At 33.6% G+C, this 72,089-nt stretch overlaps 4 protein-coding genes across 5 annotated transcripts in view; 3 read left to right on the top strand and 1 right to left on the bottom strand.

The window, feature by feature from the left end:
- Nucleotides 1–209, top strand: part of LOC109815993 (GTP-binding nuclear protein Ran-3) — a 2,308-nt gene extending 2,099 nt beyond the window's left edge. For both annotated transcript variants that reach the window (XM_083066688.1, XM_029274908.2), the window contains exon 8: nucleotides 1–209. This exon is cut by the window's left edge and continues 22 nt beyond it. In XM_083066688.1, coding sequence (XP_082922814.1) covers nucleotides 1–48 — 48 coding nt within the window. In that variant the 3' untranslated portion in view covers nucleotides 49–209.
- Nucleotides 210–40,088: 39,879 nt separating this feature from the next.
- Nucleotides 40,089–50,647, bottom strand: LOC109815981 (trafficking protein particle complex subunit-like protein). The gene is made up of 8 exons (XM_020380816.3): nucleotides 50,148–50,647; nucleotides 49,883–50,059; nucleotides 49,664–49,787; nucleotides 49,161–49,241; nucleotides 44,830–45,171; nucleotides 43,210–43,376; nucleotides 42,301–43,127; nucleotides 40,089–41,862 (listed from the first exon to the last, which is right to left on the bottom strand). Exons 1-8 carry the CDS (start codon nucleotides 50,492–50,494, stop codon nucleotides 40,367–40,369), a joined length of 3,561 nt encoding a protein of 1,186 aa, XP_020236405.1. The 5' UTR covers nucleotides 50,495–50,647; the 3' UTR covers nucleotides 40,089–40,366.
- An 8,547-nt stretch (nucleotides 50,648–59,194) lies between these two features.
- On the top strand, nucleotides 59,195–63,897 carry LOC109815984 (ribosomal RNA small subunit methyltransferase J). Its single transcript, XM_020380823.3, has 6 exons — nucleotides 59,195–59,741; nucleotides 59,819–59,917; nucleotides 60,740–60,917; nucleotides 62,298–62,395; nucleotides 63,087–63,148; nucleotides 63,479–63,897. The coding sequence occupies exons 1-6, from the start codon at nucleotides 59,322–59,324 to the stop codon at nucleotides 63,600–63,602; spliced, it is 981 nt and encodes a 326-aa protein (XP_020236412.1). The 5' UTR covers nucleotides 59,195–59,321; the 3' UTR covers nucleotides 63,603–63,897.
- A 2,780-nt stretch (nucleotides 63,898–66,677) lies between these two features.
- On the top strand, nucleotides 66,678–68,649 carry LOC109815990 (Pentatricopeptide repeat (PPR) superfamily protein). The gene has a single exon (XM_020380833.3). It carries the CDS (start codon nucleotides 66,955–66,957, stop codon nucleotides 68,602–68,604), a length of 1,650 nt encoding a protein of 549 aa, XP_020236422.2. The 5' UTR covers nucleotides 66,678–66,954; the 3' UTR covers nucleotides 68,605–68,649.
- The last annotated feature ends 3,440 nt before the right edge of the window (nucleotides 68,650–72,089 follow it).

Below are 72,089 nucleotides of genomic sequence, written 5' to 3'. Positions count from 1 at the left end.
GCTGCTAGTCAACCCCTTCCTGACGATGATGATGACACTTTTGAGTAGAGGTCTTGTGTGTTTGTGGACTGTCCCGATTGCTGGTATTTGTATGCTACTGTATGTGCTTTTGGGGGATTGTATCGGCATTTATGGACGTGAATTCGATGATCTGAATTCAATCATTATGATATTTTATTTGCTTAAATTGAAAATCTCCGTTGACTAAAGATTTCACCACGGGCGATAAATTATGCTTTTTGCGTGTCTGCTCTGTCTTGAGAAGACGAGGAATGGTTGATTAAACAAATTTTTGGTCTTTTAATAACACGAAGGAGGAAGGTGGGGGGGATTGGTAACTGCTGGAGGGTAGGGTAACAACGAAGGCTGGGTTGAGTTAGATTCATTTTCAGTTCGTTTATCCCCAGCAGGAAACAAATTGGTTGGTTTCTATACCTCTTCTATTTAAACTAACATTTTAATGAAATCCTTTAATATTTTAAGGAATGATTGTTATAAATCACTTGATACATAGTAGTGGTGTAACTCGATATTAGATCTAGCTACTGTATTTGAAAAATAACGTTATTAAAGTAATTTTATATAATATAATATAATATTATATTGTGCTTGTTATTACTTCTTACTTTGATGTTGTACACATTCTTCACTTCATATAGCAAGATTGCAATATAGCAGTATAGTAGTCTAGATATTATGTTATTAGCTCTCATCTGCTACTTATAAAACAAAATAAGCAAAAATAAGGCTTAAAGTGTTCTTAAAAAATTGAGAATTAAAAGTGAAATTTTAATTAAAAAATGTATAATTATGCTAATATTTCTTTATCATACTTTTTTTTAATAGTTTTTTAATTTAGTAAGTCTTTGAACAAAATAATTGTAGGATCCATGATGGACCTGCTTGATAACACATTAGAGAATAACATCGAAGTAATAACGTAGTTGTTAAACAACTTTTTTTTCCCCTTTTATTAATCTGCTTTTCATGTACAACTTTTGTATTTGAAATTTATTGTATTGCAAGCAAATATTGTACAAGACCATTTGAATGAAAAAATAGCCCACAACTCCAGCTACCTAGTAGCCGTTTTTGTCATGACTAACAAGCTAAGCAACTTGTGGTTCGATTAGCCTTGTCTTCTACATTACCCATGATAGTATTACTATCGCCCAGGCACATCAAATTAGGATTATGATCACCATCATTTTTCATTTATCATCAGCTTTCACTTGCTCCCAGGACTGTTTGCATCTCACACAACTTGTGACCAGGGTTTACTTAATGTCCAAGAAATTGTTTGACACCCACATACAAAAATATTGGATGAAAATAAGAATTCGTAGATAAGCTAATGGTGAACGGATTTTTGTCGATACTTAAGCATAGGATTATTAGTTGTCTATCTCACATTCTTCCGTTCTTTCATTTATTGTTGCACATTATGAATTTTCAACCATGTGAGACTACGATGCATTTGTTGGAAACTATCATAATTCTTCTTTTCGTGAATTAGATCATTTCAATCTAAATCCCAAGCAGGGGGAACTGACCTTGTTCTTTCTGTAGAACATAAGAGATCTCGAAAAAACTTGCTTCCTCCTTAAGAATCCCCTCGTTTAATATATAAAGGTGAATAATAAAAAGAGATGATCGGTTCAAGTTGTAAATTATTAATTTAATTTCCGAACCAATGGAAGCTGGATCTTGAGTTTGGCTCAAGGGAAATCCAATCATAGAAAAATACTAAATAAACATATAAGATATGGTTTTAAGGGTCACATTGTCGGGTCAAACAAGATCAATAACCATCATCACTTCTCACACTCTTATTAATAATTGTTTGAATTGAGTTTATGCAATTTTTTTAAACTCAACCTAGTCACAAACAAGTTGAATTAGGTCAATAGACAATATAATTAAATTTATTTATTATTTAAATATTTCTAAATAGATATAAATTATTTGATATATTATTGCACATATAATGTTATTAACTCATAAAGTAAACAATGATACAAACTAAATTTTAAAATAAATTTATTAATTTGTTATATTATTATCAATTTAAAAAACCAACATTAATTAATTTAAAATAAAATTTGAAATAATTATGTTATATTGTTATAATGTTATCAATCTAAAAATACAAAACTCGTTATTGAATAAGAGTGACAATGATTATTGTTTTGAATAAATAATCATTCAAACGTTATTGTTGTTGTTGTTATATTATTATTATTATTATTATTATTATTATGATTATTATTATTATTATTATTATTATTATTATCATTATTATTATTATTATTATTATTATTATTATTATTATTATTATTATCATTATTATCATTATTATTATTATTATTATTATTATTATTATTATTATTACTACTACTATTATTATTAATTGTTATTATTGTTATTATTATTATTATTGTTATTATTGTTATTATTATTATTATTATTTTTATTATTGTTATTATTGTTATTATTATTATTATTATTGTTATTATTATTATTATTGTTATTATTATTGTTATTGTTATTATTATTGTTATTATTGTTATTATTGTTATTATTATTATTATTGTTATTATTGTTATTATTATTATTATTGTTATTATTGTTATTATTATTGTTATTATTGTTATTATTATTATTATTATTATTATTGTTATTATTATTATTATTATTGTTATTATTATTATTATTATTATTATTATTAAGAAGAAATTTTTTTTTAATAATAATGAAAATTTTGAAAAACAAACCTTTTATAATAAAAACAAAGGAATAGTTTGTTTTAAATGTGGAAGATATGGTCATATGAAAAAAGATTGTAGAGTTAAAGAAAAGATAAATAATTTAAATATGTCTGAAGAATTAAAAGAGCAAATTGCAAAACTTTTACTTTATGAGTCAGAAAGTGAAGAAGAAGAAAATAGTAGTGAAGAATATATAGATAATATAGGCACAAGTAGTGAAGAAGAAAGTGAATGTGAATGTGAGGAAAATCCTTGTTCATGTTCATTTAGCATAAATGTAATTACGTCTGAAGCAAAATTAATATTAGAAATAGTAGAAAAACTTCCAAATGAAGAAGAAAAACTAGAATATCTAAGTAAATTAAAAGATTTAATATTAGAAGACAAAACCCATGAAGAATCTACAACTCTTGAATTTAGTGGATATGATTTTTCACAAATATTAAAGAAAGCTTCCATAAAAGAGAAACCTGTAAATATTAAAGACTTGCAAAGAGAAATAAATGAATTAAAAGAAGAAATTAATATAATAAAAACCCAATTAATAGAAATAAAACAAACAACTTATCAACAAAATGAACAAATAAAAGAAATCCTTGAACAAGATAAACCATCCACGTCAATAAATTCAGAAGAAAATATAGTTATAAGACAGATAAAAATAATACAGCAAAAATGGTTAATAAAAGCTACATTAAAAATTGGAAAAACATATCATAAAACTTTTACAGCTTTAGTAGATTCAGGAGCAGATTTAAATTGTATAAGAGAAGGTTTAATACCAACCCAATATTATGAAAAAACTGTTCAAATCCTAAGAGCAGCAAACTCTAATAGATTAAAGGTAAAATATAAACTTTCGAAAGCATATATTTGTAATAAGGGAACTTGTTTTAAAAATACGTTTATTTTAACTCTAGATATAAGTGAAGAAATGATTTTAGGAACACCTTTTTTAACTCAAATATATCCTTTTACAGTAACTTCAGAAGGAATACAATTTAAAGAATTGTTATTTGAATTTATAAAACCAGCAACAACAAAAGCAATACATAATGTAAAAGATATAAATGAAGAAAATTTTATAACAAGAATACAAGCAAAAACAGAACAAATTAAATATTTAAAAAATGAAATAAAATATAAACAAATTGAAGAAAAATTGCAAGATTCAAAGATTAAAAAAGAGTTCGAAAATATTGAAAAAGAAATAGTAAGAGAAATATGTTCAGATGTTCCTAATGCATTTTGGGAACGAAATTATTTTGAAATAGAATTACCATATGAAGAAGGATTTGTGGAAAAGAATATCCCTACGAAAGCTAAACTAGTACAATTGAATAAAGAAACTCTAGAATACTGTAGAAAAGAAATTCAACAATTTTTAGATAAAAAGTTAACAAGACCTAGTAAATCTCCCTGGAGTTGTGCAGCATTTTATGTACAAAATGCTTCAGAAATAGAAAGGAGAGAACCTAGAATGGTCATTAATTATAAACCATTGAATAAAGTATTAAAATGGATAAGATACCCTCTTCCTAATAAGTCAGAACTAATAAGTAGAATTTATAATGCTACCATATTTTCAAAGTTTGTTATGAAAAGTGGTTATTATCAAATAAAAGTAAAAGAAGAAGATAAATACAAAACAACATTTATAGTACCATTTGGCCAATATGAATGGAATGTAATGCCAATGGGACTAAAAAATGCCCCCTCCGAATTCCAAAATATAATGAATACAATATTAAACCCATATTCAAAATTTGCACTAGTTTATATAGATGATGTGTTAATATTTTCAGAATCAATTGAACAACATCTAAAACATTTGAAAATATTTAAAAATCTAATTAAAAGAAATGGGATGGTTATTTCACAAAAGAAAATTAAATTAGCACAAACAAAAATTAGATTTTTGGGACATGATATTTATCAAGGAACCATTACCCCTATAAAAAGAAGTATAGAATTTTCAGAAAAATTTCCCGATGAAATAAAAGATAAAAATCAATTACAAAGATTTTTGGGTTTGTAAATTATATAGCAGATTTCATCCCAAACATTAGAATATTATGTAAACCCCTCTATAATAGGCTTAGAAAAAATCCAAAACCAAGGTAAAATATAAACTTTCGAAAGCATATATTTGTAATAAAGGAACTTGTTTTAAAAATACGTTTATTTTAACTCCAGATATAAGTGAAGAAATGATTTTAGGAACACCTTTTTTAACTGATCCTCACCCCAAATCAACCACTCCACCTACGTCTCATAAAATTTTGTTCTACTATGGGCATAAGCTGGCTCTTGGCCCATCTTCTTGAAATCCACCAGCATAAAGAAGATACTTATCCAAAATCTATTTGTCGAAAAACCAAAGTTTTTTGGTGGAAAAAGTTCGAAGTCAAATATGTTGAAGATAGGTTTCAGAAATGGAAAACTTTGGGTCTTCAATCACCAGTTAAGGCCCAGCCAATTCGTTTATTAAGGGTTCTATATTTTCAGTAAGAGTCCTTAATGTTTCAAAATTATGGATAATATTCTCATATTCTTCATCAGAGCGCCAATGTTCAATATAAATTAATATGGGAATAAAATAAGAAATTCGATGTAAAAAGAATTTTACAAAAACACGATAATCATGTCTAAGATAATCTTCATACAAATATATCCAAACATAACCATCTTCAAAATATATTATCATTTATACAATAAAACTTACAGAGAATTTTACAGACTCGGAGCCAGGGTTCTTAGCTAGGAAGGAGACTCAAAGAGAGGTAGAAATTTAAGGCTCGGAAGAGCTGTGTCTTTCTCCTCTAGATGAGAGGCCTTTTATAGAAAAAGAACCAGACTTTATCTTTCTGATAACACATCTTATACATACACGTGTTATCATCTAAACAAAAGTAGTTACAACTGGAAAACCTTTACTATTTAGGCTGCTGACACAAAAGACAAATACAACTGGCGAATCTTTACTTTAGACCGCCGACGCAAAAGACAAAATACAAAAGCATCTTTTGGGCGACGTGGGAAACAAGGGACCCACGACTTCTTACTCAGATGCCATAATTTTCACAAGTCTTCAGAAATATTCCATCTTTGGTCTTCATCTACAACTGTTGTTAACTTTTCCAAAATAACACTTATACAATTTTCAATTTGATTTTTTACCTGCAAAATATCTTCGGTGATTTTCTGCTTGATTTGAACAACCTTTTCATTTGATTGCTACAAATTAGCAAAATCAATATCTTCATTTACTGGAGCTTGAGCCATCTGTATGGTATAGCAGTCTTCAATTTCTTCTTCGTCAGATTCTGTTCCTAAAGAGGACAAAGCATCTATCAATTGATTTTTCAATAGATGACTTCTCTCCATCATACTCAAAAGCCTCCCAAACCTGAAAACTACCCAATACCTTGAAAAATCCCCTTGAAAACAAATTCACAGTATTGGCTCATAGCCCAAATACCCCTGAACAAGCCACCTCTTCTACCTCTAAAATTATCCCAAAAGAATTTCATATCCTTGAACAGTGTCAACATGTGGTAACTCTTGAAGACCATTGGCAAGAGGAAGATCCCTGGAAAATAGTACAAAGTCTAGCTCCTCCTCGTTGGAGTTGGATACCAAAAAATGAAAATTTGAAGAAAAATAAATTTTTTTATCAATTTATTTTAATAGATACAGGATCCGTAGAAATTACCCCAGTAGCAGATTCAAAGAACCCATCTATAATAAATTATTCTAAATTAAAAATAGCAAAAGTGTTGTCTTACCATGATTGGAAGCAACACCCTTTCACCGAAAAGAATTTTTCTAGACCTTTTGATCCTCCTTCATATTCATATTTTGATTATCAAAAGGCCTGGACCTATATTTTATTAGAAGAAAACCCTAAACATTCTTGGTATATCAGTTTTAAAAATGAATTACCCCTTCCAATACCAAACTGGTTTGTAGATTGGTTCTTTCAAATAAGCCCAGTCCAGTCTATAATCCCTGAAAATGTCTTGAATATATACCGAAAATATAAGATCCTCACCCCAAATCAACCACCCCACCTACGTCTCATAAAATTTTGTTCTACTATGGGCATAAGCTGGCTCTTGGCCCATCTTCTTGAAATCCACCAGCATAAAGAAGATACTTATCCAAAATCTATTTGTCGAAAAACCAAAGTTTTTTGGTGGAAAAAGTTCGAAGTCAAATATGTTGAAGATAGGTTTTAGAAATGGAAAACTTTGGGTCTTCAATCACCAGTTAAGGCCCAGCCCATTCCGAAGATTGAAAAGCCCCTTACAAAGAATATCTTGGAAAACCTCCATTCCTCTAAAGAAGAAAAGGCTTATTATTATTGTTATTATTGTTATTATTATTATTATTGTTATTATTATTATTATTGTTATTATTGTTATTATTATTATTATTGTTATTGTTATTATTATTATTATTATTATTATTGTTATTATTATTATTATTGTTATTATTATTGTTATTATTTTTATTATTATTATTATTGTTATTATTGTTATTATTATTATTGTTATTATTGTTATTATTATTATTATTATTATTATTATTATTACTATTATTACTATTATTATTATTATTTTTTTATTTATTTATTTATTTATTATTATTTTTTTTTTCTACTCTCCGTCTTTATTGTAAGTATTTCTAAAAATGATTATCTTACTTGAGCATGGTCATATTTATATTACCTATTCTAATTATCCTCGTTTTCATATTACTATCACTTTATATAATTATTATAGCCCATCTATTAAAACTGTCACGCTTCCATTGTTGGTATCAGAGCCTTTCTGATACCTCTTTACTTTGAATCTTCAATATAAATTGATCATAACTAGGAGGCTCTGCCACCTTTCTTTGATATGATTTATATTAAGATCATAATTATTTGTATTGTTTAAAGTTTTTGCTAATATTCTGTTATATTATTTTCAATATATTTGAAATTTTGATTTTCTTTGGGGGGTATAGAGGTCTAACTGTCGTCTCTTTTGGTGTTCTCGGTCGTAAATCCGTTGGTAAGCCATGTGTTAGGTGTTCCCGGTAGTAAAACTGTTGGTAAGCCATGGATAGAGCTCACACTAAAACCTTGACAACCATCAAAGAACCTTCAAAATTATCAAATTTTATTGAAACAATTGGCAGTTTAGGACGCAAGAACCACAACAAGCTAATAGTTATGAGAAGTCCTAATACATTAGAAGATACCCCTAGTACTTCTAAAGACCATTCACAAACAGAAATTCAAATAGTTGAAATAGAAAACTCTCTCCATAATTGGTCAATACCTATAGTTAAAAAATGTGAAGTTTATAAGCAACATAGTATATTTTCTACAAATCAAGATGATTATCTTACTCTCCATCTTTATTGTAAGTATTTCTAAAAATGATTATCTTACTTGAGCATGGTCATATTCATATTACCTATTCTTGGCTGTAGATATAATACATGAGTCCAGGCGGTCATATAGTCATAAGTAAATGTTTGTGGAGAAAACAGTCTTGAAAAGGTCTTGGGTTCATAGATGGGTTGACCCCAATCTGCTGGAGTCATTATTTTTATGATCTTGATTTTTGAGTATATAATATTGTCGTCTTTGTCATGGTTGTGGGTCAACTCTATTGAATCTGTGTCCATCAGAATAAACTCATAAAATAATCTTTCTGGGTAAAATGGAGGATGATGATAACTTTCTGGAAAGATGATGGGAATGAGTTCATCTATACTTAAACCTTTCCATTCAGGTTCAATGGAAATAATGTCTAATGATTGTTCTTTTTCAATATATGGGTCTTTTTCATAAGATCTTGAAACTGTTTTGGCTGGTTGAGTTATTTTTGAAGGATTTGGTGTTTGAGAGGAGGATAACTGTTTTGATGGTGATGGTATAGAACTTGGTTCGGGGCCAGGTTCTAAAGATCCTAATGGTGTAAATTTATTGATTAATAGAGGAGACCTCAGTGCTTCAAGGTATGATTTGGTCTTTTGGTCTAGTATTGAAGGAGTTCTGCTGTTAAGCGAACTTGGTAACTTTCTTGTGCTCGTATCTCTTGATGATTCAGGCAGAGCCTGTTTAACATTCTTGCTTGAAGGAGCCTGAAAAGGCTTTCCGTATTGATCTTTAGAAGCTTTACTCATTTTTCCTGTAAGAATTCTCTTGTCAAATAATCTGGCAGTGTGTTTAACTCTCCTTTAATATGCTCAATCTCGAAATCAAAACAAGATAATAAAGCTTGCTATCTTGCAAAAATATGTTTAGAAACTAAATTTTTAACATCTTTTTGTAAAACAGAAGGGGCTGCTTTACAGTCCGTTCTTATTAAAAATCTTTTTGAAAACAAATCATCTTGAAACTTTTGTAAACATAATACAATAGATAATATTTCTTTTTTGACAGTGGAATATTTTTGTTGAGTAGGGTGCCAAATACTCGAATGATATCTGACAATTTGTTCTTTTGAAGTGGGTGATATTTTTTGTTTTAAAATTCCCCCATAGCCTAAATCAGACGCATCTGTTTCTACTATAAGAGAGGCTTCTGGATCTGGAATTCCTAAGCAGGGTAGCTTTTTGACTATCTGCTTAACCTTGATAATGACTTGGGTCATCTCATTATTCCAGGGTGTTGGATTTTTCCTAAGTCTTGTATATAATGGGGCACAGATGACTCGGATATTGGGTATAAAATCGGCTACGTAATTAACACATCCTAAAAATCTTTGTAATTGGGTTTTATCTTTAATCTCATTGGGAAACTTATCAGAAAATTTTATTGATCTTTGTATTGGCGTAATTGTACCTTGATAAATTTCATAGCCTAAAAATCTTACTTTTGTTTGAAATATTTTAATCTTTTTTGCAGAAACAACTAATCCATTTTATTTAATAAGATTAATGAAAATATTTAAGTGTTCTATGTGTTGATTTATATTATTAGAAAAAATTAATACGTCATCAAGATAAACTAATGCAAATTTCATATAGGGATAAAAAATATCATTCATTATATTTTGATATTCAGAGGGTGCATTTTTTAATCCAAAAGGAAGGACATTCCACTCATAATGTCCAAAAGGAACATTAAAAGCGGTTTTATATTTGTCTTCCTCTTTCACCCCAATTCGATAGTATCCTGATTTCATATCAAATTTTGAAAATATTGTAGAATGAGTTAATCGTTTAATCAAATCTTGTTTATTGAGTAATGGATATCTAATCCATTTTAATATTTTGTTTAATGGTTTATAATTAATAACTAAGTGAGGGGCTCCTCGTTCTAATTCAGCGGCGTTTAAAACATAAAACGCTAACAACTCCAAGGAGATTTTGAGGTTCTAATTAAACCTTTTTCTAAATAATCTTGAATTTCTTTTTTGCAATATTCTAAGTATTGTGGATTCATTTGAATTGGTCTTGCTTTAGTATTAATATTTTTCTCATCAAAGTTATCAATATAAGGTAATGAGACTTCATACTTTTTTCTATGCCAAAAAGCTGTTGGATTAAGTTCGCAAATTTCTTGTTCAATTTTAATATTAATATTTTTAATAGTTTCTTGAATATTTTTATTTAATAGTTGTTCTTCAATTCTTTTATATTGAATTTCTTTTGATAGAAAATTAATATGTTTTCTTTTATCATCTATAATACTTTTTTCTTTTAACAAATTTAATTCTAATGTTCTTGGTGGATGTATAAATTCAAATATAATAGTTCTATCTAAAACTTGAGATTCTAATCCTTGTGATGTTACTTTAAAAGGATATAATAATGATAAAAATGGTGTTCCTAAAATACAAGGTGTATTCATATTTTTAACTAATACAAATGATGCTTCGTAACATATTTTATTTTTACATATTTTAGCTGAAGATAATTTATAATTAATATTTAATCTTGAATTATTAGCACTTAATACTTTCTCAGATGATTTTTCATAATATTTTGATGGAATAATTCCTTCTTGTAAACAATTAATATCTACTCCAGAATCTATTAATGCTATTAAATTAAATTCATTTTTAACTAATAATTTAATATTACAATACCATTTTTAACTATTTCGATTTTTAAATTTTTAATCTCTTCCTGTAAATCTTTTATTGTAACAGGTGTTGGTTGCCTAAATCTAGCGTAAATTTCTTTTAGATCTATCTCTTTAACCTCTTCTCGTTCCTTTTCATCTTTTCTTAATAATTCTTCTAACTTATTAATGAATTCTGTTCTAATAGGACCTTGTTCTAATTTTGAAATTAAATCTATTAATTCATGGGTTTGATCCATAGTAAGCATATTGACTGATCTATTACAATTTTCACAAGTGCAAAGACCTGGGCCTAAGCAATTATCTTCATCTTCTGATTGACTAGAACTTGAACTAGAATTTCTTTCTAATTGATAAACTATTTATGTGTTACTTTCTTCATCATAAGTATCCTCACTTTCTTCTGATTCAGAATTAATCATTATTGTTAATAAAGTTTTCTTAAGAGATTCATCTATTTCTAACTGATTTATCTTTTGTTGGACTCGACATTTGTTGGCAAAGTGACCTGTTCGACCACACTTCCAACAAGTAATATTCTTTTTAGAAGTATTAGGTTTTGAACTAATATTGGGCTTATCCATGTTTTTTGAATAATTCTTCTTGTAAGATTTTTTATAGGGCTTTTTGTAAGGTTTTTTATAATAAGGTTTTTGATAAGATTTTTGGGAAACAAACTGTTTTCTTTGGGCCTTTTTCTTAATAGCACTGGGTGCTCTAATAGGTTCAACTCCGTATTGTTCACAAAAATTCCCTATTTCTCTTTTATTGGTTCCAGCTTCCTTTCTTAACTTACTCTAGAGTTTAAAGTCATTACAGACTTGTATTCCAGTATCTATAATAATACTATGTAATTGGCCATAAGTAAGGGTGGTATAAGGTATTGGTTTTCCAAAGTGTGATTCTAATTTCATCTTGACTTTTTCAGAAAACAACTTTGGTAATCCTGCAAGGAATCGCTCCTTCCAGAATCCTTGAAATCCATCTTCTCTTAATGTAATTTTAGGCATAAATATGTCTCGATACCATCTATAATTAGACATTGTTGGACAGTAGAGATTAGCTAATTGGCTAGCGGCTCTATCTTTAAAGGTGTTTGGATCTCCTATAAAATGTTGAATAATAGTGTATATAAGGGTTGCAACTGCATCCTTTTCACCAGTTTCTGGTTTTTGGGCATTTAATATGGTTTCTTTATCTATTGGTGTCCAAAAATTATCCCACCAACCTTTTAATTGGCCAGTAAATCCTTGGACTAATATTAAAGTTGTTGCCTTATTAGAATTTCCTTTTTTCTTGTATGCACTAGCTGCCATGGTCATCATACATATATGATCTAATAGATTTTGTTCACTCATACCATCTATATTCCATTCTACTATTTTAGTTCCTGAATAACTATTTTGAACTAGTTCTCCTCGTTCTTCATAAAGAACATCAGCTGGAGAAGGTCTTGGATAATAGGTCCTAGTTTTTGGGTAATGAGTTTTAATCTTATTAATAAACAAGTTTTTAGTATCTATTGTATTTATTGAAGGTTTATTAATAGTTAATTTATCTAATAATTCTTTTATTTCTTCTATTTTAGCTTCGCTTTCTGTTCCTAATTTTAATGTATCTATATTAGTATTTAACTGATAAATTGGCTTTACTAAAGGTTTTGGGATACTTGTAACTATACTGCTAGAGGGTGTATCTCCATCCTCTATTCTTTTTAACTGTTTTGACATTGTTTCTAACATACTATTAGAAAAATTAATCTGACTATGAATTTTTTTATATCTTTTTTATTAACTTTCTCTTCAGATTCATTAGTGGTTTTAAAAGGGCTAGCATCTATTTCTTGATCTTCTATAGTTAACTTAACAGTTGTCATAGGCGGATAGTCAGAAGTAATAATTTTATTATCTATTGTTTTCCATGTTTTATTGACTTTAACTAAAGGATTTATTGATTTTATTATATTTTGCTTTTCACAATAATCTCTAAACCAATCGAAGAAGTAAACATTAATCTCTTTTTCTTCCATATAAGAATAATAAAGTTTTCTGAATTTAATAACTTCTTCTTGAGTAAAGTTTGTAAAATACCATTTTCGCAAATCTTTGTTGTAATCTGCTTTAAAATCTTGATTAATCCATTCTTTATCTATTTGAAAAGTTACTCTTGATATAGTATTTAAAACTTGAGAAGCTGTAGGATTAAAATCATCCTCATCTTCTTCATGTTGTTTTCTAATATTTTCATAATGAGGTTTTACTATATTAGAATTAATATCTAACTTAGTTAAATCTATATTAATAGTAGAGCCATCAATAGAATGTCTTGCACTATTGCCTTTGTAAATCATATGTGGTAAATTATTTTTAAAAGATGATGATCTATTCATTCTTAAACGAATATCTGTACCTTCTTGAATTATTTCTCTAACTTTAGTATTGTAAACCTTTGGTTCATCAATAATATCTTCTAATAACCATTCTTCAGGAATTTTTGAAATAACCTCAGCGTGACTTAGACGCCTTGGTACTTGTATTGAAGATTTTCTTAAATTTGCTTCTACTAAAATAGTTTCATTTTTGGGCGAAGATCTTAAAGCTTTGTAATTGTAATCAGTTTTTGTAACTTTGTAATATATTCTAAAAATAAGTTGAATTGGACCTGAATCCTCATCTAATATTTCATTAGGAATTTTAACATATAATTTCAAAGCGTTACTAGTTTTATGATTTCTAATATTCATAGAAAAGTTTCGATAACAATTAAAAAAGGCAGGTCCATCATGAAGATTACTTTCTAATATAGCAATAATAGAGTCTTGAAATTGTTTCATTCTAATATCTCGTAAAAGTAATAATATTGGACTATTAACTCCTAATCGATAATTAGGTTTTGCTGCGACTTGAATTAATCCTAAATGCATGTAATTATAACCATTCTTGATATGTTCATCTAAAACATCTTGTTGTAATAGATTAATAATTTTATTAGTCTTTGTTCCTGGATAACAATATTCAGAAATATGGATTTCATCTTGATTTGTAGAAAATATACTATGTTGCTTATAAAGTTCACATTTTTTAACTATAGGTATTGACCAATTATGGAGAGAGTTTTCTATTTCATCTATTTGAATTTCTGTTTGTGAATGGTCTTTAGAAGTACTAGGGGTATCTTCTAATGTATTAGGACTTCTCATAACTATTTGCTTGTTGTGGTTCTTGCGTCCTAAACTGCCAATTGTTTCAATAAAATTTGATAATTTTGAAGGTTCTTTGATGGTTGTGAAGGTTTTAGTGTGACCTCTATCCATGGCTTACCAACGGTTTTACTACCGGGAATGTGACACCCTTCTACCCCAATATTAAAACATCATAAATGTAAACAATTTTTTTTTCTCTTTGGAGTAAATAAAATCTTTCGTAGTTGATAAATGTCTCAAATATCACAAGATAGAAGGTTCACATTCATAACTCATAAATCATCACTCCAATGTAGAAATTATAAAAGAAAAGAAGTTAAGATTTTCAATACAATTTAGTGAAAAACAAGAAATCATGTATATATAATAAAGGAAATATAAATTAACTCCATAAAGGTGGCAGTGCCTCCTGGTTAGGGATTAATTTATAACTTCCAAATCATGTATAAAAAAAAATATAACAAAGATGCATATTTGGGCCTTTTATAAAAACGTTCAAATTACAATTCTTAACATACATTTTCCTTGGATAATAAACTTTATCTACGTTATCTCTTCGTTAGAAATTACAAAAGAAGAGAAACTAAAGTTATTAAAATAATAACATATTAAACTAAGCTAGTTATGCCCCCGATGTCACATCCTATCAGAGCATGCCCAACTGAAGCCTTAAGCCTCATCAACCACATCCTCATGATGCTGATCGCCTGCATCATAATTTAAACATATACAAAAACAACAAGGGAGTGAGAAACATCTCACTCAATTTCAGGTGCAGAAATAAAGGTTAGATAGCACACACACGCACACAACAAATATAAGTCACATGTAAACAATACACAAATAATCAATATCACATATATACTCATTTATCATACTATGATGTCATGAACTCAACTCATAAATGCATGCATGTGGCGCCATAAGGAAGCTTCACATATCATCACTGGTGACCCAAAGGTACACCTGGTTACATCACTGGTGACCCTAAGGTACACCTGGTTACATCACTGGTGACCCTAAGGTACACCTCGTTAGCAAGTTACATCACTGGTAACCTCAAGGTACACCTTGTTAGCAAGTTACATCACTGGTATGCGGCCTCAGCGGCACACCTGGAGTCATATATGCATATGATGCATGTCATACAGTTATTTTCATTGACTTCTTACAGAATTTCATTTAGTACATCATATCATCATTTTTCATAGTCTCATAATCACAACTTGTCTCAATAGTCCATTCTTAGGTCTCATGTCATTTGTCCATATTTCACAAGGTCATGTCATAAATACTCCTCATAAGGTCCGCACAGGAATTCACAGAGAACATTCTTTTTCATATTAAATCTTATTTATTTTAGCATTAATTCCATATTCATTTATTACTTCTAACAAAGAACCAAAATAAAGCAAACAGAAAATAAATAGAACAACGGCAAGGGATTAGGGTTACATAATCATTTATTATTTCCAACAAGGAACAGAGCAGAGCAAACAGAAAATAAAACAGAATAACGGCAAGGGATTGGGGGGCAATCTGACAAACAAACTATCCAACAATTATCCCCACACCCCTGAGCGAGGTTTCTCACTCCCCTTTTACCTGGATAAGCGGAGTTAGAACTTGGGCAGGACCTCCTCCTCTGGATTCCCTCTTCCTTTCTCTCTTTCTCTCTCTCTCTCTCTTTCTTTCTTTCTCTCTCTCTCTCTCTATCTCTCTCTCTTTCTCTCTCTCTAAGATTTCACTTTCTTACTCTGTATAAAATTTTCACCCCCCGCCCCTATTTATAGGCTTCCTGGCGCACCCGGAACGACCCGTTCCGGATCCTTCAAATCTGGGCAAAATTCTCAACTGGAACGACCCGTTCCGAAAACGGAACGGCCCGTTTCCATAAAGCAGAACGACCCGTTCTAAAAGCAGAACAGCCCGTTTTGGGATTCAAGTTATCACACATTGACCATTATGGGAACTGCCCGTTTCTAACAAAATTTTTTAGGCATTTTCAGAAATCCGGAACGGTCCGTTTCCCTTTGGGAACGGTCCGTTTCCCTTTGGGAACGGCCCGTTCTGGAGAAATCAAAGCTGGTCATTTTACAAATTGGGAACGATCCGTTCTGCTGCTTCAAAAATAGTTTTATAAAATTTTTCATAAATAATTTTAAATTATTAAAAACCTTTACAATATTTTATAAAACCCCCTTTAATTAACTAAAATAACTAATCAAAAATAAATAATAATCAACATTATACTAGTAGGAAAATTTGGGGTGTTACAATTCTCCCCTCCTTTTAGAAATTTCGTCCCCGAAATTTACCTGAAAACAGAAATGGATAAGCTTCTCGCATCTTGCTTTCTAATTCCCATGTAGCACTTTCTTCAATATTTCCTCCCCAAACGACCTTAACCAAAGGGATTTCCTTTCCTCTTAGTTGTTTCACTCTCGTGTCATCAATCCTTAAAGGAACCGTTTCATAAGTGAGATTATCCTTCAACTGAATGTTGTCGGACTCAATGATATGGGAAGGATCATGGACATATTTTCTGAGTTGGGAAACATGAAAAACACTATGGAGATTTGAAAGAGATGGAGGCAAAGCAATTTGATAGGCTACTTCACCGATCCTTTTAAGAACTTGATAAGGACCGATGAAACGTGGAGTAAGCTTACAGGATTTCAGTGCTCTGCCTACTCCTGTCCAAGGAGTGACTTTAAGGAATACATGATCACCTTCTTTAAACTTAAGGTCTTTTCTCCTCTTGTCATTATAACTCTTTTGCCTACTCTGGGTTGCTCTCATCTTCTCTTGGATCATCTTAACCTGTTCAGTAGTTTGTTGAACTATCTCAGGTCCTAACATGGCACTCTCTCCAGGTTCTACCCAACATAAAGGTGTTCTACATCTCCTACCATACAGAGCCTCATATGGTGCCATCCCAATACTGGAATGGTAGCTATTGTTGTAGGTAAACTCTATCAAAGGTAGGAAACTATCCCAACTACCCCCATGTTCCAAGATGCAAGCCTTCAACAAGTCTTCCAAAGATTGTATGGTTCTCTTAGTTTGGCCATCTGTTTGGGGATGGTAGGCTGAACTCAATCTAAGCTTAGTGCCTAAAGCCTTATGCAAACTCTCCCAAAATCTAGAGGTGAACCTAGGATCTCTATCAGACACTATACTATTAGGAACTCCATGCAATCTCACGATCTCACTGATGTACAACTTGGTTAACCTCTCCAAAGAGTACCTAATATTAATGGGAATAAAATGGGCAGACTTAGTCAATCTATCCACAATAACCCATATAGCATCCCAGTTCTTCACAGTCTTAGGTAACCCAACTACAAAATCCATAGAGATGATATCCCACTTCCACACAGGCACATCTAAAGGTTGCATCAAACCTGAAGGTTTTTGGTGTTCCACCTTAGCTTTCTGACATACTAAGCAGGCATACACAAATTCCTCCACCTCCCTCTTCATCTTAGGCCACCAAAACATCTTCTTAAGGTCTTGGTACATCTTAGTGGCTCCTGGATGGATACTAAGACTACTCTTATGACTTTCTTCTAGGATTGCTCTCTTAAGCTCTAGCACATTGGGAGTGCACAACCTATCCTTAAATCTCAAAACTTCATCTACTCCAAATCTAAACTCACTCTCAACACCTTGATTCAACTTCTCTATTTGACTCAATAAGAAAGGATCTATCTTTTGACCTTCTCTAATCTCATCTATCAAACTATTAGTCACTCTTAAAGCTCCCAATTTAATACTATTAGAGGTCAACTCACACCCTAAGCTCATATCCCTAAACTCCTCAATCATCTGCAATTCCCTAATCATCAAAGAAGACACTCTCAAAGATTTTCTACTCAAAGTGTCAGCTACAACATTAGCCTTGCCAGGGTGATAATTCAATTGAAAGTCATAATCCTTAAGAAACTCTAACCATCTCCTCTGCCTCATATTCAATTCCTTTTGATCAAACAAGTACTTAAGGCTTTTATGATCACTAAAAACCTCAAATCTAGACCCAAACAAGTAATGTCTCCACAACTTAAGTACAAATACTATTACAGCTAACTCAAGGTCATGGGTAGGATAATTTTGCTCATAAATTTTAAGTTGTCTTGAAGCATAGGCTACTACCATACCCTCTTGCATAAGCACTCCTCCTAAACCCATTTTAGAAGCATCACAAAATACCTCAAAAGTCTTACTAGGATTAGGCAACACTAACACAGGGGCACTAGTTAATCTTCTCTTAAGCTCTTGAAAACTTTCCTCACACCTAGAATCCCACACAAAAGGTTGGTCCTTCTTTGTCAGCTTAGTCAAAGGAAGAGCTAGCCTAGAAAAATTCTCTATGAACCTTCTGTAATAACCGGCTAGTCCTAGGAAACTCCTAATCTCAAATACTGATTTAGGTGTTCTCCACTCTAACACAGCTTCTACCTTAGCAGGATCTACAGCTATCCCTCCCTTGGATATCACATGTCCTAGAAAGTTCACACTATCCAACCAAAATTCACATTTTGACAATTTAACATACAACTGCTTCTCCTTAAGGGTTTGAAGAACGATCCTAAGGTGCTCAACATGTTCCTCCCTAGTCTTGGAATACACTAGGATATCATCTATGAAGACCACTACAAATCTATCCAAGTAAGGGTGAAAGATCCTATTCATGTAGTCCATAAAAACACCAGGTGCATTAGTCACACCAAAAGGCATAACTAAATACTCATAGTGTCCATAACGGGTCCTAAAGGCAGTCTTAGGAACATCCTCAGCTCTCACTCTAATCTGACGGTATCCTGACCTTAAATCTATCTTACTGAACACACAGGCTCCAACTAGTTGATCCATAAGGTCATCTATCCTAGGCAAATGATACTTATTCTTAATGGTCACTTTATTCAATTGCCTATAGTCTACACACAACCTCATGCTCCCATCTTTCTTCTTAACCAATAAAACAGGCGCTCCCCAAGGCGAGACACTATGCCTAATGAATTGTTTTCCTTGCAGTTCTTCTATTTGTTTCTTAAGCTTAACTAACTCTGTTGGGGACATCCTATAGGGTGCTATAGATATAGGTGAGGTACCTGGCACTAAGTCTATGCTAAACTCAATCTCTCTCTCAGGTGGTAAACTAGACACATCCTTAGGAAATACTTCTGGGAATTCTCTCACTAAGGGAATCTCATCCAGTTTACTATTAGTCTCAAGTGTTAAAGAAGCTAAGATCATGTACACTCTTTCCTTTTCTTTTAAACAAGTTTTAATGTCGGCAGCACTAAGAAATTTCGTACTCTTACATTCACCAAAGGAAATAGATTTATCAAAGCAGTTTAAAAGGACATGGTGGAAAGATAACCAATCCATACCAAGAATTACATCTAATTGACTAAGAGGCAAACAAATTAAGTCAACTAGAAACTGCTTATTGGAAACTGTCAAAGGACATTTCAAACACACTAAAGATGTAGTCACAGGACCATTAGTAGGGGTTTCAACAACTAAATCAAAATCTAACAAAGACACAGGCAAATTCAATTTCTGGACACAAGAGACAGAAATAAAGGAATGGGTTGCACCAGAATCAAATAGTACAACAAAAGGAATCTCAGCTATGAAACAAGTACCTTGTATCAAATTTTCTGACCGAGAAGCTTCAGCACCACTAAGAGCAAATACTCTCCCTACAGTCTTTGGACGGTCAATTTGCGAACCTGATCCAATAACATGTGTCCTTCGTGGTTCAGGACATTGGGTGCTGATGTGACCTTTACCATTACAGTTGAAGCAGGTAACTTCCTTGTCACGACACTCAGACTGATTATCACCAGCGAGTCCACACTTCCAGCATCTTACTGAAGGAGTGGACACCGACCCTCCAACACTTCTAGTAGCACTAACAGTGGATCCTCTAGTAAATGACTTGCTTTTATTAGCAATAGCTTTATTCCCTTGAAATCTAGTAGGAGCGGAGTAAGGCTTACTCCTACCCGAAGTACTAGAACTCACAGCACGGATAGGACCTCCAACTCCTTTGTAGAAAGCAGCACGATCACGGTTGTCACGATCATAAATGCTGCATTTGTTGGCCAGAGTGGGAAAGTGATATATCTCCTGATAGTTAATTGCAGTTTTCACTTCAAGACGTAGACCGTTTACAAATTTTATGCATTTAGCTCTTTCACCACCCTCACCATGGTAGTGTGTACAATAACGGACCAAGGCATCAAATTTGGCAGCATACTCTGCCACTATGTCGTTCCCTTGATTCAGCTCAAGGAATTCCATTTCTTTCTGACTTCTCACATCATCCGGATAATATTTTTCAAGAAAAGCCTTCTTAAAGTTGTCCCAGTTCAAGTGCACCCCTCCATCAATCATCCTTCGAAGTGCTCCTTCCCACCAAAAGTGAGACTCAGCAGTCAACATGAAGGTGGCCAACTTCACCTTCTGAACGAGAGGACAGTCCATAACATTGAAGATCTTCTCAATTTCCGTTAGCCAATTCATAGCAGCATCTGGTCATATCCTACTTTAAAGGTAGGTGGGTGATTTCGTTGAAATTGCTCTAACCAGTTAGGAGCGACCTCAGCTCTATTATTATTATTCATAGCTTGTGCTAATGCTTGAAGAGCATTAGCAATCGCACGATCATTTCTACCAGCCATAGTCTAAGAAAATAATACAATTAACAAACATAATCAATCATCATACAAGTATACCAACAAGTTTCACAATCAATTCAGTCCATCATTCATGTACCAAATAAGCATAGCAAAACAAATAAGCATAGTAAACTCATAACTCATGGTCGATTGGATCGACCTGCTCTGATACCACTAAATGTGACACCCTTCTACCCCAATATTAAAACACAATAAATGTAAACAATTTTTTTTTCTCTTTGGAGTAAATAAAATCTTTCGTAGTTGACAAATGTCTCAAATACCACAAGATAGAAGGTTCACATTCATAACTCATAAATCATCACTCCAATGTAGAAATTATAAAAGAAAAGAAGTTAAGATTTTCAATACAATTTAGGGAAAAACAAGAAATCATATATATATAATAAAGAAAATATAAATTAACTCCAGTAAAGGTGGCAGTGCCTCCTGTTTAGGGATTAATTTATAACTTCCAAATCATGTAAAAAAAAAAATAACAAAGATGCATATTTGGGTCTTTTATAAAAACGTTCAAATTACAATTCTTAACATACATTTTCCTTGGATTATAAACTTTATCTACGTTATCTCTTCGTTATAAATTACAAAAGAAGAGAAACTAAAGTTATTAAAACAATAACATATTAAACTAAGCTAGCTATGCCCCCGATGTCACATCCTATCAGAGCATGCCCAACTGAAGCCTTAAGCCTCATCAACCACATCCTCATGATGTTGATCGCCTGCATCATAATTTAAACATATACAAAAACAACAAGGGAGTGAGAAACATCTCACTCAGTTTCAGGTGCAGAAATAAAGGTTAGATAGCACACACACGCACACAACAAATATAAGTCACATGTAAACAATACACATAAATAATCAATATCACATATATACTCATTTATCATGCTATGATGTCATGAACTCAACTCATAAATGCATGCATATGGCGCCATAAGGAAGCTTCACATATCATCACTGGTGACCCAAAGATACACCTGGTTACATCACTGGTGACCCTAAGGTACACCTGGTTACATCACTGGTGACCCTAAGGTACACCTCGTTAGCAAGTTACATCACTGGTGACCCCAAGGTACACCTTGTTAGCAAGTTACATCACTGGTATGCGGCCTCAGCAGCACATCTGGAGTCATATATGCATATGATGCATGTCATACAGTTATTATTTCATTGACTTATTACAGAATTTCATTTAGTACATCATATCATCATTTTTCATAGTCTCATAATCACAACTTGTCTCAATAGTCCATTCTTAGGTCTCATGTCATTTGTCCATATTTCACAAGGTCATGTCATAAATACTCCTCATAAGGTTCGCACAGGAATTCACAGAGAACATTCTTTTTCATATTAAAACTTATTTATTTTAGCATTAATTCCATATTCATTTATTACTTCTAACAAAGAACCAAAATAAAGCAAACAGAAAATAATCAGAACAACGGCAAGGGATTAAGGTTACATAATCATTTATTATTTCCAACAAGGAACAGAGCAGAGCAAACAGAAAATAAAACAGAATAACGGCAAGGGATTGAGGGCCAATCTGACAAACAAACTATCCAACAATTATCCCTACACCCCTGAGCGAGGTTTCTCACTCCCCCCTTACCTGGATAAGCGGAGTTGGAACTTGGGCAGGACCTCCTCCTCTGGATTCCCTCTTCCTTTCTCTCTCTCTCTTTCTCTCTCTCTAAGATTTCACTTTCTTACTATGTATAAAATTTTCACCCCCCTGCCCCTATTTATAGGCTTCCTGGCGCACCCGGAACGGCCCGTACTGATTTCGGAACGGCCCGTACTGATTTCGGAACGGCCCGTTCCGGATCCTTCAAATCTGGGCAAAATTCTCAACTGGAACGGCCCGTTCCAAAAATGGAACGGCCCGTTTCCATAAAGCAGGACGGCCCGTTATGGGATTCAAGTTATCACACATTGACCATTATGGGAACGGCCCGTTTCTAACAAAATTTTTTAGGCATTTTTAGAAATCCGGAACGGCCCGTTTCCCTTTGGGAACGGGCCGTTCTGGTTGCAAAATTAAAACACCACCAGTGAATCAGAACGGGCCGTTCTGATTTCAAAACGGGCCGTTCTGAAATCAGAACGGGACGTTCTGGTTTCAGAACGGCCCGTTCCAGAACTGTGAATAAAATATTCTTTACTGAATTGTGTTTTTGATATTATAATTATGCAATTTTGATCTCTAAGGTTTTAATTGAGTAATTTCAGTCCTTAAAAGATTATAATTGTGTAATTTTAGGGATAAAAAATACAATTAAACCAATATTCTTAATTAATTTTATTAAAAAATATAATAATTAATAAGATAAAAGGAATATCACTTTATAATTTTTTGCAACTTATTTAAGATTAAAGGAATAAAATGATAAAAGTTAATAAGATAAACATAATAAAATAAAATATAAAAAAAATATTAATATATTTATTTTATTAGATATAATAACATAATTAAAATATAATTAATAATATATATTTTATAAAATTATTAATATTTTATATATAAAAAATAAAATAAAACCGGAACAGCCCGTTTTGAACTGGAACGGGCCGTTCTGGTGCATTTTGGGTGTGTTAATTTTGCACTTGGAACGGACCGTTCCGGATGCAAAATTAACACACCAAAAGTGCACCCAGAACGGCCCGTTCCGGTTTCAGAACGGGCCGTTCTGGGTCCAGGTGTTTTCAAAAAAATTCTCATCCACGTGGATGCCACGTATGCATCTACGTGGCGTCCACGTGGCCAAAAGTTAACACCGTTAAAGCAATTTGGACGGAAAGTCCCACATTGAAACCAATTAATTAATTTAGGACTAAATTGAAACCAATTAATTAATTTGGGACCAAATTGAGACCAAAAATTAATGAGGAACTAAATTGAAACAAAAAAGATTATAAGGGACCAAAATAAGGTTTTAACCATATTATTAATATAAAAATTAGATACTATCATCAACAACGTTTTTGCCTATTTTTTTTTTCTATTTCTTTTAATTTTTTTGTCTTTTTTGTTTTGTTTTTATTTTCCTTTCCAAAATTTACAATGTCTTTTGCCTCCCTCTTTATTTCCCGCTGCTTTCATGTTGTTCCTTTTTCTATTTGATTTTTTTTTTAAAACTTATTTGAAAGTTTTCAAAATTTGAATTTTAAGATTGTTATTCTCGTATGTGTCTTCTTTATTTTGTTTAGAAATATTATCAATATATTTTCTAACATACTTTTTTAAAAGCATTACCTTTAATTTGATAAAATTTATTGAAAAAATATATAATTTGGTGGATCTTACACCTTATTAAATAACTCTCTCTCACTTTATTAAATGACTACTCCTTCCATTTTTTTTCATAGCCGTTTTGTCAGATTTTGTTATTTTTTTTTCATTGCCACTTTTCTAAAACCAATGACTTATTAATCTTTTTTTCATTTTTATCCTTGATAATTAATGCATTTTTATTGAACAATGTGTCTTCATTTTTTAATGTACCTATTTCTTCTCCAACTACCTAAAGGGTATAACAGGAAAATATGTAATAAATACTTTGAAAAACTAAAATATCAATTATTGTCTTAATTCTTGTGCATAACCTTAAAGAGAATGAAAAAAAAAACGGAGGGAGTATCTCCTAATTTTGTAGTTTTCAATAAATTCTAACCAATAAAAATAGGTGTATTAAGAGAAGTGCGTTGCTAGCATTTCTCTTATTTTCTTATTTCTCTTTCTTCAAGTTTTCATTTTTCTTTGATTCTCTTCTAAATACATTTTTCTTGTATTCTCTATGTTATTTTCTCCTTTATCACTGATTGTTGGTATGTTTTATATTAAGTGTTCTATCCAGCACTTACCACTAGACAAAAAATTACAATTTATAGTTAAGGTACAACTCTTTCTACTTAACCTTAACAACTCAAACATCACGTGTTGATTGCGACTTAACTCACTTAGGTTACTGCTATGGGACAATTGGTGCCACCTGACAAACAATTTCTCTTCCCAGCAATTGCTCTTAGTAGGAATCGAGCATCTGACCTTGACTCTAATACTAATTGTTGGATCAAGTAGTAACCACAAAGCCAAAAGCTATAGTTGATAGTAAGGTTGCAACACTTTTTAATTAACTATAGCAGGTCAAGCGTCACATGTCGACTATGACATCCATTTTTTAATTAACAATTGATGTCACCTAATAAGCATTAAACTTTTCCCTTTATTTTTAGTTGTATTTTTTTTACACTTCCTTTCATTTCAATCACTAATATCTCTAGTCTACTAGTTGTTTCCATAGTTTTCTAGTCATTTCTCTTCTTTTTGCGGTTTAAACTACACCTACTATGTTAAATATCTACCTCAACATGATTTTCTATGCAGTAGTTTTGCTTTGTCATAATGGTATAATATGTTTTCCACTCATTTTCCTAAATTATTTATAAATACAAAGACAAGCAACCAACCTAAGTTTGTGAGATTTTTTTTTGCAATTCATTACAATTTTTTTCTTTGTACTAAAACCTTGTAAAAGCTCTTCTACTTTTGTTTTTCATTATAATTTTCATCTATTATAATATATTAACACTGATTGATTATCTTAACTTAATCTTTGTAATTTAACTTGATGCCTAGAGAAACTTTGATTTAAATAATATTTGAATGGTTGAATCTTGGAAATGTTGTGTCAAAATATTTAGATAGTTTTTTTGAAAAGACAAGTCAAAGGCAACTTGAATAAAGTCAATAGTGATTTGTTAAAGAATATTGTGTAACTTTGTAAATATAAGAAAACCTGATCAAGTTAATAAAAAATCTTACATAACCTCAATAACAGGGACAAACTAGTATAAAAACAATTTTTGAAACCGTTTATTTTCTTCATACCGACATCATCTTATACAACTATAATATGCATTGTCTTATAGACCATCAATTGTCTCAAACATGGAAGTTAAAAAGTTCTCTAGAAAACAATTCAAACCGCCCCTCTTCCCCCTCCCCCCAACTTTTTTGCCCTCCCTTACCGTGTTCTTCCGAATATGGATCCCCTGCTTTCGAAGCGCAAAAGTTACTCTAACTTTTGATTATTTTAGATAGTCAAATTACAAGATTAAATAAGATTTTGACACATATTAATAGAATTTTTTTTAAACATATATTAACGTTTATGTAGTGAGAAAGCTTCCCAAAAATAAATAAGTTAAAAAGTTTATCTTCTTCGGCTATTCATCTTCGCCTACGACTAATTTCGTGAATCCAAAGACATTGTTAACCATTGTCGTTGTGAAGCATCCTCCATAGTTGATCATAGTTGTTGTGAAGCACCCTCCGTAGTTGTTGCAAAGGACCTTCCATAAGAGAACCTTCCATAGATAATAGGTGTAGAGCACCAAAAGACACCGTGTAGCACCCTGATAAGGGCATTTTCTAAAAAAATATTTCATTTTGCAAAAAAACCCTATGTAGCATCCCAGTAACTTATATTTGAAACCCTTAAACTAAATTTGTTTTGTTTATGTCTCTTTAGTTTATGATTATATGATAATGAAATTGAGGTGTTTGAAAATGTACAAATATAAAATCAAAGTTATCATTCTTTTACCTCTTATTCTTATTTTTCATTCTTTTGATAGGAAGTATATTATGAGATCTTTAAATGTTGATTGGAAACCAAGAGTGGATATGGAATTTGATAATTTAGAGGTAGCTTGGAAATTTTGGCTTGCTTATGATGCATATGTAGGTTTTTGAGTTAGGAAACGATATATGAATTTTTTAAAAAATGGTATCGTTACTTCATGCAATTTTTTTTGTTGCAAGGAAGGGTTACGACTAATACCCAAAAGGGATGTTTTGGTTAGAAAGCATAGAGTTGAGACTAGAACTAATTGTAAAGCAAGAATTTCAGTTGTGGTGAAAATGGGAAATTTATCATCCATGAATTTATAGAGAAACATAACCACCCTTTGCAACTTCTAGAAACAACGCACATGCTTGCATGACATAAAAAGATAACTAAAGTCCAAACTTATGAGATTGATTTGGCTAATGACTCTAGATTAAGGTAAAAGTCAACATTCCAACTAATGAGTACACAAGCGGGTTATAGAGCTAATATTAAATACACACGTATAGATGTTAAAAATTATCTCAAAGAAAAAAGATAAAGGAGTATGGTGTATGATGAAATAGGATGCCTTTTACAATAATTTTAACGTCAATTGTTGGAAAACCCATCTTTTTTCCATGCATACCAAATGGATATAGACGAACAAATCAAAAATGTATTTTGGACTGATGCAAATATGATATTGGATTATGGATATTTTGTTGATGTGTCATTGGATACTACATATTGTACAAATATGCAAATAGGCCACTTGCTTTATTTTCCGGTTTCAACCATTATAAAGGTATTGTTATTTTTGGTGCAACATTATTGTATGATGAAACAACTAAATCATTCAAATGGTTGATTGAGACATTCTTAGAAGCACACAATCAACAAAAATCTCAAACTATCTTTACTGACCAAGACCAAGCAATGGCTAAGGCACTTGTTGAAGTGATGCTCGAGATTCATCATGGTTTATGTACTTGGCACTAGTTGCAAAATGGAATTAAGCACCTTGGTAATTTGATGAAAGGAGGAAATTAATTTTTTTAACAGATTTCAAAAAATGCATGTATGACCTTGACACTTAAGAAGAGTTTGAGATGACTTGAGATCGATTGATTACTGACTATAATGTTCATGATAATAATTGGATTAAATCATATTATGCCATAAAAGAAAAATGGGCATCATGTTACATGAATGAAATATTCACACTTCGAATGCAAAGTACTTGTCGCAACCCGAAAATTTTCGATCTTGCGAATTATGATTTAGATATCCTTTTGAAAATCTCATCAATTAAGGAATGTCTGAACACCAGACTAATCCTTAATTAATAGTTTTTGAAAATGAGTTCATGGAGTCGCCACCATTGTTTTATTCAAAACATTGGAAAAATAAAAGGTTTTAAACATCAATAATGGTTTTGACAACCAAAATTGGGTTCGGGGGTCGGTTACGTGTAGGGAAGGTAATAAGCACCCCTACAACGCCCTTAATCGATACCCTATGATGAAGTTAGCATTATGAAAAATAATAATATAAATATTGAATCCCCTTTTATTGATGACTATTTACATGCTTAATTTTAAATTATCCAATTGACCCAAAAATATCTACATGATTGTTTTTATTATAACAATGTCTATTAAAGATGAGAAATAAAAGAAAGAGAAGAAGATTGATTGAAATACCTCGTAGCAAGCTTTGTTAGATCTTCAAATATGGAAATTATAGGTGTTTTGTGATAACCTTTCACACTACAACTGCCTCACAGAAAGGGAGAGAGAGAATTTTCGTGCTATAAAAAGTTCTGAATGAATTTTCTGGCCTTGAGAACAGTGTCTGAGTCTGCTATTTATAGACGTCAAAAGTTGCCAGAATGACCCTTCCAGATCTAGGAACGGCCCGTTCTGCACCCCTTCGTTATGCGTTAACTTTGTATCTGGAATGGTCCGTTCTTAAACCAGAACGGCTCGTTCTAGAGTTGATTTTAACACATAACTGTCTGTTCTGGAACGGTCCATTCCAAACTAGGGTTTTAGGCCTTTTTAGTCACTTAGAACAGCCCATTCCAATTTAGGAACGGCCCGTCCCGATTTGAGAACGACTCGTTCCGATTTTGGAATGGCCCGTTTCGATTTTGGAACAGCCGGTTCTGGGCTACTAAAACCAGCTTGTTTGGGCTTCAAGCTTCCTTGTTGTCATATGGTGTTGCCTCCATACTTTAGGAGCTTCTCCTCTTCATAGTAGACATCCATTTCATTGCTTTTGTTGGTCTTGACGAAATTAGGTGTCTACAGTACTCAACTTTGTGAAAGTTTGAATTCTAATTTCAAGTCTTGCATGAATTTGAATGTGGATATTATCCAATTCTTCAAACACGTTGAATGAGTTGTTGAAGAGAAGAGATATAATGAGTTGACTTGACTTATTTCAAAATGAGTTTAAACTATTCTTAGCTTCATGCGTATTGGAGAGAAATGAATCCCACTCTTTATGTCGATATGTCATCATTAGGGTCAATCACGAAGGGTCTTGGAAAGTATCATTTGATCGTGCTTCAAAATTTATAACTTGTTGTCGTAACCGGAATCACGACGGGATGACGCTAATCTTTTTTATTCAATGAGGCCGCCACCAATATTTTATTTTAAGGGAAAAACATTGAAAAACCCTTTAATAGATAATCTTTAAAATTAAAGTTAGGTTCGAGAGTCAATTACGTGTAGGGAAGGTATTAGCACCCTACAACGCCGGTAAAAATAGTACCTTTAATTAATTGCGCAAAATTATATAAATTTATAAATATTTAATTTACTCCTAAAAAAAACCTTATTTTTTTGTATTTTTATTAGAAAATTATAGGGATTTGGGTTAGTAAATGGTTAATCAATAAACCCTTCCAATAACATGAAAGATAGAATTGCTATTCAATCAATGTTATTGATTTTTATTTGTTGATACTAAATTATGCTTAAAGCTTAGGACAATGAATAATTATTCTATTAACTTTTATGATTTACATGATATTAAAGGGTAGAAGTGCTACTCAATTAATATCATTAACCATAAAAATAAGTGTACATGAAGGAAAATTATGTTTATATTTTTATCTAAGGAAGTAGATTTTGCATAAGGATTCAAGTTAGCAAATGACTAATCAATAAATCCCTCCAATAACGTTAAAAATAGAAGTTCTATTTAATTAACGTTATTGGTTGCAACATCTTTATTCTTTAAAAATAAATTTTGTACAGGAGAGTTTAGGCTAGCAAATGACTAGTCATTAAACTCCTAGAACCAAATAATGTTAAAGATAAAAATGTTATTCAATTAACATTATTATTTATTGTATATTAAATACTTTTTAAACAATCATTTTAAAGACAACAGATCATATTCACTATGTACAAGCAATTATTAAATAATAAAAATAAATAAATAAATAAATAAATAAAAAGAAAAGATACCAAATGAGATGCTTTAACTTGTTGAATCTTCGAATATAACGATCTCTTAGGCGCTTTTTGGTGACCTAACACACTACAATATTCCTCACAAAATCTCAAGAAATACAGAGGAGAGAGAAAGAGAAGTTTCGAGCTCTAAAGAGTCTTGGACAAAATTTCCTGCTCCGAAAATAGTGCCCGAGACGTCTATTTATAGACGTTAGACCTGACCAGAACGGCCCGTTCCAAAATCGGAACGGCCCATTCTGGATCATTCCGTTACGAGCTAAATGTGAATCTGGAATGTACCGTTCTAAATTCAAAACGGCCCGTTCTAAACGCACAATGGCCCGTTCTGAAATTCGAAACGACCCGTTCCAGATAAGGAAAGTTAGGCCTTTTGACTGACTTGGAGTGGCCCGTTCTCAATTAAGGTTGTTGTGCTCTTTTGTAACTAGGAACGACCCGTTCCGAATTTGGAACGGCCCGTTCTAGGCTACTTAACATTTTTTTTTTGCTTCAAACCTCCTTGTTGTCACCTCCATACTTTGAGAGCTCCTGCTCTTCATTGTAGATATCCATTTCATTATTTTTGTGAGTCCAGATAAAATTGATTATTCACAGTTGCCCCTCTTTATTTATTTCTTATTAAATAATCTAAATAAGGTAATTTAGATCATTTGTGATAAGAAATAAATAAAGATTTGAATTAATTTTATCCAGCTACCCAAGATATAGCTCCTATTGTTGATGAAGTAAGTTCTTGAAAGATTCAATTTTGCTTGAACATTCCAATGCTAGAATGTTGTGTTGGGATCATCAAGTGTTAGTGTTGGATCAACCGAATGTTAATGTTGAATGCTTGTGTTGGAGGGGTTGAATGCTTGTGCTTGATCAACCGAATGTCAGTGTTGAAGTGGTTGAATGCTTGTGCTTGATCAACCGAATGTCAATGTTTGATGGAGTGGTCAAATGCTTGTGCTGGATCGACCAAATGCTTATGTTGAAGTGGTTGAATGCTTGTGCTTGATCAACCGAATACCAATCCTGAAGTGGTTGAATGCTTGTGCTTGATCAACTGAATGTCAATGTTTGATGGAGTGGTCGAATGCTTGTGCTGGATCGATCGAATATTGGTGCAATTCAATCAAATGTTGCTGCTGGATTGATTGAATGTTGATGGACTGAATGCTAATGTTGGAGTGGTCGAATGCTTGTGCTGTATCGACCGAATGCTGGTGCTAATTCAATCAAATATTGTTGCTGGATTGATCGAATGTTGATGAACTGAATGCTAATACTGGAGTGGTTGAATGCTTGTGCTGTATCGACCGAATGTCGGTGCCAATTCAATCAAATGCTAGTGCTGGATTGATTGAATGCTGATATTGGATCGACCAAATGCTTTTGCTGAATTGGTCGACGGGTCGCGCCAGGTAAATATTAGGCTTAAAAAGAAAAATGTAACTGGTGCCAAGCAGATACTGGGCTTAAAAAGAAAAATATAACTGGTGCCAAGCAGATATTAGGCTTCAAAAAGAAAAATATAACTAGTGCCAGGCAGATACTAGGCTTAAAAAGAAAAATATAACTGGTGCTAGGCAGATACCGGGCTTTAAAAGAAAAATGTAACTAGTGCCAGGCAGATACTGGGCTTTAAAAGAAAATATAATTGGTGCCAGGCAGATACTGGGCTTTAAAAAGAAAGATATCTCTGGTGTCAGGCAGATACTAGGCTTTAAAAGAAAAATATAACTGGTGCTAGGCAGATATTGGGCTTATACAAAAGAAAATGTAACTTGTGCCAGGTAAGTACTGGGCTTATACAAAAGAAAAATGCAACTTGTGCCAGGTAGATACTGGGTTTAAATAGAAAGTCAAATGTGAAGTAGGTGCTTAGCCTAAAAACTCTACGTCATAAGTTCTAGGAAGCAAGAGATGCAAATGAAATGTGATGCAATGGTGATATGATGCAAAATGTTATGAGACACAACTTTCAAGACTTAAACTTTTGTTTATTTCCCTTTTTATTTTTGCTTTTGCTTTATTTTTCAAAAATTCCTCATCGTGACACACAGCCAAGGATCATGGATGAGTGAGACCTTTGGATACTTTTGTATTGAATGATAGTTGGCTATTTCCTTGGGTTACCCTTAAGCTGTTGTAAGTACTTATAAGTTGAAACATTATCCCGTTGGTTGCGCTTTGTAACATTTATCAGGAAATTATCAAGCATATTGTGGCTTTTAAAACTCATAAAATAATTTATAGTGCCTTGAATTTTTTAACATGTAACATGCATTTCCTTTCAAGATATTATCATAAAATGCAAGGAGAATGGGCAACAAGGGAATAGGATAATCTTATTCAAGAAAGAAAATGTGCTTACAAAGGAAGTCATTGTATGACAAGAATGACAAATATGTACAATGGTAGCAATAGGAGGTAACTGTTATGTGAGTGACACTTTCCAGATGAACAATGCTAGTACTGTAGTTTAATAATCTTGATTGCTCGCCAATAAACTTTAAAGGATAATTCAATGCATTTTGCCCCAGTTTTCAGCTCTGCCATGGCTTGCCCCAATTGATACCTCAAAAATTGGCATGATACTTATCTGCTAGATTGCTTTTTCGGGTTTTCAACCTAGCATATCGCTCTGAATTTGCTTAGATCGCCTTTTCAGGTTTTCAATCTAACCAGCTCTTTTTTTGTGTTTTTTTTACCCTAATTTTTTCCTAGATTGCTCTTTTGAGTTTTTAACCTAGCGAGCCGCTCTAACTTTTGCCTAGATTACCCTTTCGAGTTTTCAATCTAGCGAGCCTCTTTTTTTTTGTTGACCCTAATTTTTGCCTAGATTGCTCTTTCAAGTTTTCAATCTAACGGGTCGCTCTAACTTTTTCCTAGATTGCCCTTTTCAATCTAGCAAGTTTTTTTTTTTTTGTATAATTGGCCATGAAAAATTGCATTCAACCTTTCTCCTCAATGAGATTTAGTTGATCCAAAACGGGTTTGGACTCATTCTGCTTCTTCTAATTTGGCTTCCGTCAATACTCTTAGAGATGGAATTTCAACCTCGATTGGAAGGACTGCTTCCATTCCATAAACTAAGGAAAATGGGGTTGCCCCAGTTGAGGATTGAACTGAGGTACGATATCCATGTGAAGCAAATGGAAGCATTTCATGCCAATTTTTGTACGTCACCACCATTTTCTGGATGATCCTCTTGATGTTCTTGTTTGCTGTTTCAACTGCACCGTTCATCTTTGGGCGATATGGGGAAGAGTTATGGAGCTAAATTTTAAATTAAACACCTAATTTTATCAGTAATGATTATGCTTAATTCACATTTCGAGTCACATAGGCATACGAAGTGGCTTCAACCCATTTGGTAAAATAGTCAATAACAACCAGAATGAAGCGATGTCCATTTGACGCTTTCGGCTCAATGAGACCAAACATCCATTCCCCATATCAAAAATGGCCAAGGTGATGACAAAATATTAAGAAAAGTTGGCAAAGCATTGATGTTACCAGCATATCTAGTATTTAAAGCAATCATTTTCCATTTCCTCACAATCTCCCAATTATTAAGTTCCATGTTTAGTGGACAAACGTGAACCAGACTAGCATGTTTGTCCTCACGAGAGTCTTGCTCAACAACAGCCATTGAGTTTGGAAACTCAAATCCCGCACTTCAAAAGATTTCTCGCAGATCATTGATAGGGACCCCATCTATTCCCCTCAACAGAATTAACCGTCGACCCTCCATGACCTAGTAAAGGGTTGTTCCCAATATTAGGATTATCCTCTTTAAAGTTTAACCACCCAGCCTTAGTCAAACTTTGTACCTTAATTTTTAGTGCTCTGCAATTTTCAAGTGAGTGACCAATAGCTCCCGCATGATAATCACACTTGGCATTAACGTCGTATCCCCTAGGATATGGTGGTTCTACGGGCTTCATCAGGCAAGGTACTACTAGTGAATTTTGTAGTAGGAGAGGGAACAACTCAGTATAGGACATAAGGATAGGGTCAAACTCAATTGGTTTCTGATCTTGGGTATTTTGTGACCTCACATGGTTAGAATTTTGGTTCCATGGCTGGGTAGATTGAGGTGGTCGTGCGGTAGGTGTTGCGAGTGAAACTTGCAGAGCTTGGTGGATAGGTTGGTGAGGATATGGTGAGATGGTAGTGATAATTGGGTAGGCCATGTGAGGGGTATAGAAATAAGGAGGTTTGTTGTTAGGTAACCTAGGGGAGTTGAATGTTACTGCATTTGTATCTCCTTCCTTTTTCTTTCCTGCATCATTTGAAAATTTTCTTGAACTAGCTATTTCACTAGAGTCAACCACAATCTTCCCACTCCTCATGCCATTCTCAATCCTTTTCCCGATGATGACTATATCAGAGAAATTTGATGAAATATTTCCAATCATCTTATCATAGAACGGTGCTCGTAAAATATCAATGAACAAGGCTACCGCTTCTCTATCAGAAAAAGGAGGTTCCACTTGTGTTGCCACTTCTCTCCACCTCTGAGCATATTCCTTAAACGTTTCACCATCTTTTTTAGACATGTTGCATAGTTCAAACCTATCTGAAACAATGTCAAGATTATATTTATATTGTTTAAGGAAAGCATCAGCTAAATCCTTCCAAGAGCGAATATAGACCCGTTCAAGATGCATATACCAATTCAAAGCTGCCCCAGTTAACGAATCCTGAAAACAATGAACTTATCATTCCAAGCATATGCTGCCATCTTTCTGCAATACATGGTTATGTGATTCTTTGGACAGCTTGTTCCTTTATATTTATCAAATTCAGGCACTTTGAATTTTGGGGGAAACTCTATATCTGGAACCAAACAAAGATCGATAGCTTCACCGACATCATAACTACCTCCTTCCACAACCTTTAGCCTCTCTTCTAGCATTTGTAACTTCTCACTAGATTGAACGTGCTCAATTCCAGAGATTGGTTTATATCCCCCAGAAGTTTGGTAAGGATTCCCTTGGTTGATAAAATTGGAATTTTGGGATTGGTAGAGAACTTGATGTTTATAAGAGGTTACATTCATGGGTGAAACCTCAGGTTGGGTAGATTGCATTTGTGTAGGCGGCTGATTCACCAATGGTTGGTGCTTATCTGGAGGATCCATGATTGTTGGAGGTGTGTAGTTGGGCGGAAGGCCATATGGTGGCCATTGGACCTCGGGAGGATCAACATGTTGGCTGGGATTGTTAAGATGTAGAGTTAATGGTTGTGTTGGGGCTGGGGTAAAGCCAGGTGGATACATAGGAGAGGTTGACGATTCTCCTCTAGCTACTGGAGGGGCCCTTCTACATTTTTCACTTGTATAGACTGCAACATCTCTAGAATTTGGGCCATTTGTTCCTTCAATTGATTGATATCATTTCTCAGTTCTTCATTGCGTGCCTCCATTTCATCCATGATCTTGGCTTGAGAGCGTGTTTTATAACGATGCCGAGGAAACACTTTATTTTTTTTTGCTTTATGACTTTCTGAATACATAGTAAATTTTATGAGTATAAAAGAAAAGGAAGAAGAAACAAATTTTGGAAAAGATTGATTTTGTATTCAAATTGAAGAGCGATTCCCCACATCTCAACGCTAGAGGCAAAAAAAAACCCTTAGGTCATAGAATGGTTGACACTTATTTCAAGGGAGCATTCACTCCTCAATGGATAAGGTCATCTTACTAGCAATGCAGTAGTACAAACCACATTTTCAAACAATGATCAATCATCTCAATATCAAAATGTGATTAACAATCACTCAAGGGAGAATTCTCTCCTCAATAAATGATGTCTAAAACAAGTTATATATCAAGTCAAATGTGCTATTATTTTGGCAGATCTTACCTACCCTTTGGAAATCATTTTTTAGCACATTTATCCTGATACTCTTGCTTAACCCTGATGCATTGCTAGTATGATTTTGAATCTCCCCCATATTGAATACTATCAATTGTTTTAAAGTGTTAATGAATGAGACAAAGACTTAGTTAAATGAAAAAAAATGCAACCTAATATGCCCCTAATATGCATGTATGCATGACCTTCCATCATTTTTATCTTTTATTTGTTTATTAAAAAAATTATTTTAGGCAAGAAAAATAATCTAGATACTAAAATGATATTGGATATGAATGTATGATTCATGAGTGTATTAACATGTTTTTTTTTGTTAGTATGAACATATATAAAAGAGGAATAGAGAGTAGTACAATGTGACCTATTACGGTAAACCTAGGGTAGGAAATTTCTAAGGTTAACACCCTACTTTAGAAGGTCATTAAGTCCACCTATTAGTGCATGGTTTTGTGGATGGATCTAAAAACTCTTCAAGATTTATTGGTCCCCAGGTTGCCCTTATCATATAAATAAGGACCTAGCGCATGAAACAATCACAAGTAGGGAACATACCCTCTCAATATGATTAACCCATGCTACTAGTAACAACATGAGAAGTAACTCAACAACGGTCAATTGAGCATCAAGCCCCTCAATAACAGTCATCAAGCCACCTTCTCTTCTTAGGCTAGCATAGGCTCGGGTATAGAGTTCAAAGTGTGTGAGGTACAAGTGTTAGTGGGTGTGTGGGGTAATAAACAAACATGTAAATAAAATAAATAAAACTCTAATTTAAGCTTAAATCCAAACAAAACATGCATAGCAAACAAAAATAACAAAAACAAATAAATAAAACAAAAAATAAAATAAAAGGAAAGGAAAAAAAATTAATATTTATGAAGTCATAATTTTGCGCAATTAATTTAATAAGGCCTGACTCTCAAACGTCCCCAGTGGAGTCGCCATCTGTCGTAACCGGGATCACGACGGGATGATGCTAACCTTTTTTATTCAATGGAGCCGCCACCAATATTTTATTTTAAGGGAAAAACATTGGAAAATCCTTTAATAGATAATCTTTAAAATTAAAGTTGGGTTCGGGAGTCAATTACGTGTAGGGAAGGTATTATCACCCTACAACGCCTGTAAAAACAGTACCTTTAATTAATTGCGCAAAATTATATAAATTTATAAATATTTAATTTAATCCTAAAAAAAACCTTATTTTTTTGTATTTTTATTAGAAAATTATAGGGATTTGGGTTAGCAAATGGCTAATCAATAAACCCTTCCAATAACATGAAATATAGAATTGTTATTCAATCAATGTTATTGATTTTTATTTGTTGATACTAAATTATGCTTAAAGCTTAGGACAATGAATAATTATTCTATTAACTTTTATGATTTACATGATATTAAAGGATAGAAGTGCTACTCAATTAATATCATTAACCATAAAAATAAGTGTACATGAAGGAAAATTATGTTTATATTTTTATCTAAGGAAGTAGATTTTGCATAAGGATTTAAGTTAGCAAATGACTAATCAATAAATCCCTCCAATAACATTAAAAATAGAAGTGTTATTTAATTAACGTTATTGGTTGCAACATCTTTATTCTTTAAAAAGAAATTTTGTACGGGAGAGTTTAGGCTAGCAAATGACTAGTCATTAAACTCCTAGAACCAAATAATGTTAAAGATAAAAATGTTATTCAATTAACATTATTATTTATTGTATATTAAATACTTTTTAAACAATCATTTTAAAGACAACAGATCATATTCACTATGTACAAGCAATTATTAAAAAATAAAAATAAATAAATAAATAAATAAAAAGAAAAGATACCAAATGAGATGCTTGAACTTGTTGAATCTTCGAATATAACGATCTCTTAGGCGCTTTTTGGCGACCTAACACACTACAATATTCCTCAAAAAATCTCAAGAAATATAGAGGAGAGAGAAAGAGAATTTTCGAGCTCTAAAGAGTCTTGGACGAAATTTTCTGCTCCGAAAATAGTGTCCAAGACGTCTATTTATAGACGTCAGACCTGACTAGAACGGCTCGTTCCAAAATCGAAACGACCCATTCTGGATCATTCCGTTACGAGCTAAATGTGAATCTGGAACGTCCCGTTCTAAATTCAAAATGGCCCGTTCTAAACGCACAACGGCCCGTTCTGAAATTCGGAACGACCCGTTTCAGATAAGGAAATTTAGGCCTTTTGACTGACTTGGAACGGCCCGTTCTCAATTAAAGTTGTTGTGCTTTTTTGTAACTAAGAACGGCCCGTTCCGAATTTGGAACGGCTCGTTCTGAGCTACTTAACATTTTTTTTTGCTTCAAACTTCCTTATTATCACCTCCATACTTTGAGAGCTCCTCCTCTTCATAGTAGATATCCATTTCATTATTTTTGTGAGTCCGGATAAAATTGATTATTCATACTTGTAGTTATAGAAAGTTTAAAACATTTGTCATACTTTGTTCACGTACATTGAAAGTATTTGAAGCAAATGGTATTAAGGTTGTTCTCGAGAAATATATTATAAAAAGATGGACAAGAGAAGCCCCCAATGATATTGTGCATGATGTGAGGGGAAAAGAAGTTGAAGACGATCCAATATTATCTAATACAAGGAGATATAAGAAACTTGTATTTAAATTTGTTAGATTGGTCGTTGACATTTCAACATCTGAAGAATATCACAAGAATATGGATAACAACGTAGATGTCATGTGTAAGGAAATTCAAGAGTTGCGTTTACAAGCCAAAAGTATTAGTAATCACAACAACATTTGTGAGTGATGGTGGTAAGCAACCAAAGGGATTCAAGCATAAACCTGACTTAAATAGAAATAAGCAATTGAAAGGTTGGGTTGAACTTCAATCCGATAGGAAAAAAAACTCCAAGTAAAGGATCTCAAATGTGTAAATTGATGTACATATTAATTCTTAATATATTCTAACTTTATGAATTATCACTTTTTTTTAATTTTTCATATTGGTTTTAGGATAAAGAATTGAGAAGTCATCAACCCAACATGGTATCTTATAAAGCACCTCCAACTTTTAAGCTCCCTCATACATTAGAAAATCAATTTAGATTTATTGAATTTTTTATGGTAATATCATTTGTCCTTATAATTTTTTATTTTTTTTTTTATCTTTCAATTCTTTTGCTTACTTCTAAACATGTTAATTATTTTTTGTTATTATGCAGGCACCTCTTGATGATATAAATAATCAACCATTAGATGACATGTCTTCAATCTTTGATTAAGATTCAATGAAAAGAAGTTAGTTGGTAGCGATATTATAATTAGTTGTTGTTGTACATTTGGTGTATTTTGATATCATTGATAGCAATATTATAATTAATTAATGTTGTACTTTTTGGGTGTATTTTGATATCATTGAAGTAAGTATGATCATACATTCCACTTTTAAGAACTGTTTGAATAATTAGCATTATTGTTGGCCTAATTGTTACAGTGTTAGAAACAGTGTTTCAGCTTAATTCATTTGTATTTTGCTTTTGCAAAATGTTTGTTGCATAATTCAATTCTGCATAATGTTAATTAGAATCAATATTTTCTACATAATATTTTATTTGCCTAATTCATTTACTTATGACTATGCATAATCAATGTTTTTGGATGGTTAATTAATTTTTCTGCATATATGATTGTTCGGAGAAATTAGGAATGACTAGTCTTTTGTTTAAATATGTATTTAATCAAATAGCAATATATAATCCTCTCAATTGTGTAATTTTAGATTAGTGATTTTTGGTTTAACTAGGAATGTATAATTTATGTTTTCTGCTGATATGATTGTTCGATTTTTGGTTTCTCAATTTTCATATTTATTTAGATTTTAGATTTTGTATTTTGATTATAAAAAAAAGCTTTATTTCATTATAGTATTTACATACAGTTTCATTTTATTTTTTATTTAATTATATTAAAATGAGTTAATTTATTAGGCACTATAAAGATGAAAACAAATGACAAATGAAAAGTATAAGACGGAAGAAAAATAATTAATTACTTAATTGTTAAAATAATTTTTTTAATTTACACGTGTTAACATCCGGAATGAAATAAACAATAAGGGTGAAAATGAATGGAAAGTTAGAAAAACTTTCGCGCCTACTACAGGCTTAGAGACTACCGTTTCCAAAGCTAAAAGAGAAGATAAAACACACCGATATTCTTGTTTGGTAGGCTAGGTGATCAGACAAAGGAAGTGAGATTTACAGATTTGTTATCTAAATATTAAATAAATGAAAACAGGTTCCTTATTTCTTTACTATAGCTACACTATACACTGGAGCAGCAAAAGCAATAAATTAAGGGTAAATACTTGTACAGTGCGTTACAAAATCCGACTCCGAAAACATTTAATGCAAAATCAATTAGAATATTGTACAGTCGAAAATGTTTAAATAATGAAGAGCTACCCTAACCCAATCAATAATAAACTAGCAAAAAGGAAACCAAAACGGACCATGTATGCAACTTTTCCATGTAAAATAGTTCAACCCACCGCCAAGCAGGAGGGGCCGGTGGGTTACAAGGGGAAAAATCGAATAAGAAAATTGACGGTTTACAAGATATATTCATTAGAAACTGACTCTACCCTAGAGTTAGTTGAGACAGAAGCCTTGAACTGAGGCTTGGAAGGGAAAACAAAAACAGAATTTGAAGAATTTGAAGGCTGATATGCTGCTGAGTATCTCACTGAAGTCATGGAAAATTTAGGTAACTGCTGCATGCCTGAGACAAGTGGAACAAGTTTGTAACTGAGAATGTGCTCAGATTTTGGAAGAACATGTACAGTGTCATTATGATATCCAGATAATACAAAACTCTGTGCATCTGCGAGCGAGTATTTGACTTCTTGCAGCAATTGTGTTTGATTTGAAATTCTAATATAATACGTGAAGGGATCTCCCACGATGGCATAAGGGGGGCATTCGAAACTCACAATTAATGGAGGTAACTCCACGTTCACATCTGGCAGCTTTTGTTTAGTCACAACCCAAGACAATGTTGAAGTATAAGCAGATTGTTCTTCAATCCCAAGGTCTCTCCTCCATCTTAAACACACAGTTCCTAGTTTGAGCTTGGAAATGTTCATACTGGAACTAACTGCGAATACTTTCTTGAATTCTTCACCAGGAACAATAAGTGAGGGATTTGAAAGCTCCTCACCTCCATGTTGAATAGAGCATGTCTTTTCAGCATCATCCTCTACTTCTATGGAAATGGACTTTAACCTTAATGGCAACTCAGTACAGTTCTTCGCACTAACAATGAGCACATTTTTTTGATTCAAGGGCAGTGATTCTGACTGATCAGACTCTGAGGCTTGCTTGTTCTTAGAGAGTAGCAAAGGGTCTCGCCTGAATGGCATCAAATAATGATGGTTAAGCACAATAGCAGTCTGCCCTTCAATTTGCAAATGCTTGTGAACATGGACCGTCTGTTCAATTAATTCATTACTATATGTAGTATAACCCAAAGATACATAAAGCATAATAGGTTTAGGTCGATGCCACTTGATTTCTAATTTGCATGACCAGGAGTCTCCATTTTTAAGAATGGGAACAGAAATTAATCCAAATGACTGCTGTATTTTCTTTATTTTGTCAGAATATAATTGAGAATCATCTTCTCTTTCAGCTCCAGATATTCCAAGCAGCTGAACATGATGGCTATCCGTAGCATATGGCTCAGAGTCTCTTGGACTAAATAAGCCACCCCCTTTAATATCCACAAGATTGATCTTCAATTCACCTTTGTAAACATCATGGCCTCTGGAGACTAATGTTACAGGTACCAAGAAAATTTCTCCCACTAACGCAGGACCAGAGGCACCAAGATGCAGATCTACCTGTGGGTCTGGTTCTTCAACTTGGGTGGACTTCTGACCAGATAACACAAGAATTGGATCTTTTATTGGAACAGTTTGTACACAACCCTCCAATGTCCAAAGAGGTAAACTATCCAGTGATGCAGGGCTGTCAGCTCTGCAGCAGATTGTCAAGTGTGATCCAATTTTTGCAATAACAGATAGGCATTCAAACTTTCCACTTTGATCTGGAAAATCATATAATGAACTCGAATCTCAATTGACATAAAATAGGTACAGTGTAAGCAAAACTTCCAATGGTAATAGATATCTATGTTTCAAGGTGGAAATTAAATAATTTAGGCATAAATCACACTATAGAACCAAGGATAATGGACAGATATAGTTGAAAGAGTAGTCTGATATAATTCTATACCAATTTTGATAGACATAGCAGCATTTGCATGATTTATAAATGAGAAATCATCCCATTGTAGCCAGGGAGAATCATAAACAAAAGAAATTAGGAACACAAAAAACATGCCATATATCAGATAACAGATAATATAGAATGTTTCAAATGTACCCATGCCTAGGTTATTTGCTTATAGAAACATTTGAAGGTAGCATTGAATGAATGTGTCAGCGAAATAGGAAGTGAAGTTTGGAAAGAGTATCTGACTTACCAGATTGGATGTCATAGGTCAACCTTAGCCATTTGTTTGATTCAAGTGAAAGAGAAGGTGCTCTCTCTGTTCGATGATGTTGAATGCCATTACTAACTTCTACTGATTGAGGTTTTTTGGCATTTGCAATGAAGAAATTACATTTAGATTGGTTGAACTGAATTTCTAATCGATCAATCTCAACAGTAAGGGGTAAGTGTGAAAGAAGTGATACTGTAATCAAAGTTGATGCCCCAGGTTTGATTGTCTGTTCATGGAAAGAAACTGATGCGAGCATCACCAACCTAAGCGGACTGACAAGATCAACCTCAAGCTGAAGTGATTCATCTCCTGTGATCTTGAGATTACTGGGATGTTCAATTGTTGCCAATCCTGAAGCTCCACTGACAAGCTCAAAAACCTCATTGTGTACAATTTCTCTTTGCCGTAAATTTGCAGGACCAGCTGGACCAGTGTCTCTCCGGACACCAGTATCAGAAGATATTGGCAGAGCAGCCATTTCAAGGGAATACTCCACAAAATCTTTAATAGTACCATTTTTCCTAGAGCACTCTCGCAAGTAACCCAAGACATCCCATAATAAAGTTACCCATCCCTCTTTTCTGTACAGGCTAGCTATACTATCAAAAATCTGTTTTGCATTACTGATATCACCTTCAGCAAAATATTCTCTGGCCATCTGGAACCCACAAAAAGAGCTCATCCTCTGAATTTTCATACTGTTAAAGGATTCATAAGCTTTTTTAAGAAGAACAATAATTTCAAGTGAATCCTGGAACCTCTTTCCTTCAGAAACAGCATAGCGGATGTATTCTTCATCAGTGAGACTGCAAATCCAAATTAAAACAGTAATTTAAAAGATGATAGATATCAAAATATGAACTTATTTACCACTCAATTAAGACTTACGGTAGCATATCAACTTTATCTCCTTGCTCAAGTAAACGAGCAAACTGACCCACATATACTGAAGGAACTACTGAATCAGCAACATTATCAATCTCATTGGAAGTTTCTGACATTGAGATTGTAAGTTCCAGTGCTGATCTCTTCTCACTCAAGTAGTGAGCAGCTAACTGTTTCACAGAGAAGAATACAATTACCCAGGGAGGTTTTAGGCAAACACATGAACGGACTCACAAAACAACATTCATGCACAACATATATATATAAATATAAATTATTAGATTCTGATAGAATCACAGACAAGCACATTGCAAACATTAAAATATATGATGGCACATCTGTTGCCTGTGTAGGAATAGACACTCACAGCACAATGTCACGTTACAAGTTATGAAGGGTACTAAACTAACAATTTGAAGGTTGACATGGGTTGAATAATATACAAAAAAAAAAAGGTTTCTGTTCGTTTTATCTCTCTCTCTCTCAAACTCCAATACCCATTACTTGAAATATAGGATTAAATAAAAAGCTTGAGTGATACTTCTCTCACTCAACAGACCAAAAGCAAGTCAAGCCATAACTATGGGATATCTAAGATAATCTAATTCACCAAAAACCACCTAAGACATCTGTTGAATCAGAGCAATTGAGAAAGGTTGCAAACTCGGGATAGAAAATAGACTCAAGGTTGGAAGACATACAAAATGACAGAAACAAAAAGCTAATATGATCCTCCACCAAGATAAGTCCCAAAGTATCAAGATTGATTAAGATTGAAGCACTCATAACAATTAAAGAGACTGACCAAATGCATGAGGCTTGCACCAAGTGGGGTCTGGGGAGGAACAAGGCAGCAACTCACTATTGTGTCAAAGCTTCCAGTTATTAATAGCATCATTTGAGAATAAAAAACCAAACTAGTATGAGTACACAAGATAATTAGATAAACGTTTTTAACTCGTGACTTAGCAGTTCCTTTCCTAGGTGGCAACTACTGCCAAGTAACAAGTCAGGTACCATGATTAAAAGGCTACAAAACATTGAGGAAAAGGATTGGTGTTCTAGAGTAGATGTAAATGACAAACAAGTGCAGCCAATGTTAGACTGTTGTAGTCTAGAGGGAATGAATTAAAAGAAAGTAGGGTGTAGTAGGTACTAAGAAAATCATAAAAACTCACTTAAGGTGATTTTGCGATGTACGGAGAAGAAACAAAGGCTGTCATTAGAAAAGTGGATTCAATATGAAGATATCTCAATTAAAAGAGAGAGCAAGACTGTAAAATAACTGTTAAGATGTTCCAAAGTGACTAAGAATATGATCAAAATACTCCTAATATGATTTGAACAGTTTTCCCCCCTTGAGCTAGCTTTTGGGGATTAGTTAGGCCTAGTATATTCCAATCTTATGTTGGACTACCTACAAATGTTCAACCCTACAAAAACATTCTGGCTCTAGATGTCAATCTTGGGCGTGAGGGGTGTTTTAAGATGTATTACATCAACTAGAAATATGGCCAGAAATGCCTCCTTATAAGGGTGGAGCTAACAAAAGTGGTATAGTCATGTCCCTTTCTCAACATACACAGTATAACACAAGTAAGATAGTTAAAGAGGGGTGCTCACTTGGTAGTAATAAGCTGAATAATATTCCCACTCAGTCAAAGGTTTGGATGAAGTGGCTAGGATAATAGGTGAAATGCCTTGAATTATTTTTGAACTTGTCTCCAACAATTCACCAAATACCAAAAACTGCCTACTCATCCACTCCCAGTGAAGAAATATTCCTTCGGGTGCACCCACAAGCCTTTTATATGCATTCCTGTGCTGGCGAAACCACATCACTGCTTCTGCAACCTTCCCACTGTGCAGTAACAATGTTGATATTTTAAAATGCAACTGTTCAGAAATAGATTTTATCTCAACTAAGCGTTGTACTGCTGGCAACCTTGTTGTCACCCCAACAATCTGTGGTGTAATACAAACAGATAATGCATGTTAGTGTTACAAAACTTGGGTTTTTGTAGACAGATCTACTAACCATACAATCTTTATTCAATCATTGTGGAAATCATAGAAGAATCAGTGTAAAATTGAGTCCAAGACAAATTAAAGAAAATTCAAGTAAACATTATCTATTAATATAAAATCAGTTGCTACAGATGCTCTTGGAGGATGCAAAAAATTGCTACTTACAAGGCTCTGACTTATAACAGCAAAATATATGATGGACACTGATAACTTTTCTTGTATCAGTTAACCCATGGTAGTCAAAATCGCGGTTTGCCGCGTAAGATCGGACGCGTTCACGATCTTCTTCACCAATTTCGTGCTCGTGCTTGCTTTGGATCGCAAAATTTGCGGATCGTACTGGATCGTCGTGGAAGACCGTAAATCGCACAGAAGCGGCGCTCTTTTACGAGCCTAATTTTAGGTTTGTGGGTCAGACTTGTGACCTGGTTTTATGACCCAAAATTAAACACATTCAGTCCAAAAAAACCCTAACGGAAGCCCATATTCCCCCAAAGCCCAATAACTTAAGAAACATTAAAAGGTGCCCTATGCCCCACATAGATTAAAAAAATATAAAAACCTTTTCACTCTCCCATTAAAAAACAGAGAACTAGAAGCCTCCGCTGCCTTGACTGCCGCTCTTCCTGATTCTTCCCTTTACAAAGCTGCTCTTCTTTCATGAATAAATTAAATCTTCTTCCTTTTATGAAAGTAAAGGCTCCCGCTCTTCATACGTGAATAAAAAATAATTTACTGCCACTGCCCACTTCTACTCTTCAAAACCTATTTAATGAGTTCCAATCCCACTTATATTTCATTCCATCTTTCTTATTATCCCTTTTTGTGGGCTGTGAAATTCTGATTTCCTCTCCTTGCTTATGTTCTCTCTTGCCCTAAAAGTTACAAACTGATTCAGAATTGGGTTTTGTTTACTGCAAGCCTGTACGTTTTTGCTGTAACCGTAAGCATACACTTTCTCTTATTTGTGCCATTTAATTCTTTTATTTTTTTTAAAAGACTGTTACATAAATTATTAACTCTTCTATTATTTCTTATCTTCTAGACAATCATTAAAATGACTTCAAATCCAACTCCAAATTCTTCTGCCCCTGTGCCTCCCAAAAATGCTCCTGGAAATAGGAGTGGTGTAGCTTGGAAGCATTGTATTTCAGTTGGTGGGGATACAAGGAAGCTTCAATGTAAATATTGCCAGAAGGTTATAACAGGGGGAGTTTATAGGTTGAAGCATCACTTGGCTGGTACTCAAAAAGATGTTGGTGCTTGCAAGGTTGTTACGGATGAAGTGAAGAAGGAAATGTGGGAAATTGTTGTTGGTTTGCAACAAAATTTGATCAAGAAATCATGCCTTAATAAGGAGGAGGAAAGTCTAGAAGCTGGTGATAAAAGAAAAGGCAATGAAGCAATTGACACTGGCAGTTCCATAAATATTTTTAAGAAGAGAGTAATTAGTACACAAGCCACCATCAATACCATGTTTAAGAAAGGTGTGAGAGAGGAAGCATGTCAAGCAATTGCTAGATTTTTCTACAACAATGCAATACCTTTCAATGTGGCAAAGAGTGAGGAATTCTTTGCTATGTTTGATTTGGTTTCAAAGCATGGCCTTGGATTTAAGCCTCCATCATATCATGAGATTAGAGTCAAACTTTTGAAGGAGGAAGTGAAAAATACATCAATTACTTTGCAATCATATAGGGATGAATGGGAGAAAATTGGATGCACAATTATGACCAATGGCTGGACTGACAAGAAAAGAAGGACAATAATCAACTTCCTAGTGAACAGCCCAAAGGGAACTGTATTTTTAAAGTCCATAGATGCTTCTGCAATATCCAAAACTGCTGAAAAAGTTTTTGAGATGATGGATAGCATTGTTGAAGAGGTGGGGGAAGACAATGTTGTTCAAGTTGTAACAGATAATGCTGCAAACTATAAAGCTGCTGGTCAAATGTTGATGGAAAAGAGAAAAAGGCTATTTTGGACACCATGTGCAGCACATTGTGTTGACTTAATGTTGGAGGATTATGAGAAGAAAATCCCAATTCATGAGGAGACAATTCCAAAAGGTAAAAGAATTACAACCTTTATCTATTCAAGAACTTCTCTAATCTCTCTACTACAACATTTCACAAAAGGAAGAGACTTGGTGAGGCCAGGTATTACTCGCTTTGCCACATCTTATTTAACATTAGGGTGTCTTCATGAGAACAAAGGTGCTCTAATTAGAATGTTTACTAGTAATGAATGGAAGTCTAGTAGGTATGCAAAAACAAAGGATGAAAAAACAGTTGAAAATGTGGTTTTGGATAAGGGTTTTTGGAGTAATATCATAATCTGTTTAAAGGGTGCGTTGCCTCTAATTGAAGTGCTTCGATTGGTTGATTCGGATCAAAAACCAGCCATGGGGTTCATTTATGAAGCAATGGACCAAGCTAAGGAGAAGATACAAATGGCTTTCAATTCTATCAGAAAAAGGTAACTAAGTATATACTTATTTATTTAATTATTTGAAACTGAAAACAGAAAAATAACTCAATATATTTTGGTTTAGTTATTTGCCTCTGTGGAGCATCATTGATGAAAGGTGAGACAAGCAACTTCATAGGCCCTTACATGCTGCAGCCTGCAGGCTATTTCCTTAACCCTCAAATGCATTATCGTTCAGGATTTAAGGCTGATTTGGAAGTGAAACGAGGTCTAATGGACTGTCTAACAAGGATGGTGAAGGATGAGGGTGAACAAACTTTAATTGATGTTCAAATTGATGATTTCAAAAAACGAGCTAAATATTTTGGTTGTCCCTTGGCTACTAGGTCAATTAATTTAAAGACTCCAGCAGATTGGTGGGAGTCTTACGGTGATGAGCATCCAGAACTCCAAAAATTTGCGATACATGTATTAAACTTGACATGTAGCTCATCTGGATGTGAAAGAAATTGGAGTTTCTTTGAAATGGTAAGTTAAGTATAATTAAAATATATTATATATCTATAAAGTATAATTACTAGTCTACTATACTTGCTAGCTTCTTATCATATTTGCATTTGTTTAGGTCCACACAAAGAGAAGGAATAGGCTAAAACAAAGCACAATGAATGATGTTGTATATGTTATGGCTAATTCAAAATTAGCTAAGAAGAAGCAAACAAGGAAACCAGTTCAAATTAATTTTGATGATTTCTCATCCGATGATGAATGGATTATGGAAGATGAGCATGGGGAGAATGAAGGATTGGATTTGAATGTAAATAACTTGGATTCAGATGAGAACTTGGCTCCAATACAAGTTGGGGAGGATGAAACTGCACCTCTAGATGATATGGAAATTGCTGATTTGAATGGTGAACAAGATGGAATTGAAAATGATGGAGTTGAAGATATCTTAAGCGATTATGATTTTAACTTGCAAGATTATTTGCTTTAGAGTTTAGATGGATTATCTTTTTGTAACTAAGATAGAATCTCTATTTGATAACTAGGATGGAGCCACTATTTTGTAATTGGAAACAATGGGAAAGAGTTACAGTTATGTAACTAGGATGGGATTTTTACTTTTTAATATATATTAGCAATTTGGCTTACTAGTTATTACTTTATATTATATAAATATCATTGTTTTTTGTTTATCTAGTTGAATTTTTACTGTTTTTTTACTAGGATGAAGCTGTTTTTTTTTATTACAAAACTTATGTGTACGTATATATGAATTTCATAAGCTTTGTAGGATCTTACGATCTTCCGTTTTACGATCCATACTTCCCTTTGCGATCTTGAGTAAGATCTCGATTTTGACTACCTTGAGTTAACCAATAGATGGAGGGAAGGCATACAACACCAAAACTAGCAATTTGGCTCTAGTGATAATATATCAATGCTGAAACAGAATTAGACAAAGACAACAGAAATTAATAACAACCACACACCTCTCGCAGCGTATGATAGGCCTCCTCGTAAAATTTTAACGCTTCAGTCCAGTCACTTCGGAATTCTGCATATACAGCAACCTACCAATTCATGGCATCTAGATAAATAATGCCCAATTTTTATTTTGATACGAATATTAAAATTAAAAAACAAAACAAAACAAAAACGCAAACTCACACAAGTTCCCTTACAATAATTGGCAAAAAAGAGTCAAAGAAAAGAAAAATCAATGTAATTCCAGCCTGCACTGCTATTTTTTATTTTTTATTTTTTATAATGAAGTTGTTACTTCAAAGGTTTTGAATTTCCGTTGAGGTCAGCTTCATTACTTTCTTTGATATTGCGGGAAATTACTGAAAAATGCAGCCTCAATTGCAAACACTTCCAAAAACATGATGCTGCAGCTAAAATTGGGGTGGCCGACCATTTTGTAAAAGCTAATACTTGTAAAAAAACGAAAATGAAAGAAACAAACTATAAGAGAAAATAAAATGATTCTTACTTTGAAGCAGTAGCGAACAATCAACTCAACCGAGCTAACATTCTTCTTCTCTATCCGCTGCTTAATCCTTCGTCCTTCTTCTCTATAAAACGCGCCAGCCAATTCTGAAATCGTACTGGCGAGCCTGCCCCAACAAACAACAGTGAGAAATTTGAAACAATTATCCGAAAGAAGGGGGAAAAGAAAGTGGGTGCAATCCGCAATCCGCAATCTGCATACCTGTGAAGAGTCTGTTTGAGTTCGGAAGTGTCGTTTGGGTTCAAAACGACGACATGTTTGGCATCTACTTCGGCTCGCTTCCGCAAGGCAATCATTCTATCTTCGCTGATCTCATCTGCATTGGTTTGAACGACGACAACGACGGCGAACTTGATGTTCCTGGCGCGAATGACAGTCCTGAGAGAAAGCTAATTTAGATAAGAAATTCCTAAGTCGGTGTGGGAATAGGGATTCATGGAAAGAAAAAAAGAAAAATGTAAGGTACTTGATGGAATCGAGATGGGAACAGAGTTGGAGCCAGTGAGCGGGGTCGGCCGCGAGGTGGTGGGAGGGGAAGAGAGCGGCGAGGACGGAGGGGAGTTTGGTGCGGTGTTTGAGGAGCCAATCGCGTTTGAGGATGCCGAGTGCGGGAGAGGGTGACGTGGCAGTGGAATCGGGGTCTCTTTTCTTGTTGAAGAGGCTGATTTTGGAGAAATCGGGGAGGGCGAGGGTGTTGATGGGAGGCTGCTCCGATAGGAAGTGGGTGGAGATCAGAGGGTGGAGCTCCGGGCAACCCACGAGGGACGCTAAGGTCACCGGGGGAGTGCGCAACTCTTCCGGGTACTCTTCCATTGGATCGGATCGGATTGGATCGGAAGAGTTGAGACAATGAATTGAAGAACCAACAAGAGCTGCTCTGTTGTGTCTTCTTCACTTTCGAATTGCAATTTTCACTGCTCTTTCCGCGTTAACACAGCCCATATGCGCCTCTTGATTGACTTCCAAACAGTGAAAGGGTTTTTTTTTCTACCAAAATGGCTAAATCTGTCACACAAAAAATAATATCAGAAATAAGTAAAATGTATTCTTGAAACACTATTTAAATTTAACTATTTTGGTTTTGCTGAGGAAAATAAGTGAGAAATAGGGTAAAAAATTATATATTTAATTTATAAAAATAGGTAAAAATAAAAGAAAATTAATATTTTAGAGTTGTTTGATTTGAATGATAGAAAAAAATAAATTATAATAGACAAAAATTATTATTTTAGCCTTCTTAAATTAACTAGGTATAATACATTTTGAATTGATTGAATAATTTAACAATCAATCCAACTGGTAATTTTCATTTGATTGTAATTAATTAAAATCAAAATTCAATCAATAAAACATATAATAATAATAATAATAATAATAATAAATAAATAAATAAAAATAGCCACATGTATATTTGGAATTAAGTCTAATTCAGTTTAATAAAAAAAAATAACATAACCCAATGTATTTGATTATTAAATTTATTATAACTGATTACTTGGGTGAATCAACAACAATTTTCATAACTAAAAAAGAACCCATTTAACTTATAGTTGATTAAAGATATTTCCAACAAAAACCTCTAACCGATTGCAGGTTGTCGTAATCGATTGCATCATAAGGTAAATATGGAGTTGTTTGGGGACAACACTCCAACCTGAATGCAATGGTCTTTATGCAAAAATATGTTTTTCACAATACATTAGAGGATAAGGGTAATAATGTCATGGGTCAGCTTTGGACACTTCTCTCATTAGTTTCTCATCTATTTCCCTTCACATTTGCGAGGAAACAAGATAGATGTGGAACCTACCACTGTTAATTTCACACTTAACAGATTTTATATCAACCAAACTAACAAACTTATTTATTCGCTCATATTTCTCACCTGTCGTCATTGTTTCTTCGATATTTATGTGCAACCAAACATAGTGTAAAAGTAAAACTCAATTACACCACTTTATTTTTATTTTGCAAAAGTCTTGTTATAAAACACAAATTTTTTTAAGGCTGGTATATTTTGTAACATAACTTACTTAGTGTTATTTTTTATGTTAAACAATATTTTTATGAAAATTGAATCGCAAGCTTTACAATACGACTTCCATAAACATGATTTAAGTATACATATTTTCCTTTAAGATCTACTCCAAACACACATTTCATATTATAATAGTTGAGCTTTATATTGTTGGTTGCAGGAGGGCGATGGGCAGACTCAAGGAAGAGAGGTGGAAAGGAGAATGATCAGATCTCAACACTTTTCTTCTCAAATTTTCCCAATGACTTCAAAGAGATTAATATGTGAAAGATTTTTCAAAGATAGGGAAAGGTATGGGGAGTGTGTATTGCAAACAAAAGGGATAATTAGGGAAACATATATGGTTTCATGAGATTTTTTCATGTTCAAAATGTCAGAGTCTTGGAAAAGAACTTAACTCAATTTACATTGGAGATAAAAGGTTATAGAGTTAACATTCCCAAGTACAAGAAGAGAATTCAAAAGGATAGCAAAACCACAAAAGAAGCAAGAGGGTATTATTGTAAAGAAAAAATAAACACTAGAAGTGGGTTGAATAGTATGTATAAAAAATTTACATGTTTTTTGTATTGAAGTAGTAACACTAATCAAATGAAACAAGCATACCTCATATACCTCGCATCCTTTGTATATTGGGCTTTTTTCTCCTTTCCTTTTAGACAAAGTGTAGAATAACCTTGGGTCTTAAATCAACAATGAAGAACTTAGTCCATGGCTAAATCATGCACATCCTTCGTGGGCCACCACTCATTAGAGGAAATTGATAAGGGGTTCCCTTATAACTTAACTCTAGAGCAACCCTCATATGATATTCATCTTTAAGTTCATGGTGTAGTTGATTGATGAGATGAAGGGTTTGAGCGTCCAAATAAGGTGGAGCATAGATGTCCAATGGTCTCAGATCTATTGCAAGGGTGGTTATGGGATGGATGGAAATGGGTTGCTCTTCCAAATAGCACTTCTGGAGTTATTCCTTCATGTTGAAGTAGGGAGAGCACCTGGTAAAATCATACATAAGTGGTTCCTAATACTCCTTATTAGTTATGCATTCTTCCTCCAAACGTTCCATCTCTACAGCTTCCTCAAAGTCAACACTTATATTGTCAACATTGTCATTGAGAGTTACACAAAATGCAAATGCTTCTAGGCCTCTAAGATCTGGTTGCACCAAAGAGGTGTCTTTAGGACAAAATATAAGACTTCTTCAACAGGAGTATTTGGGTTAGCGGGTGTTGTATCTTGGACTAGTGGAGCGACAACATATGGTTCCAACGTCTGAACAATAGACTCATTGGTCTATGTTGGCAAAGACTCTCGTCCTTGTTGAGCTAAAGACCAAAGTTTACGACCAACCCGAATAGATGAGTCTATTGCGGTGGTGAGGTTCTCAATGGAGAGACGTAGAGCTTCCTCAAGCATCTTAGCTTCTTTAGCGACCAAATCATCTTTTTTCCTTTTTTACTCTTTTGCCTCTAGTTCAGATAGAAGCTTGACAGAATTGAAGAGTGTCTGCTCTTTCTTCTTAGTTTGAGGCTTAATGAGTTCTCATGCCAAATATCTCTTATTGGATTGTTGGGGCTTGGACACTTTAGAAGCAAGTTGTGGTGGTGATGGTAGAGATGAGGTAGGTTGTGGGTGAGAAAGACGAAAGGAAAAAGGTTTTTCATCTAAATCAAATGAAGATTCATGAACATGAATGTAAATAGGCTTGGGTACAGAGGTATTTATTTAGATTTTTGGTGGGGGAGGAAGGGCTTGTGTTTAGGTTGGAAGGGAGAGAGGTGTTTGGATAAGTGTTTGAACTTGTGGATGGTTGTAGAGGGTGCATTGGATGGTGGTTGGTTTCTTCAATGGTGTCCTCTCCTCAAGCCTAATCTTCACTATAATAGGGAGGCTTTAGACTTGAGGGAACAAATGGGAAATCCCCATTCATTTTAGAGTGGTTGTGGTGACTTCACCACCCTCCTTACCCTTTTTGATAATCGGAGGTGTCAATGCAAGCCCTCATGATTATTCTGGCAAAGAGCATCCCGTAAGGAATGGGTGCCTTCTTGCTTTTTTTATTGATTTCTCTAGCTAACATAAGACTTCTAGTGGTTATAAACCAAATTGGGTAGGTTGATCTACACACCTAGGTAGAGGTGGTAGAGGCAAAAATGATATACATCAGAAACATTGTCCTTGGAGCCAAATCGATGGATGAATGTGTTGAATAACAAGTTGTGTAATAACCTACAAAAAGGCTTCAGGTTTGCTATAGGGAGGTACTTCTTCAGCTTCATCTTATCTATTAGGAGAGGAAAGAGATACAACATGGTATCCACTGTATCATGGCTTCAGGTTTGCTATAGTAGGTTGCCTTACATAAACTTTCTCTTGAATAATACCATTTAAAAATGCATTATTTACATCCATTTGAAATTATTTGATGTGTTTATGAACTGTAAAGGCTAACATGATTTTGATAGCTTCAAGTCTAACAATTGAAGGAAAAGTTTCAATAAAGTATATACCTTCTTGTTGATTATAGTCCTAAGCTACCAATCTAGCTTTATTTCTTACCACTTTGCCTTGTTCATCTAATTTATTTATAAATAAAAAAAACCATCTTATTCCAATGATACTCTAATGTTTTGGCTTTGGAACTAAAGTCCAAACATCAATTTTCTCAAACTAATGAAGTTTTTCTTCCATGGCTAAAATCCAATTGTTGTCATCAATGGCTTCATTTATGTTTTTCATTCAATGTCTAACACTAAAGCATATGACACATGATCTTTGAGGCCAAACCTTGTCTTTACTCCTTTAGTACTATCTCCAAGGATTTGATCTTTTGGATGATAGTTGACAAGCTTCCAATCTCTGTGAGATCTGGTAGCTTCATTTGACTATCTCCTTTGTCTTCTTAGAGTTTATATGCAAATTTGTAAAATCCTCTTCTAGATCTGATAGTTCCCTATCAGTCATTAAAGCATTGTTAAATTTCACGTGGATTGACTCTTTTACTACAAAGGTTATAAAGTTAAAAAATCTATATGCCTTTGAGGTATTTGAACATCCAAGAAAAATTTCTTTATCCACTTTGGATTCAAAATTTCCAAGTTGATCCTTAGTGTTTAGGATGTAACATTCACATCTAAAAGGATGGAAGTAGGATATGTTGAGTTTTCTTTCCCTCCACAATTCATAGGGAGTCTTGTTTAGTAAAAGTCTTATTCATATTTTATTTTGAATGTAGCATGCAATGTTTACTGCTTCTGCCTAGAAGTTTTTGCTCAAGAATTTTTGCAAAGTAAGGTTCTTGTCATTTCTTATATAGTGTGATTCTTTCTTTCAACTACCTCATTTTGTTGGGGTGTTCTCAATGAAGAGAAATTGTGAAAGATACCATACTTTTCAAAAAATATTTTGAAATCAAAATTTTCAAGTTCATCTCCATGCTCCCTTTTAATGGTAGATATACAAAAGCCTTTTTCATTTAATACTCTTTTACAAAATATTTCAAATACCTTGAAAGATTCATGCTTGTAGGCTAGGAAGTATACCCATGTATATCTAGAATAGTCATCAATAATGACAATCTATACTTCTTACCACCTAGACATAACATCTTAGTTGGACCAAACAAATTCATATGTAATAGTTCCCAAGGTTGAGAAGTGGAAACAACCTTTTGGGTTTAAAATGTTTTTTATTTATTTACCTTTCTAACAAGCTTCATAGAAAAGTTGAGTTTTCCAAGAAATTTTAGACAATCCTTTAACCAAACCCTTTTTGTTTAATTTTGAAATATGTTTTAGATTGGCATGCCCAAACTTTTTATGCTAGATTCATCTTTCATTTTCTTTGGAGACAAAACATGTTACGTCTCTCATCTTCTTTTTATATTGGCTCTTATAGATCTGAGTGTCTCCTCCTTGTCTCCTAGAAGACAAGATGAGACTTGGCACTCAATAGGGATGGCAATAAGGCGAGTCGGGTAAGGATTTCATGATACCCGTCCCCGTCCCCGCGAGTCAAACCTATCCACGTCCTCGTACCCGTATCTGCCGGGTATATAATTTTCATCCTCATCCCCGTCCCCGTCGGGTATCGGGTATACCTGTACCCGTACCCGTCAATTTTTTTTTTTGTAAGATAAAATGCAATATTTTAAAATTATTTTTCTATTATATTATAATTATAATTAGATTATTTCTCTATCTCATAATATAATAAATAATCACACATAATAAAATATTAAAATTCTTTAACATAATTAAATCGAAAGTGGGTATTAAATTAAGAATGGGAACGGGGACGGGTGCGGGTACGGGGCGGGTAAGTACATACTCATACCCGTACCCATACATACCCGTACCCGATTTAATATATCGGGTTTTACCCGTATCCGTACCCGTACCTGTACCTGGTCAAACCAGGTATTCCTCGTCAAAGTCGGGACAGGTTCGGGTTTTACCCACGGATACGGGTATATTTGCCATCCCTAGCACTCAATGATTGTCACTTCTAGATCTAAGTGTTCCTACCTTTTCTCTACCTTGTCTAGCTTGCACTACTAGCTTCTCCACCACTATATATAGGTTCCATCACATGTAAAACTCACTTTTGATGATATTTTTTAGTTTCACCGATAATTTACTCTCAAATTCTCTCTCAAAAGTCTAAATTCTCTCTTTGATTCGCTTACAATTCTCTTATTCTTTTCCTAAGAGTGTAGTGAGATTTGAAGTGATTTATCTTTTACCTAGAAGTGGCAACACTTGAAGAGAGTTCTTCACCATTGAAGGTGAGTTCAGAGGTTTCCTCTTCCATTGGAGACTTTGAAGAAGCTTAAAAAGTGTCAAAAAGTTAAAGATCTAGGAAGAAGCTTGAAGGAGAAGCTTCATCAATCAAGCATCTCCTTGAGGTTTCCATTATGATCCCTTTGTTGTCTAAAGGCCATCATTATTTGATTGTTTATACCAATTGGAATATAACTTTCTTGTCTAATCATAAAACCTTCTTGACTTGTCCCGACATGTTGGAAAGGATCTTGCATCACAAATCCCATTTCATATGGACTCACATTGTATCCATATTAAGACAAATAAACATGAGGATTAAGAATAAAGTAGTTCAAAGGAATCTCCATATTAATTGATTGTGTTGTTCTCCAATTTGGGGACATGCCCCATTGGTATTTTCTAGTAACTTGATTCACCACTGGGGGTTGTGTTAAACCCATACTTTGTCCTACTATGTTTTCTATTATTGGGGATTAAGTTACTACCATAACAATTGTAGGATTAACATTTTCACTTACATGAATTTGTTCTACCACATTCCCATCTTCTTGATTTCTATTGCCAACCTTATTATTATTAGCATTTCCATAATTAGATGTAGACAAGATTTTACCACTCCTAAGTCTCATAACATATTTAAGACTAGTTCAATTATGTTTTGACACAAATAAGTCCCATCAAGACATACCAATTTGTTTTCTAAGGATTTCATTAAGTGAATTATTTATATTCGAACTAGCAAATTCAACTCAAATATGCTTGAATAAATAAACACTTTAACAAACTGTGATTTCCAAATATAACTTGACCATTATTATAAAAGTTGATTTGTTTGAATTAATCTTAATAATGACCAATTGATCAATTTAAACATCAATAGAAGAAATCATAGCATCAAAATCAGAAACTATAACTAGATCGAAGAAAAGTAAAAAAGAATATTGCCTAAAAGAAAAGAAAGTGGTACAAAAATATGTACAAACATTTCTCGACATTGGAAGCCATGAGAGTAGGTAGAATGATGTACATAATAAGTTAGTGTGAAGTGTTTTTGACCCTAAATCAAGTTTTAATTTGAGTATTTAAAAGAAAAATATTACAATGACTGACTATTAAACATAGATCATACACGTGTACAATCTTAATAACTCCTAAAAATTGACAACAACACCTCTAACTTCTATTTTTTTTTTTGTAATTGAAAATTTTATTTTTTTTATTACTTTAGATTCTTGAACGTTCCCTTTTTTAGCTTTCTCCAAGTAACCTTCCCTTGATTCTTTTTTCTTCAAGTAGGTAGGAAATTTGCAAATAATATTACACCTAACTCAATATATAACTTTTTTCAGCAATTAGTGTAACTTATACTATTAATGCATCTAAAAGGAAATTAGTAATTAATACATCTTAAAATATGTGCTTACTTTTTATAATTAGTAAAAAAAAAATACTCATTTGTTTCTTATATAAAGGAACAAAGATAATAAAATAAAGTACTACTCTGTTCTTTGACTTTGTGAGGATTTATCAAAGTAGTCATTGAGTTAAAAAATGAAACATTATTTTTCAACTTTTATTTATGTCATTAGTTGGTCACTGCTATCATTAAAAAGTTAACTTTGTTAGTTAACTCATTAGTTAATACATTATTAGTTACATAAAAAATGATTTAGCTTGTCACTAAGGATAAAAATAGGTTAGATCATACCAGATTTTGAATATATAGGTTATGCCTGTTCTACAAAATTAAAATCTAAATTTGACTTATTATCTATTATAAACTTTTTTTTATAGGCTTGAACTGAAATTTTTAAAGTTTTGCCCGACCTATTAACATATTCAAAAATCTATTTATTTTAATAATGTTAATTAACCAATAAACTTAATTTTTAAAAAACCAACAAATTTATTTTTGAAATATAGTTTACTCAATACTATTAAAATTTAAATTTGAAAAGAAATATACGAAAAAATTGAATTATTTTTTATTGAAGGAATAATTGATGTATATAAACCTATAATAAATTTTTTTAAATATTGATAATTTATTTTTATTTTATAAATTTATTTATTTATTTATATTTATAATATATATATATATATATATATATATATATATTAATTTTTTATTATATTATATAAATAAATAGGTTGACCTATTAAACCTAACAAACTTTTTTATAAGTTTAAGTTTAGTCTTTTTTTTTTATATACAAATAGATTTTTATAAAAGTTTAAATTTAACATTTTTATGAAACATGTCAGACTTTAAAGAGATCAGACTATGAATCTCTATTTAAGACATGATCTATTCTCATCCCTACTTATTACATGGTTAACTTAGCAAAAACTTAAATAACATTATTTTTTCTTCTAAATTTTAGAAAAAATAATAGTAAAAATAATAAAAATTAATAGAGATGTAAATGATAATTGAAGCAAGTGACATTTAATTTATAAAATAACAATATTTTAAAATTCATATTAGTAGTAATTTATTATTGATTTTGATGATGTAAAATAGTAAAAGTTTTTACACTTCTCGAAATTAAACTCAAAATATAACTAAAATACAGCAATTAAATTAAGGTGATACACTAATAGTTGGAGTGAAGGAGTTGGGATAGAAAGGAGGAAAACTTCCTTTAATCTTCCTTTTAAAAAAATAAAAATTAAGTCGATAAAATCTCGAAAATGCAAGCAACCTAATAGCCGAAGCCAGAAAGAGGATTATTGAGCTTGGAGGCTTCTCGCAGACGCAGACGCAGAGACATTGTCCTTCTGAATCTCCTCTAATCTAATCTAATCCGATACAATGGCTTCTACTTCTTGTTCTCTTGCTTCTCAGTTTCTTCCCCTCAGAAAAGTTTCTACAGTCCCTTTTCACTCAACAAATTGCACAAGTTTGGCATTTCCAAGACAGGCGCTGTTGTTTTGTTCAAAATCAACCCGCGTAGCAGCGGCGTCAAACTCAAACAATTCCAAAGCTTCGTCAAAAGAGAAGGAAGTGGAGGTGGAAGTGGAGGAGGAGCTGCCGTGGATTCAGGAAAAGGCTTTGGACCTGGTCGAGTTCACTGGCTCCGTTACTCAAGCCATTCCTGGCCCCAGAGTGGGTCCCACCTCCTTACCTTGGATTCTCGCTGTGCCTCTGGCATATGCTGCCCTCACTTTCGCCATTGCCTTTGTCAAAACCCTCAGGAAATTCACTTCTCCCAAAGCAAAACGCCGGAGACTGGTCTGTCCCTTCTCACTATTCCAGCGAACCCTCTTTTACTTTAATTTGCTCAACTTTCGAGATTTCTTTATTTCCAGGTCAGTAAAAATGCGAATCTATGCAAGTCGATCGATGATTTGTTTCAAAATGGAAGAGATCAAGTTAAGCTTGATACGCTCAAGGAAATTGAGAAAAAGGTGAGGTGCATAGTCCTAATCCTCTCTCACTTTTGGCGTTACTTACATATAATTATTCAGAACATTGGATTAAATCATTGGTTAATTTGCATCATTTTTGTTTGAATTTTTAAATAATCAAGACATTCTCCTTCTTTTTGATTTGTACTTTGCATGTGTTGATCAGGCGTTGCTGCCTTGTTAACTTGACATACATAATTCCTTACAAATTGCAATAGAAACATTGTGTTTTCTCTCGCATATTAATTATGTAAGGTTGAAATGTCTTTGTAATGACTAATGACTGCTTTCACTCCTATTTGTTCTAGCTTTTGATTTGTTTCTGTACCAGTGCCATGCCGTATCATCTGCCTGGAGTCCATGCTTCATCACAGTTGATATTATATTTTAGTTTTTGAAATTAATGCGACCAATGTTCTGTCTGGTTAACCATAAAAGCTGTTTTAATGTGAAAACAAAAATTACAACTGACAATTTATCCTGTTAATATTCTTTAAACTACGTAGACTGACAAATGACATTTTTTGCTTGTGTGACTTTAGAAAAATAAATTATTGATGTCTTGATGTTTCATTTCCTAAGCATGATATATTTCAAGGTGAAATTGCTTCTTTTGTGCAATTGAGCAAATAAACAAACAGTTAAGTTTGTAGTTTTTCCATGTAAAAGATCTAAACATTTATCATGGTCAGGAAATATTTGTCTTACATTTGCTTGCTAGGGAAAAACTCAGAAAAAACAGTTTCTGTTTGGTGGCTTTGATACTTGTGTGCTTGTGCATGTGTCATAAATTTCAAGTAACAACTGTATATTCATATGCAGACAGGTTTTGATTTGGAAGAAATTTTTCGCAAGTATATCCGGTATGCTCTGAATGAGAAAGCATTCAACCCTGACATGGTAGCTGATTTAATTCAGCTAAGGAGAGCTTCTATGTTAAATGATTCACAAGTTGCTGAGATTCTGAATGAAATTTCTCGACGAATTGTGCGAGACAAAGGTAATGTGTTTTTCTGATTGGACTAGATGCTTAGTTGAGCAATCCTATAGTCCAGTGCATGGTTGTATTGTATCTTGTAGCCAAGGTCTAGAAAGAGTAACCCAAGTTCTGACTGATGAACTTTGAAACAAATTATTTTTCTCTCACAAGGAGTTAATATCTGGGTCCATGATGTCTAATTCAATTAGTGTTATATATATATAGGAGGGATCCACTTATTCCCTGGGTAAGTCTAGGTAAACTTACTCTATTTAATAGCTCATATTCTACTTCAAATTTTAATGATCCAACCATTAAATTTAAAAATCTTAATTTATAGATCAAGTTTACAAATTTTTAAAAAATTTGAAAACCATTTGATACTTCTTTATATAAATTTAAATCAATATATAAAATATTTTTATGATTATCCATCAATTTAAATGAATGAAATAAAATATTTTACACCAGTAACTCTTTGTAGAGTTACTTCAATAGCTCATGGTCTACATTATATTTTGACAATTCAATTGGTAGATTAAAAGATTTCTAATGAATAGATGATGTTTACAAATTTTTACAAAATTTGAAAACTATTTGATAGTTGATACTTCATTACATTAATTCAAATAAACATATATTCATAAAATCATATAATTCATATTATACCTTAATTTGAATCTATACAATAGAGAGGTAACTCAGGTAAGCATAAATTGAGAGGAACCTTGTAGAAAGGGTATCAATTTTGATAGTTGGAGAGTTTGTTCAGTAGAGATAGGGCTCTTGAATTCCACTGAGTTGTATCTCATTATTTCCTCTCAGGGAAATTCTTCCAAGACAGTCTCAGCAATAATACATTCTTGCATTCTCTTTCTTCATCCCTATGTAGATGTACCAATACCTTGCAACTTTCTTCAATGTACCTATATTTGTGGTAATTTGTTTTAGTTGCTTTAACATTGTGTCTTACATGATCTTTTCGTATATATCTACTGTCCAGTTTTAGAAGTATGAATCAAACTTCAAATTTGAAATATCTCTTAATGTGAAGTTGCATTGCTTTATTGAGACTTTGAGAGTGCCGTTTCTTGGACAACAGCATACTTGAGGTGTTATATGACCCTTGTTTTCTTCTGAATTGGTTTGTTGTTACTATTAAAGCTATTTGGAAGCTAACATGCTTTTAAATAATAGCAAGTTAGCCACTTGAGAGTCTGAAAGAACAGGTATTGACGATGAGAGAGAAGAGAACTGATCTGTCCCCTTTTAATTTTTATTATCATCCAGTGCATGAAATCATTCTTTTTTACAAATTTAATTAAATTACCTGTTTTAAGTCAGGACTCAGGGCCATATTGTTTCTATTCTCTGACTGTGATTTCATTAAATGGTTTTTAGGCCCTATTGTGATGGATAAATCAGGTTATACTGAAAAGGGTTTCAAGAGAAAAATAGCTGTTCAGGCCCTTTTTGGAAAGGTCTTCTATCTGTCCGAGGTATGTGACTGCAAACAGTCAATTTGATACAAATTCTGTTTGTCTATTTCTGTATGTAAAATAAAATAATAAGCAGTTTTAAATGTCTTTTGTACCATTGGATATGTAACCTTTTCTTTTTGGTTCTTGGATTTCTTAAACAAATATTAGGGATCCATTATACTGAAATTAAGCGCTGCATTATTACAGGAGGAATTTTGTTTGTTTCATTTTTTTAAAAGTGTTGGGGAAATAATCAAATGTTTGCACTTAGAGCATCTTGTTTATAAGCAACCCCTATTGGAGATGCTCTTAGTTTAATTATGGAAAGGAATGGTTTTATTTATAGTTTCAGGAAGAAATCTGATATTTACCTATTGTGTATATGTTAACATCGAAGTATCTGATTGCATACTGCTTTAAAATTTTCTACTATTTTTTTCCCCTCAATTTTTTAATTATGAGAAGGTGAGTCTTGACACAATGGTAAGTTTGTTGGCATGTGACTTTGCTGTCATGTGTTCAAGTCTTGGAAACACCCTGGCGGGAGTAAGGCTGTGTTTGTCCTCCCCAAAACCTCAGTAGGTGGATAGTCTTGTGCACTGGGGCACCCTTTATTTAAAAGCCGTTTAATGACCATTCTTTTAATTGTGTCTGTTACGAGTTTAATGTTTGACTTGATTAAATTTTTCTCTTACTATTCTGTTTCCAGCTTCCAGAGTTTTGCTCAAGAGATAGCTCCTTAGTTGTCAAAGAAATCTTCGGTGTTACAGAGTATGCTCTATTCGCTTGCTTTTATGGTTGTCTCAGTTTATGCTAGTTAGTGATCAAAATAAAAAGTGAAAACCAGTCTCTAGAATTTTACACTGTACCATTTTTTCCTTTGAAGTTTCTTGACAAACTTAATTTCTTTATCTGCATTCTTATGTAAATATAGCTCACATTAAAGGTGTCAGATGCTACGAATGTATAGCAGCATGCTATAAGTCCATTTGAGCAAGTTTTTTTCTTTTTCATGAACTTTGTTGTCAGAATAAAAAAATAGGATTAAAAACACCATTGTACCTGCTAAATAGATCTTTATTATTTGGTTTTCTTTCTCAGTGAAGATGCTGACAAACTCAGAATTCACACTGTCTCTGAAGTTGGAAGTTTAGATGCACTTGAGAAGATGGTTGATAGTTCAGATTCAGAGGATGCTAGCGAGGCATCATCCGAGGCCTCTTAAAACAAATCAATTTCGATGTTTAGATTCGAATAGGTTAAAGAATGACTTGGTGCTACAAATTAATTGTACAACACCATCATCGGCTCCCTCCAAAGATAAAAATTTCAGAGGAAAAAGCAGCCATTTTCATTAATTTTTAGTCTAGGTACATTTTACGGTGCACTTATGTACTTTCAAGATCCTTCATATTTGCTTGATATTTTTCTTATAACTGGCTTATAGGTCAGTCTTAGCGGCATTGCTGTTTAGACTTTGAGAAATAGACTAACAATTATTAAACATACATTTGGGTATAGATGTAGAACCATATATGTTCGTTTAGGATCACACTTTGACACACAAGGAGTTCATTTCATGTCTTGATTTCCGTTTCAAATGGTGTGGTTGGGCTGTGATTTAGCTACCTCTTCGTTGGACATGGAACCCGTCAACGTTCATGTGAGGACCATGAAGATTTGGACGTGGGAGAGAGGATCTAAAGTGTGATTAGTGGTGTTCTTTAATCAGAATTAGAATTTTATTTTAATAATATACATTTATATTAAAGCAGTTCTAAGCAATACTATATTGGAGAACAACAATAATTACATATATGGAACTATAATTAAGTTCTGTCTGGAAATGGGAGTGCATTTAATGTGGCGGGGTTGTTTTTCCTTGGATGGTTATTAGTTATCCCCATTGAAATTGTCTGACTTTTTTTGAACTTTCATCCATGGGTTTCAGCTCATGGAACTGTTTCGCAATTTTGTGCGAATCAAAATGCCGGTGCATTTAATGTGACGGGGCTGTTTTTTCCTTGGATGGTTATCAGTTATCCCCATTGAAATTGTCTTTAACTTTTCGAACCTTCACCCATGGGTTTCAGCCTTCTGTTTCGATCAAATCAAGTTGAAAGTATGGGAGAGAATGAATTAAAAGGTGAAAAAATGTGATATATCAAGTTTTACATTTTCAATTTGGACTTTGTGTACATCACTTTGGTTTTTATCTACATTAGCTACATGATGGTCCAAGATCAATGACACATTCCCACATATGTGGGTATAATGGTTTAGATTAATAAAGACCACTTAAAAGAAATAACATTAAAAATAATTTATATCGACTTTTGGATTAATCTGGACTACATATTTCTTGATTTACTTTGAACTCCTGATCTAGTATATTTAGATTTTTCACTGGTGACAAAGAGGAAGCTGCTTGTGGTTGTGAACTCATGGTAACTTACGATGGCATTGACTATGGGACAGCATGATTGCGGTAGCAACGGGTGCAACAAATAATAGTGTGCGATGATGACGTGCGACATCAATCACAATGAATTGTTGCAGCAGAAGGTGATAACAGAGGAGTACAATGGAATGTGATAGTAGAGTGTTGTGGAGAAACATCAATCACAATGAATTGTTGCAGCAGAAGGTGATAATAGAGGAGCACAATGGAGTGTGATAGTAGTGTTGTGGAGAAGCGTGACGACAAAGTGCAATGTCTGCGCACGACCATGAGGGTGAGCAATGTAGATCTAATCTAAGGTGGAGAAATAATATGGCATAGAGGATGCGCGACAAATGTTGTCATTTTAGGCTATATTGGCTCAACAAACCACACTCATGGTGAGCTTTGTGGGCTTCTAACTTGCTTACATGATTGCTTGGGACAAAGGCTTCTTCAACCTTGTTTGCTACTCTGACTCCATGCATGCAATTCAACTTATTTTCTCATGTCCAACTTGCTATGCATGTCTGTCTCACTGTTATCCTGACTATCTTGATTTGTTAGCTAAAGATTGAGATGTTACTCTCTATACTTATTGAGAAGGAAACAACTGCGTAGACTAACTAGCAAAAGCTAGAGCTACTCAAGACAATGCCATCACAATCTATGATAACTTAAGGGTTCTCTTCTCTTGTATTTAGTTTTTCTTTTCTTTTTTGTTGTTGCCTTAAGTTACTAAAATAAAAAGATGAATAAACGTCAGAAGATAACGAAGTGAAAATATCCCCTTCACTAATTTAGATAAGTAGGAAAGAGAATACAAATAAATAAATAAATAAATTATATGAATATATTTTTATCAATTGAATAAATTAATTTAAAAATTATTATAAAAATGTAATAATTTTTACTTATATAATATGTTTAAATTGTAAGAATTTTAATAATTTTTTTTTAAAATTTTAATATTTTTTATTATAAAATATTATTGAATTTATAATAATTTTATTTTATTAAAATTTATAAAATTAAAATATTTAATCATTAAATAATATAATTTAATGTGTTTTATATTAATATTTTTATTATTATATTTTATAATTTTTATTTTGGTTTTTTGAAATTGAATAAAATATCTATAATTTCAAAATTGTTATATAAATACAAATATAAAATTGTATTTTTTATTTTTCAAAATTTAATAAAATAAAAAATTACAATTAAAAATTATTATATAAGTAAAAATATTAAATTATAGTTTATATTCTAATTTTATAAAATTAATATTGAATTATAATTTGTTAAGGTATTTTCTAAATTTAGTACTTTTTTATAGTTTTCAAATTATTAAGTAAGTAAAATAATTAAATTGTAATTCATATATTTTAAAATTTGATTAATGTAATTTTTTACACATAAGTTTTAATATTGTAAAATATATATTTTTTATTAGGCTTAAATATTTTTAAGTTTTTACAAATATACATATATCTCCTTTTAGTTCTTCAAAAATATCTTTTCGTTTTAGATATTTGACATTTTCTATAATAATATTTTAAATAAACACAATTCAATTATTTTTCTATAATAATGCTCTGATATCAAATTATCTTAATTTAAAATATCATTTGTTACCTTAATTATGATAATATTCCATGTCAATGCTAAACTAATTAAAGTTAATGATACAAATTAAAGAAGAACAATAAGTAAATATTTTATTTTTGACACCCACAATAAGTAAATGTTAAAAAATCTAAATTGAAAAATTTCTTTTAAAGTCTAAAAGTCTAAAACACAATGTTTTAAAACTTGAACGGGGCATTGAACCAATCAGAGTGTTGAATCAATAAATCATTGAGTGAATCGGTGGATCAGTATGCTCAAACGGGAGAAAGACATATTTGTGGTAAGGTTTAAAATATATTTAACTTTATTTAATGTACCAAAAATATATTAATAATCAGCTAATTAGAATTCAATAAATCATATTTGTGGAAAGGACCATTTTACGAATTTGGTGGGAGTTATACCTATACCTGGTGTTGCAGTTGTGATTTGAAAATTTAATTATATAGTGACATTCAATTGGATTCAGTAGTCTGTAGTGGATGAATCAAGTGCGAAAGTAGTAATGGTCCAAGCAAGATGTAACTCAGGGATGAATTGGGGATTGAATCGAAAGGTGCGGGAGTGGCAATGGGCATGTCGACGAGCAGCTGCAGAGGCAGAGCATTTGCTTTGTGATTGCTCCAATCTGAGTCATCTTGAGCAGACACAAGGGTTCATGCTTACCAGAGGTCTCGACCAAGACGATATCCTCCTGGCCCGATTTATACAAACATCTGCTTCTCTCGGCCTTTCCTCATACGCCTATTCTGTTTTCATGTATAACCACCGAGCCAGCATCTTTGTCTACAACAACGTCATTTGGGCTCTATCTTCATCCAACCCCACGCGTGCCATCTCTCTCTTCAACGCAATTCGTCTCCTTGGCTTGCGACCCGACTCTTACTCTTTCCCTTTTGTTTTGAAGTCCGTCGTTTCTTTATCTGCCCTCCACGTTGGCAAGCAGGTTCATTCCCAAGCTATTGTTTCTGGCTTCGAGTCCCACCCCACTGTCCTCACATCCCTCCTTCACATGTATTCTTCATGCGCTCACGTTTCTTCTGCTCGGAAGCTGTTCGATGGAGCCACTTTCAAACACGTTTCCCTCTGGACTGCTATGCTCGCAGCCTATGCCAAGATGGGTGACATGTCCAATGCCCGCAACTTGTTTGAATCTATGCCTGAAAAGGATAGGAATGTTGTTTCCTGGACTGCACTTATTTCAGGATACGCCCAGACTCATAGTCCCAATGAGGCTATCGCGCTCTTCCGCATTATGCTGCTCCATAATGTGCAGCCAGATGAAATTGCAATTTTGGCTGTGCTCTCCGCGTGTGCCAGTTTGGGTGCTCTTCACCTGGGGGAGTGGATTCACTGCTACATTCAAAATCAAAAGCATAAATTGCGTAAGACTGTCCCTCTTTATAACTCTCTCATTCATATGTACGCCAAATCAGGCGACATAGGTAAAGCACTCCAAGTGTTTGAGAATATGAAGCATAAAACGATTATAACGTGGACAACAATGATCGCTGGGCTTGCTTTACATGGTCTTGGAAATGAGGCCCTTGGTATGTTTTCTCGCATGGAGAAGGCGCGAGTAAAGCCAAACGAGGTGACCTTTATCGCCATCCTTTCTGCCTGTAGCCATGTTGGATTGGTTGAACTGGGTCGTCATTATTTCACGTCTATGAGATTCCAATATGGAATTGAACCCAAGATTGAGCATTATGGCTGCATGGTTGATTTGCTTGGGCGTGCTGGGTATCTTCGAGAAGCAAAGGAGCTAGTTAGAGTGATGCCTTGTGAAGCAAATGAAGCTATATGGGGATCCCTTCTTGCTGCTTCAAATAGATATGGTGATGCTGAACTAGCAGCGGAAGCTTTGCGTCATCTGAGACTGTTGGAGCCCCAGAATAGTGGGAATTATTCGCTCTTATCCAATACGTATGCCTCGCTTGGTAGGTGGAAGGAAGCTGGGATGGTAAGGAAGGTTATGCGGGATATGTGTGTGGAAAAGATGTCGGGTGTCAGTTTCGTTGAGGTGAACAACAGAGTATATGAATTCAGGGCTGGAGACAAATTAAACATCAACTTTGTTCACACATGTCATGTCCTACAAAGAATAAATGGGCAACTCATGAGGACAAACAATTCCGACGAATGTAATTATTAATAATACTTTTAATTATATATAAATAACTTAGTTTGATTTGTTGAACCAAGACTAAACATGACTTGGAGCGCGGAGCAACAAAAGAGGGTTGTATCGTGTTGTTAAAATATTTTGGCAGTTGTTAAATTATATGAAGGTCAACTTATAAAACAAATGAGAGTGAGAAAGAGGCTTGAAACAAATTTTTAAATTTAAAAATTTAAATCTTAAACCCTAAACCCTAAATTCTTCAATGATTTTGTAGGGTTCAGCATCTCCTTTCATGAATCTGGTGTCTAATCAAGCACCAAATTCTATCAGTCGGGATCTCTATTGGCTTGGTTCAATATCATCAAGGGTGAACCAAGGTCCACTAGTTGGTTTGGCAACTCCATTTCTAATCCTCTGTCTGGGGCTTTCATCAGGTGATTCATAGATAGGATCTGGTCCGGTGGATGATGCCATTAAAACAGAGAGATCTGCCAAATGTGCTTCTGATGAAGCTGAGGTAAGAGAATCTTCATCAGATGAATCCGTGAGATAGTTATCATCTAATTTAGAGCTTTCAGAAGATTCTGAAATGGCAAGTTGTTTATCATTTCTGGCAGAGTCAAAGTGTTGGCTGATAGGCATCTGAGAGTAAAGGTCTTGAGAGTCTTGAAAATAATGACCTTTTCCGGTATCATGCCTTTTTGGAGATGAAGTCGGGATTGAATGGGAAGACATAGGAGCGTCTTCTGTGGATTTGAAAACTTTTCTTGAACTGGATTCTGTTTTTCGCCATTGCCAGTTTGTAGAGGTAGTAGGTATGTTATAATGTGGTCTTTCAGGCCTAGACCACGAGACTGATGGTGTCTTGAATAGAGAATGAGATACTGGTGCATGAGAGTGTAAGAACGCGTAAGGATCAACAGAAACTGACTGAGGCTGCAAGGCCTTCTTCTTTTGTTCTATCTGTTCTTCCAATTGGAAGAGTTGAGCCCTTAGGCTCTTGATTTCTCGATCCTTTTCATTTGCCGCTGCGCCAAAAGAGGTGTGCCTCATTTCATTCTCTAGTCTAGAGATGTTAGCAGTTAACTTCTGGTAATAAGTCTTCATTTTGATGAGAGATAATCCAGCTTATCCTCTAACTTTTGCATACTACTTGACATTTTTGTGACCTAGCTTGTCATCAATCCTCTTTAGCAGGGAGTTCTGTGCTTGGGCATTTTCCATATGCCAGTTTAGAACTTCTTCTGCTTAGCTTAGTACCTTCGGTTTCCCGTCAGTACCAATTTCCGAGGGAATGATGGTGGGTTTGGTAGAGTACCTCGTATTGGGATCTATTTTTCTTTCCAAAGGAGGGAACTCTACATCTCTTTCTGCTTCTGAAAACATGAAGCATGGTGTAGGTTTAGAGGTAGGTTGAAAAAACTTTTTTACCTCATCTGAACATCTTGGTACGAACCTGTTGAAAGAACTACCCTTTTCTTGGTTGGTTCTATAAGTTCTTCCCCAAGATTTGTTCTGTGAATCAGATCTTCTGTTGGGACGAGGAGGTGACTTGTAGGGTGTATCCCAACCCTCATCATCACTATCTGATTCTCTGTCTTCTTCGTCACTGGTGTCTTTAGAGTGCATCCAGCAGTTGCACTCAAGATCACACATCTCTGGGTTGACATCCCAGATGAAATTACCGTTGATTCGGTCAGTGTAAATTTCCCTCCCATCCGCATGTACTGCAAAAATGGGAATTCTCCCTTCTTTGACAAAGGGTTCTAGCATCATAGTTTGGAAAATTAGGCCTGAGGCTTTTTCCGGTTGTTAAAAAATCGTCCGAACTGTTCCATCAGTAGATCGACGAAAAGTTGCCTGGTCTGTCTATATGTGTTTCCCGTGATGCTTGTGGAGATTTTCATAGTTCGTCACCCATTGCAAAGGAATGAGTTCCTTCAGTTGTTCCCTGGTGATATTCCTAGGAACTTGGACTATTGAAGGACTCTCTTCTGCCTGGTTTGCCAGGATGAACAACGCACTGTCATTGCTGCTGGATAAGGCCAGGTTGACTGCATGAGACTACAGCCTGTAGATAATCTGGTAGTGAAGGGTGGCACAAACAACATCAGAGATCTGAGCTGCTCCAGTGATCTGGACCTACACCTTTAGTTTGTCTGGTACGGTGGGGTCTCTCAGGCTAACATTGTAATTGGGAAACAATGTTAGTACTACACTTCCAGCATGGAGTGTAGTCAAGACTGTGCCTATTATGGCATTTTCGTAGTGGAGGTAATTGGTGTCTAGCAAGGAAATCCTTGTAGAGACAGGGAGTCCGCGTCTTCCATGGAGGATGAGCATCAGTCTGATGGCTCCATAGTGAAGATGAGTATAACCATCAGTTCTCCAGTGCCTGACAAGTTCTCTAGGAATCTCGATGGTGACGTATTGTTCCTCAGAGGTGGCCATCAAAGAACACTGTTCCATCTTGGAAGATTGAACGTATTCTTTCTCATGAGGTCGTTTAGATCAGACCAATTGAGAGATAGATCTTAGAGTAGATCTTTGTCGCTTGAAGATATTATATGGACTTAAAAAGGGGGCGGCGCTCTCAGAAATCTGAGCGTCTTCAGGAATATAGGAGTATTCGACGAGATTTTCTATTTTAGGGGCTAGGGTTCGTGAAACATGATTTGGTAAAGATAAAGAGGTATTTAGAAAGGCGGGTTGAGTTTCTGGGTTAGAACGAGTAAGGATAGGATTTTCCATGGTAGAAAGAGTCTCTCTTCTACTCACTCTTTCCTCTATAATAGGATTATATCCTCAGTTAACGTGTCAGATTAAGGCTCTGATACCACTATGGCCGGCCTATATAATAGGATTATATCCTCAGTTAACGTGTCAGATTAAGGCTCTGATACCACTATGGCCGGGAGCCTTAGAGACTTAAGAGTCACTTACCACCATATAAGAACTTGCTTACTTTTTCGGCATCCCTCGTCTACTCTTTTTAGCCTCTATCTTATATAAGGCAAATTTATCATAAGTCCTAAGGACTGGAAATACTAGATCAATGGTTCATAGCGTTCTGTTGTACAAGATCCCCTTAAAGAGGCGAGTACAGAGTGTACTTGCTCAAACATGTGCTACTGAGAACATAATACTATAATAGGATCAAGAGCTTTCGAAAGAGAGAAGAGAGGTTTTAGCAATCCATGAGTAATAAACACACAATAAGTTTTGTTTCGAATTCAACTTGATTACAAACTGAGAGAGTGCCTCCTTATATAGACTCGGAGGGGTTCTCAAGTGACTCTCAAGAGACAGACATATTTTACACATGGGCCAATTCTGATTGGCTAACTAAAAGGTAAGAGTCCTTGTAAGTGTGACTCATACAAATAGACAAGCTAATCTGACTCAGACGATAAGAACGACCACAAAGAGAGGGACCTACATGGTCATGACTCACATAAAATACAAATTATCGTACACCCCTATTATACAACGGATGGCAGACCACTCATAAAACT

Source organism: Cajanus cajan, chromosome 11, assembly GCF_000230855.2.
Source record: "Cajanus cajan strain Asha chromosome 11, NIPB_CcT2T_4, whole genome shotgun sequence".
In the NCBI taxonomy this organism is placed as follows: Eukaryota; Viridiplantae; Streptophyta; class Magnoliopsida; order Fabales; family Fabaceae; genus Cajanus; species Cajanus cajan.
Note: the sequence above shows the minus strand (reverse complement) of the source record. Positions and strands in the feature narration are given on the sequence as shown.

Excerpts from the sequence above, each read along its gene's own strand:
- LOC109815981 (XM_020380816.3), bottom strand. The coding sequence starts at position 50,494 with ATGGAAGAGTACCCGGAAGAGTTGCGCACTCCCCCGGTGACCTTAGCG. Across the intron at positions 49,788-49,882 it reads CTCAAACAGACTCTTCACAG|GCTCGCCAGTACGATTTCAG; the intron begins GTATGCAGATTG and ends TTGTTGGGGCAG. Across the intron at positions 43,377-44,829 it reads ATTCAGCTTATTACTACCAA|TTAGCTGCTCACTACTTGAG; the intron begins GTGAGCACCCCT and ends TCTGTGAAACAG.
- LOC109815984 (XM_020380823.3), top strand. The coding sequence starts at position 59,322 with ATGGCTTCTACTTCTTGTTCTCTTGCTTCTCAGTTTCTTCCCCTCAGA. Across the intron at positions 59,918-60,739 it reads TCAAGGAAATTGAGAAAAAG|ACAGGTTTTGATTTGGAAGA; the intron begins GTGAGGTGCATA and ends ATTCATATGCAG. Across the intron at positions 63,149-63,478 it reads GAAATCTTCGGTGTTACAGA|TGAAGATGCTGACAAACTCA; the intron begins GTATGCTCTATT and ends TTTCTTTCTCAG.
- LOC109815990 (XM_020380833.3), top strand. The coding sequence starts at position 66,955 with ATGGTCCAAGCAAGATGTAACTCAGGGATGAATTGGGGATTGAATCGA.